The sequence below is a fragment of the Microcaecilia unicolor genome, chromosome 6, assembly GCF_901765095.1.
Source record: "Microcaecilia unicolor chromosome 6, aMicUni1.1, whole genome shotgun sequence".
Classification (NCBI taxonomy): domain Eukaryota; kingdom Metazoa; phylum Chordata; class Amphibia; order Gymnophiona; family Siphonopidae; genus Microcaecilia; species Microcaecilia unicolor.
The window spans coordinates 286160145-286232031 of NC_044036.1; the positions used below are offsets into that span (position 1 = coordinate 286160145).

The 71887-nt window shown below is 45.0% G+C and overlaps 3 protein-coding genes across 4 annotated transcripts in view; 1 reads left to right on the plus strand and 2 right to left on the minus strand.

Annotated features, from left to right (window-relative positions):
* The window catches only part of LOC115473068, a 16915-nt gene extending 6477 nt beyond the window's left edge, over positions 1 to 10438 (minus strand). The window contains exons 1-2 of one of the 2 annotated variants that reach the window (XM_030207701.1): positions 10361 to 10438; positions 6977 to 7121 (exon numbers count right to left, since the gene is read on the minus strand). The gene's annotated coding sequence lies outside the window, so the exon portion shown is untranslated. The remainder of the gene's footprint in view (positions 1 to 6976; positions 7122 to 10360) is intronic. The other variant, XM_030207703.1, reaches the window with a different exon arrangement.
* A 7350-nt stretch (positions 10439 to 17788) lies between these two features.
* SLC2A6 (solute carrier family 2 member 6) lies at positions 17789 to 56688 on the plus strand. The gene is made up of 10 exons (XM_030207705.1): positions 17789 to 18108; positions 27013 to 27175; positions 28880 to 29086; positions 31040 to 31139; positions 31289 to 31500; positions 34117 to 34269; positions 36311 to 36419; positions 41950 to 42135; positions 51868 to 52013; positions 55914 to 56688. Exons 1-10 carry the CDS (start codon positions 18011 to 18013, stop codon positions 56067 to 56069), a joined length of 1530 nt encoding a protein of 509 aa, XP_030063565.1. The 5' UTR covers positions 17789 to 18010; the 3' UTR covers positions 56070 to 56688.
* A 6545-nt stretch (positions 56689 to 63233) lies between these two features.
* CACFD1 (calcium channel flower domain containing 1) overlaps positions 63234 to 71887 on the minus strand; it is a 20540-nt gene continuing 11886 nt past the window's right edge. The window contains exons 2-5 of the mRNA XM_030207706.1: positions 71048 to 71120; positions 68345 to 68470; positions 67518 to 67625; positions 63234 to 64311 (exon numbers count right to left, since the gene is read on the minus strand). Of these exons, the coding sequence (XP_030063566.1) occupies positions 64221 to 64311; positions 67518 to 67625; positions 68345 to 68470; positions 71048 to 71120 (398 nt within the window). The 3' untranslated portion in view covers positions 63234 to 64220. The remainder of the gene's footprint in view (positions 64312 to 67517; positions 67626 to 68344; positions 68471 to 71047; positions 71121 to 71887) is intronic.

The following is a 71887-nucleotide window of genomic DNA, read 5'->3' on the forward strand; positions in this document are numbered from 1 at the left end:
TTTACAGCAAGAATACGTCAAATATAAGTAAGATTACAGCATTAAAAATATTAAAATACAAAATATGGCATAGAATGCTACACTACAATGTTAACACAATAAAACATTTTATTAGACAGCGTAGGGTAAAAAAGAATATATAGATAAATAAGAAAGAGTAATAGGAGTAAGAAATTATGGGACTAGTTGAAAATAAAGGGCCTAATTTAAAGAAAGTAACACATGAGGTCAGAAAGGTGCTTGAATATTATCTTAGTTAGGGTAGGAGTGGATAAACATGTCCTGCTATAGTATGTGCAGCCAGTGTCACCCCTTGTATGTGTATACAGGCTGATAGTTCTTCGAGTTGGTGAGATTGTCAGAACTGATTGCTTTGCTTTGAATACTTTTTGCTGGTCCCCAGAAGCTGCTACCTTTAGCAAGTACCTAGTTTACCTAAACTGTTACACTGACTCGGCCTAGAATTTCTCTTTCAAGTAAGCTCTATAAGACTCCTCTTAGAATGTCCATATGCTCGTTGCCCCCACAAGTTACAACCACACCACAAATGTGTTGTAAGAGATATATGAATGAGAGAGAGAGAGAGAGAGAATGCGCGCTGCGGGACACAGGAAACATCTACAACAATCCACAGAATATCTCTTTCAAGTTCCTTGCTATATAAGACTCTCTTAGAATGTCCATATGTAGAGAGAGAGAGAGAGACCTAAAGGGCTGTGGGACATAGGAAACCAACAACAATCCACAGCATCGCGTTCTCTGAACCTACAGAACTACATAAAGCAACCCCAGAGTTGTTCTTTTAACCTGCTCTAGCTCAGCCCTAGGCCTGGCGGTTTCACCTTTAATATAAAGTGCCAAGTATTAATACTGCAAGCACCACAGACATTACCCTGCACTATTCCCTTCATGCTGTCCCCTAGCAGTAGAATACATCTAGAATTACTCATCATTTTTGTTGTTTTGGCCAAGATTCAAGCACAGAGACTGAATCACAAGCTGAGAATGGCCCTCATTTCTTTGCTGCTTTTTTTTTTTTTTAATAGTTGGTTCAATTACCGCAGAAATATGTAAAAGCTGTACTTTAATCTAGGAATTGGTTGGACATATTTCAAACTCAATTTTTTAAAAAAGTTACTAGGGTCTGCCACATTATTGTTCATTCAATAAGCCCGGTTTTGGGTTTCCCTTGTAGGAAAATAGGACCTCTTTTAACATGTGTTGTACAAACCTCAGGTAAGGTTTCTTCATAAAGAGAGATATTTCTAGTAGAGGAGATGGGTTGGAAGGAATCGCTGAAGAAAGTTTTTGAATAATCCTTAAGGTCACTTTGGGAATGTTCTGACTTCTGAGGTGGATAAGAGAGATTATTAGATTCACAGAGGAACATCTCTCTTTGCACAGAATTAGTCCTTGTAGATTTAGTGATGTGGCCTGATCTTATACCCAAGAGATCCTTGCAATAGTTCTTGATGAACTCATTGAACATCTTTTTGCAAGAATGTGACTGCTCCAGTATGGTTCATTGCAGTCCTTCTCAACCCAGTGTATGCAAATCTCTCTCATGTATATTTGTTGCAGATATCCTGAAAAACCCGACTGGTTGAGTGTGCCCCAAGGACTGTGTTGAGAAACACTAGTTTATTGTACTTAATATACTGCCCTTGACCTGCTCATGCCCCTCCCATGGTCACAACCTCTTTTGGGTTGCACACAATGCACTTTGGGCACACATTGTTATAGAATGTGTGTGAATCTGCCTATGCACTAAATTGAAATTAGTGCCAATTAACATCAATAATTATTAACTAGTTTGTGTGTGGATGTCAGCTCCGCACCCAAATTTAGGTGATCTGTATAAAATCCAGGGAATGGTGCTGTCCCTTTACAATGGGTCATTTGAATCTCTGAGCAGAGGTATCATCAATAGAAGCCAGTAGAGTCAGCCAGTCTCCGCACCAAGGAAGTTCTTTGATCCTCTTTCTATGTAAACAAGAGCCTCTTCTTCCAGGCTCAAGGGGACATAAGTCCATAGTGTTTTGCATTCAGCCTGGCTATAGTAAGGCTCCAAAAGCTCAAGCAGATAATACACTTCACATGGGTGTTAAAAATTTTTCAACTGTCCCAGGAAGATCAAAAAACTGGGTTTGGTCTGTGCCATGTTTCACACACTAAAAAAAACAAAAAAACAAAAAAAACATACACTTTTTGTTTAAAAAAAAAAAACAGTGAGGGAAAGTACAAAGAGAACAAAAACACAGTGATGGAAGACAAGAAGAGAGAAACTTCAAAATATGATAGAGTTTTGCAACTGTGTTTTGCATGGTGGAAAAACACCCTAAGGGGACTGAGAAAACTGAAACTACTGCACATGGGAAGGGCTGTACATGCTCAGAAGTTTACACTAGTTCTGATCTCTGGGTAAAGCTGTTCTATCACTCACTGGTGTTCCCAATTCAATCCTGTCAGAGAATACACTTACTGTATATATTACACACACACACACTACTATCATCCTATAAATGCACGGTACATCAGTAACCCCCACTTCCAACCAATGATCATTTTCTTTACAATAACATGAAGGAAGTTCTATCAGAAAGACAGAGAAACTAAAGAACAATCTAGATTCCTAAACAAACTCCTTCAAAAGCAATGCTCAGGTTTCCCATACAAGAGGAAACATAGCAAGTGCTTACACCATCTACATGTTGTAAAGTTGTTGCAGCATTTCAAAAGCAGTGATGACGTCACTTACAGTACCATTTCCCACCAGAGAAGGAGAATTGGAGTTCTGCTTCTGGTTCCCATTTCCCCTTTTTAATGTGGTGTGATCTGAATAAAACCTGTAGGTAATTGTTGACTATAAGCAGGGCTTTTTTGACGGAGTACTGAGTACCAGCACCTTTTCCATTGTCTGCTAACATTGATCCATGGTCCCCAAGTTTTAATGACAAGAGTTCAGGCTCTACACACCAATTCTGCCTTGTCATAGATTGTGTGACTGGTTGCAGGGGGTCTGGCCATTGTAGGGTGGGTCCTTCAGTGATCACCCCACCCCTGAAGGGTGGCCTGGCATTTCAGTACCGGCACCTTTTTCACTAGAAAAAAATGCACCGACTATAAGAACAATGTAATGAAAGATTAATGGCCAGACAGTTCCGATACTGAAACTCAGCAGGTATCAGGTAAGATGTGAGTGTCCTGCCATCAAGGTAGAAAACTTTTCAAGCAGAGAAATTTCCTCAAACTCCCAAGTACCAGGCAGAGAGAGAAGCAAGACAAGTTAGCTTTCATCAGAATCCATGCCAAGGCAACAGTGGAGCCCTTCATTCGAGTTAGCATTCTGTCTAAGCTCCTGCACTTGGGTAGGGTTACCATATGGCTCCAGAAAAAGGAGGACGGATTGAGCCAGCCGGGTTTTACTTCCATTGCTTTCCATTGAAAGCAATGGAAGTAAAACCCGGCTGGCGCAATTGCTTTCCATTGAAAGCAATGGAAGTAAAACCCGGATGGTTCAATCCGTCCTCCTTTTTCTGGAGCCATATGGTAACCCTACACTTGGGGAGGTTTTCCTGTCATAATTATCTGTCTTTACTCTTAAGTTATTTTTTTTCTTTATAAACATTTTCAAAATAAATTCCAAGAATATTCTTGATACAGAAAAAATTTGAAGACAATCACCATACTACTTATAAACTAATAGCCTAAGTACAATAAGGAAAATCTTGATACAAGATAACTATCTTGTCTCAAATGTAAAGTCCACAATAGGGAAAATCTTGATACAAGATAACTATCTTGTCTCAAATGTAAAGTCCACAATAGGGAAAGAGAGCAAGGTACAATTTGAGGTCATTTAAACCATATCATCAGGGGAAAAAAAGAAAGGAAGCATACATCAGGCTTCTAAACTGATGGAAAGCATTGTAGCCAAACAACTTACAGATTTTATAAACAAATTCTCAATATTACATGAATCATAGTCAGGTTTTCACCCCCTCCACAGCACAGAAAACAGTACTACTCACACTCCTAGCCAAATTCAAGCAGGAAATAGCAATAGGCAAAAACATCCTTCTCCTCCAATTCAACATTTCTAGTGCATTCGACATGGAAAACCACAATATATTAATAAGTTACTAGATAAGTTCGGGATTGGTGGAAACATAATAAGCTGGCTCAAGGGTTTCCTAACCACAAGAGCATATCGAGTAAAATCAAACTCAAACATATCACCGTGGAAAGCAGATTGCGGAGTACCACAAGGATCACCGCTATCATCGATCCTCTTCAACCTAATGATGACCCCACTAGTCCTTATCCAACCAAGGCCTTAACCCCTTCATCTATGCAGACGATGTCATAATATACATTCCGTACAAATCTAAACTGACAGAAATCACCAACAAAATCAAGATCAGCTTGATCATGGACTCGTGGGCAAATGCATTTCAACTAAAACTCAGAAAAAACTCACTGTCTTATCCTCTCATCCCAACACAGCGCGGACAACCCCACAATTATCAACACCCCAGATTACACCCTCCCTATCTCAGACAACCTGAAAATCCTTGGCGTTACATTGGACCGCAACCTAACACTAGAGAGCCAAGTGACCTTCACAACAAAGAAAATGTTCCAAACAATGTGGAAACTCAAACGCGTGAAACAATTCTTCCCGAGAGAAACATTTCGCAACCTGATACAATCAATGGTATTAAGCCAGATAGACTACTGCAATGGAATTTATGCGGGATGCAAAGAACATTAAAGAAACTCCAGACCACTCAAAACACGGCAGCTAGTCTTATCCTCAGAAAAACACGATTTGAAAGCGCAAAACCCCTCCATGAAAAACTACACTGGCTCCCAATCAAAGAACGCATAGCTTTTAAAATCTGCATTCTGGTTCACAAAATTATCTACGGTGAAGCCCCGGGATACATGACAGACGATCAACCTACCAACTAGAAACATATCCAAATCAACATGAACGTACCTAAATCTGCACTACCCAAGCTGCAAAGGACTCAAATACAAATCAACTTATGCATCCAGTTTCTCCTACATAAGTACACAACTGTGGAATGCATTACCAAAAGCCGTGAAAACTATGTACGACCACCTAAACTTCCGGAAAAAAACTAAAAACTAACCTGTTTAAACAAGCATACCCTACCAATCCAACATAAATGCCTGATCTCTGCAACACAACAAAACTAAAGAACGTAACGGACATACCACAACTCTTCCGTTGTATGATTCCATAATATGGCTGTGCCACATGAACTTTATCTAACCACAATATCACTTTGTATTTGTTTACACCGGAGTCTGCAAATGCCTCTCCGGTACTATGTAAGCCACATTGAGCCTACAAATAGGTGGGAAAATGTGGGATACAAATGTAACAAATAAATGAAAACTTTGCTACAGAGTAGATGTTACTGGCCTAGAAGATGAAGGGAAAGGAGAGACAGAACATTTAGAATCCAGAAAATTGGTCAAATGACCCGGGTCAAAGAAGTTCAACTTTATAACACATTTACAAGGAAAATTTAACCAGAAAAAGTGCTAATTATTGTACTCTAGGTCTCAGTTTCAGGAATTGATGGTATTGTTTTTGTGTTGATCTTGCCATATCAGGAAAAACGCTAGTTTACAATCCTAAAATAAGACATCTCGGTGACGAAAAAACAATCTCAGTAATCATTCTTGATCTGGATCCAAAACTAAAGGTTTCATACCATAAGTTTCACCCTCCAAGGTTTGAGTCACATTCAACTGATCAAAGGAAACTTCAGACTCAGTGGGAATAGGTTAAGAGGAATCCTTCTTAAAAAACGGAACTTAATAAATCTTTGCAACAGGAGGAAATGATTGCTCAGGAACCTTTAAAACTTCTAGCATGTACCGTTTAAAAGTTATAAGAGGGGCCACTGAAGGTAGTTTTTGGTTCGTCTTTTTTTCAAGAGCAAAAATAGCCTGTTCTATATTTCCCAATCTAGTCAAGTACTGGTCTATCTGAGAGGATAACGCTGAAAACTTTGTAGAAAATGAGTTCTCTAATCTCACCTAAGCATCCCAGATTGAATCCATTGTAATACTTGCGGGTTTGGAAGATAGAACAGGCTTGGTCAGCGATTCCTGTGTTGCCAATTCCTTCTGTGCTGGGGCATCTCCTCCCTCAAAATCGCCTGCAGAAATGCCATCGGTTTCCTGAGCCTCAGAGAAAACAGAGGCTCCCAGCTGCAGATTATCTCCACGGTCAGCCCCCAGTATGGGCACTTCCCCCAAACCTTCTGGTGAGGACAAGGACTCACTGACCACTTCGCTCTGCGCCAGCATCAATGGCGGCAAACGCATTGCAGGGCTAAAGTTGACATCCGCTTCAGGCAGACAGGGCAGTTCACCTCTCATCGCGCTGTCCGGCAGCAAAGCAACATCCCTTGATTCCTGACCTGATGTAAAGAAGCGATCTATCAGACCGACTGTAAGAGCAGCAGGCACTGTGGGGTAAGTGTGTTGCTTTCCCTGGCACTTCGGCATTAAAAGAGTTTAAGGTAATATAAGTGAGGAGATAGCTCTTGTTTCAACTTGGTGCTGCTTCTCATTGCTTCCTTCCGGCAGCCATCTTGCTCCCTTAAGTTTTCATGTTGGTTGCCCTACCACCTTAGAGCAGTAGGCACTGCGAGCCAGTTCTGAATGGTTTCTGCTACAGAGAATATGAACATTTATTTTGCCTTTCCATCACTCAATGTCAGAATATAGCAACACCTGGAGGTACTATCAGAATATAATGATGGGTATAGTGATATTTTAAGCACATAAAAATTCCTAGACCATAAAAGGGGGAAGAGAGAGGAATTTTGGATTTAGCTCATTCCTTTTTCTCAATTATAGCTCAGTGAGTTATATTATGGTACAGTTGGTAGTTTATCATTCAGAGAGAGTTTACAATCTATGTTTATACCTGAGGCAATGGAGGGTTAAGTGACTTGCTCAGAGCAGGCTGATCCCAGCTCCCTCTCGCTTAGGACCTTTGACCTTCAGTAGGATTCACACTGCTGAAGTTGTCAGACAAGTTGTTCCTGCTACCAGTAGATGGGACACAAGCACTAAATGGAATTGGAGACGACAATGAGAAACAGAGCCCTTCCTTAGCTGACATTTTCTCATCTGTACCAGCATCATGGACTGGAGTACTGAACAAAATAACGTGTCCTCCTGTACAGAAAATAATTTAATCATGTCAAGTCAGAGGAGCTCTCTCATTCAGAGCTATATAGAGGAGGGTGAGAACAGGAAAGAAATATTCAACCCACAGTGTAAGACAGGACTGCTCTTAAACACTACCATGATGTTCTCACTCCCTCACCCATCCACCCACCATCACAATGCCCAATTTTATTTTATGAACAGTTCCTATAGGACAGTGGTTTTCAACCCAGTCTTCAGGGACCACCAGACCAGTTGGGTTTTCAGGATACCCACAAGATGTATTAGCATGTACTTCTTCCACTGCATGCAAATTATCTCAAGCATATACGTTGTTGGTATCCTGAAAACCCAACTGGCTGGGTGGTCCCAAGGACTGGGTTGAAAACCACTGCTGTAGAACATAAAGTGATAAAAATCCCTGAGTGTGTATAAGAGATGTAGAATCAGACCAATACTAAATCTCCAGGGCCTACAAACAAAGTAAGAATATTCCAGTACAGACATTGTCCTTTTTCAGCAGATTTCTCCTACTGAGTTGTTTTTGTAGAAATCTTCCATTCCTTAGTTCAGTGGTTCTCAACCCAATCCTCAGGGCTCACCTAGTCAGTCAGGTTTTCAGGATATCCACAATGAATATGCATGAGATTTACATACTAAGAAGGAGACACTGCATGGATGTCTCATGAATATTCATAATGGATATCCTGAAAACCCAACTGGTTGGGTGTGCTTCGAGGACTTGGTTGAGAACCACTGTCCTAAAGCATAGGGTAGAAGAGTAGAAAGGATTGGGGGACTTTAGGGGGAAAGAGAAAAGAGGATAACATGAACCTTGGTTGGAATAATCTCACATGTCTGACACAAAACATAGCCTTAACATCAGCTTTCAATTCTCCCCTTCTACCCTTCTCACAGGCCTGAACTACACAGTAGATGATGGCAGAGAAAGACCTGCACGGCCCATCCAGTCTGCCCAACAAGATAAACTCATATGTGTTACTTTTTGTGTTACCTGACCTTGATTTGTATCTGCCATTTTCAGGGCACAGGCCGTAGAAGTCTGCCCAGCACTAGCCCCACCTCCCAACCACCAGCCCCGCCTCCTCCCACTGTCTCTGCCACCCAATCTCTGCTAAGCTTCTGAGGATCCATTCTTTCTGAACAGGATTCCTTTATGTTTATCCCATGAATTTTTGAATTCCATTACCATTTTCATCTCCACCACCTCCCACGGGAGGGCATTCCAAGTATCCACCACTCTCTCTGTAGGCAAAAGGCAAGGTTGCTATAGAAATTATACAGCATTCAATTAATTAAATTCTGCAGGTTTACATTTAGATACTCTGAACTGTTTACCACACCACACGGGCCCTGTGAAAACAAGGCTACATTTGATTACATATAAGACCATGAAAAATATACTAAAGCAATTTTAGGTATTCCTTTTTGAAATGCATGTTACACGTGAAATAGGAGGAATTTGCAAAAGGTATGCTCAAGCTCCTGCACAGAATGTCAGAGAAGAATTTGGACATTTCACTTCCAGGTCGCAGCTGAAAGCAGCAAGGGCAAGGAAGGGTGAAGAGCTGCTCCATTCTGATACCACTTCATCTATAGCAGAGGAGAGGAAGGGCAAAGAAACTGTTCTATGGTGATACCACAGCAGAACAGATAATAGTGAAGGGGAGCTCAGTGCAATGTTCAGAGCTACTTTGAGGTGAAACAAAAGTTGCCAGTTTCCATGTCAGCCTCAACCTGAATTTGCCCCAGTAAATGTAGGGAGTTGTAGTTGTTTTGATTTCCCTAAGAAAAAGAGAGGTTACAGGCCATGGATGCAAAAACCAGGCCTGGATTAGCTTGTTCACCTTTACCTGGGTGAAGCTAGGGATACTAGTATGGGGAAATAACACTACAAATGTTTGGTAGGTCTTATAGGATTCAGAGCAATTTTAAGACCAACACTGTCTAGAGCTACACAGCTGTACAACCCAATGATTCTCTCCTGAACATTGGTAACAAGGTGAAACATCTTTGGGAGAATATAGAGCAAGATGCAGAGAAGCCAGGCTGCTGTATTCTAATGGCTGTTTAAAATGGGGCATTATTCGTTACTGTAAGGCTCAGAGACCACTGGTGGTATCTGTCATTGACTCCAAGTGCAGTTCTCTAACTCCAAAACACGCTCTCCTCATACCATTTTTAGATCTCTGGTCCTTTCCTTTAGATCTCTTCTTTCTTTCCCTCATCCTGGATTGTAGGACAACAATATGCCCCACTACCAGGCTACACTTGCATTTCAATAATTTTTACACCCATAAAGTTTTGCACCCTGGGCTCCGTCCCTCTCACCCTAATCACTGGAAAAAAGGATCACTGTGGTCATGTGACCTGAAAAGAACTACAGGACTTTTGTTTTATGGCCTTTACAGTGCATAGGCAGTGGAGACACTGAACTATGGCCCAATATTTTGCCCTATACATCATTAGCGACTAAAGAGCTTTGGGGGAGGGTGTGGATTGGTTTGTTTGGCCCTTGCAACCAAAGAGGTATTTTGCTATCCTTGGTATAAAGTAAAACAGTAATATCATGATGTCTTGCTAAGAGTCCCAGATAAGCCAGTTTGGGTTCCAAGTCAGGTGTTCCATTCTACCCTCATCACTACATGTGCAACAGCTGGAAGACATTCAAATTCAAACGAGATATAAAACCTCACTAGCCCGTGCTTCTTCATCATCTTGTTGTTTCCATTTAAATTTTCTTGAACTACATTTTAAATATTCCAAGAAGAAAGAAGACAGGTTATCCTGAGGGTTAAAAATGTTTTGTGCAATCATCTGAAGAAATTCAGAATTAACAAGTTAAAACCCACAGGTAGCTTGTGAAATTTAAAAAAAAAAAAAAAAAAAAAAAAGAGTTAACAGGGGTCACCTGATTCCTGCACTTGCACAAGTAAAAGTCTGCTTGGACTTTTTGCAGCATCAAACACCTTACTGTACATGCTTTTCAAAGACAATGAAAGTCTCCAGTGAGACAAAGATTTGCATTTTTCATACAGCTGTAAAACTTCACAGACCTAATCTGATAACATCCATGGCTAGCATGAAAAAGTAAGTTAAGGAAACGGCTGCCACTCACCAGGCTGTAGTTATTCTAAGCTGAAGCTGTTTGTTCTCACATGAACAAAACCTCTGTGGATTCTCAATGATCCCAGGCAGCCTGAGTGCAAACAGGTACACACCTGCGTAGGGAAGAAACACTCTCCAATCATAGCCCCTCCTCAGCCTCTCCCAGGAAGTGCACATCCCCCTGGGTCCTACTGCTCCTTACAGGGCACAGAGATACTAATCAAAGCAAAATTGCATAATCTGTGCACCATTAGTATTCTTAGAGTGTTGTACATAATGAAACATCATATTACAATCAATAATTGGAACAACTAACAGAAACAGTCACATTAAAAAAAAGTGTATCCATTTATTGTTTTTCTGACTCACATGTCACCATATCTAGATGGTTACAAAAAATAGCAGAGTCACTACATTACCTAGTTCTAGGCTGGAGATTTTGGGACAGTCCTGGATTTGAACTTACATCCCAAAGCACTGTAGTATTTGTAGTGCCTAATCATATCCATGGAAATTAATACTACAGATCCCATAATACACCAGAATGGGGTGACTGGACTGTCTCAAAACTCCAGCCTGGAACTGGGTAATTTCACATCTCTGAAATAAAATTACATAGCATAATGGAAAAACAGACTGCTGTCTTAATGAGTAAAACCAATAGGAAACCCTAATATCATGTTTCTTGACACAAGAGTTCTCCCTAGTCTGCAGTACATATCCAACCAATCAGGTTTTCAGGATAGCCACACTGAATATGCATGACATAAATGTGCAAACGTATCTTCCATTGTATGCAAATTTCTCATGCATACTCATTATGGATATCTTGAAACCCTGACTGGTTGGGTGTTTTAGAACAATATTGTAAAGAAAATGTGAACCATTGCCTCTGCATAATTTATACAAAAAAATATTGGTCCTTGTGGAAGGAATAATGACCTCCATAAATTCTCCATCACTCTCTATCAGTTCCTATTTTCTTCCCTGAAGGCAATTTTCCCCACTGTTGATCTATTGTTGAATAAACTTCTAATACCTATTAGTTCAATCTCTGTATTCATATGTTGACACCTTGGCACTGGGACAGAATGGTGCAGTAGTAACCCATCTCTAGCCAATCATAGTAACATAGTAAATGACGGCAGATAAAGACCTGAATGGTCCATCCAGTCTGCCCAACAAGTATGTAATACTTTATATGTATATCCGAGTTAGATTTGTCCCTGCCTTTCTCAGGGCACAGACCATAGAAGTCCGCCCTGCACTGGTTTTATTCTCCAAATACCAGCGTCACCACCCAATCTCCACTAAGATTCCATAGATCCATTCCTTCTAAATAGGATTCCTTTGTGTTTATCCCACGCAGGTTTAAATTCCTTTACCGTTTTCATCTCCACCACCTCCCGTGGGAGGGCATTCCACGTATCCACCACCCTCTCCGTGAAAAAATACTTCCTGACATTACTCCTGAGTCTGCCCCCCTTCAACCTCAATTCATGTCCTCTAGTTCTACCACCTTCCCATCTCTGGAAAAGGTTCGCATGCGGATTAATACCTTTCAAATATTTGAACATCTGTATCATGTCACCCCTGTTTCTCCTTTCCTCCAAGGTATACATGTTCAGGTTGGCAAGTCTCTCCTCGTACGGTTTGCAACCCAAATCCCATATCATTTTCATAGCTTTTCTTTGCATCGCTTCCAGTCTTTTTACATCTTTAGCAAGATACGACCTCCAAAACTGAACACAATACTCCCAAGTGGAGCCTCACCAACGACTTGTAGAGGGGCATCAACACCTCCTTTCTTCTGCTGGTTATACCCCTCTCTATGCAGCCTAGCATCCTTCTAGCCATGGCCGTCACCTTGTCACATTGTTTCTTCACCTTCATATCCTCCGACACCAACACCCCAAGGACTCTCTCCTGAGTCGAGCTTACTAATCTCTCCCCTCCTATTCAGTATCTCTCTTTCGGGTTTCTACACCCCAAATGCATCACTCTGCACTTCTTGGCATTACATTTTAACTGATTTCACACCATCAGTGACATCATAAAAGCATTCTGTTTGTTACAGTTCTATCAAAACAACCTGAAGCATCAACATTACTTATTAACTTTAAACCTTTTATACAAGGGTTGGAACATGTCTGCTCTCCCAATCCAAGCCTCTGAGAGCTGAGACCCAGTCAGTTTTTCAGGATTTTCACAGTGACTATACACTGCCTCCATTGTCTGCAAATAAATCTCATATATTTTCATTGTGGAAATCTTGAAAACCCAGCTGGGTTGTGATCCTTGAAGACCACCTTTGATGACCCCTGGACTGAGGGGATTGAGCAGATTAATATGAATTCCCTGTGGACATTAATCTGCTCATGTTTTCAGGCTATCCCTAATGAATATGTATGACATAGATTTGTATACACATTTTTAATAATATGTAAATCCACAGCATGCATACTCATTAGAGATATCTTGAAAACCCAAGCGGATTAGTGTCTACAGAGAATAGAGGTAGCCTACCACTAGGCATGAGGATGTAACCACTTGTACAATATCTCTCTTTACCAGGACTTCTTTAATCATCTCCCTCAGTTTTATTTCATCATTGAGCAGGTCAACATATAGGATTCTCCTTGTAAGTCACACCCAGTAGCTTGCCCTTCCCATATTTATCCACAGAGTTTTGCAATGATGTAGGTTCAAGGCAGAGTTCAGCAGAACAAATATCACAAACAATATATCTATCTTAAAACACAGATTACAGGGCATTACAGATGCCCTGTGGTGGCATCGGCACGTGGGTTGCCCCGTTTTACTGCCATCGGTAAAAGGCTTTTTAGAAAAAATGGCCATGTGATAAGTTAAGCCACAACAAAAAGGAGGTAAAAACCCTCACGAACCCGTGAGATATAAGACAAAAAAGTGAGGAGAACGAATGAGGATACCAAAAAATGTATTTATTCATATAAAAAATGACCCGACACGGCCGTGTTTCGGCCCAAAGGCCTGCCTCAGGGGTCTTTTAAAACCTCAGGTAGTATGATGTAGAACGTGCACTGTGGGAAATGTGGTATAGCAGAACCCTCTTGGGTCTCCTCTCTTCGAAAAAAATTTTTTTTAAAGTAATTGCCAGGAACAAGCCTGTTATACACCTCTCCTAAAAAACGTGGCAATTGCCAATTGATATAAGGTCTTATATCAATTGGCAATTGCACACGTTTTTTAGGAGAGGTGTATAACAGGCTTGTTCCTGGCAATTACTTTTTAAAAAATTTTTTTTGAAGAGAGGAGACCCAAGAGGGTTCTGCTATACCACATTTCCCACAGTGCACGTTCTACATCATACTACCTGAGGTTTTAAAAGACCCCTGAGGCAGGCCTTTGGGCCGAAACACGGCCGTGTCGGGTCATTTTTTATATGAATAAATACATTTTTTGGTATCCTCATTTGTTCTCCTCACTTTTTTGTCTTATATCTCATGTGATAAGTTAACCACCTGCCAACCTGCCATGTAGCCGTTTCCTGGGGGAACCCGGCAGTAACTGGGCAGCGCCGATTACCAGTGGGCATGCCCCTGGCACTAGAAAATACAGAAATATTTTGTGGGAATGGCACGTGGTGGGAGTTGGAACTACCACCAGGCTCCCCTGAGAGCTTGGCGGTAGAGCCAAATTGGCATGCGGTAACCCTGGGGTATGCTTGCTGTGCCTTCGTAAAAGGGTTCCATAATAAACTAACAAAGGAAAACAGACAAAGTCAAATCATAGCCTATAAAACTCTAAACCAAACAAATAAGAGCATGAATATACATGAGATAAATGTGCATACATGTAGGGCCTATCAAAGTGAGGGCCAGCAGGGCCTTTTGGCCTAGGCCTCCATTTGGGAAAAAGGTTTACTGGTTTAATATTATTTTTAACTGAACACAAAATTAATTCTGCTACTTGATTTTTCCTTAATTATACACAATATTGCACACCCCTACAGCTAAAAATCTAACTCAATTACTTCTATATCCGTGATTTTTTTTTTTTATTAATGAGTTCCTGGACTCTGGGGTCTTCTAATTTATATTGGCCCAGGTCTCTGTGAGTCTTTGAAACGTTCTGGCATGAGAGAGATTCAGTATTTCTCATATCCATATCTATATCCACCCTGTGGGCCTCCTGGAGTGGAGGAGTGGCCTAGTGGTTAGGGTGGTGGACTTTGGTCCTGAGGAATTGAGTTCAATTCCCACTTCAGGCACAGACAGCTCCCTGTGACTCTGGGCAAGACACTTAACCCTCCACTGCCCCATGTAAGCCACATTGAGGCTGCCATGAGTGGGAAAGCACAGGGTACAAATACAACAACAACAAAAACCTGATTCACTACAGGTTTGAGGAACTCTGGTTCACAGGCTGTCCTGCATTATAATGCCTGGGCTTCAACAGTTCAGCAAAAAAAATATTTTTGGGCACATATTTTCCTCCTGCTTTTCTGGGCTTCCAGCTCAAGCAGTGATTATGACATCATGAACTTTATTCAGGAAAAGGGATCTTAGTGATTGGGGCTGGGAAGAAAGGAGGGAGACAGAGAATAAGGGAAGGTATCTCAAAGGAGGGAAAGGGACCTCAGGAAATACAGTAGTTAGAAAGATAGGTGAAAGAGGATAAATGGAAGGGTAGAGAGAGGGGAGGAAAGGATAGGGAGAATCAGGGAGCAGAGGAAGGAAGGGAAGGTAGAGAAGAGAGATAAGAAAAAGAAGATCTGAAATAAAGGAGGCAGAGGAAAGGATAATCACCCTTCCTCTTAACACCAAACCCTTCTCTTGCTCATAACCCACAGCCCCTGCAATCTGCTCACTAACCCCACATAGCCTCTCCGACCACCTCAGTCTGTCATTTGTATTACCTGTCAGATTACCTCAATAACACTGCATAGCACATCTGATCTGCTCACTCTTTCTCCACCTCCAATCCCCTTGCTCAATGTCTTGCCACATCCTCATTCACTTCCCTTCCCCTCACATCCTCTCACTCACTCTATCTAGCCCTCATCTGCTCACACTCTTGCCCCATTCCCTTGCTCATGCTCCATCTTGTTCTCCATCTGTCCACTCGTTCTTGCTCTGCCCCCTCCATTCTCCTCACTTACCCTGCTATCCTGGCTTGGCAACAGGAGGAAGACAGCGGCTACACAATGTCTCAGACTATGTCCTCCTCTCCTGCAGTCTGGGAAATTCCGTCCCAGATAAGCACTGATTGGAGGAGCCATGAGTCCTAAGAAGCCAGGATCATGATAGGTGGGGAGTGCAGAATGGGAAGTGGGATACATGGCCTAACACATAGGCACCAACTCCATGGGTGCTGTGGGTGCTCGAGCACCCCTAATATTTGACCCGCCGGAAGTCCCGGAATGGAAGTTCCCAGCTCCCTTTCCTCCCTCCCTCCCTCTCTCCCTCCCTCTCCTCCGAGTGCTAGCCCGACCTGCGCTGCCTGCCCTCTTCTCCCAGTCCTCCGCCTGTCCCTCGCCTTCCTGCGTGCCGCCCAGAATTTGTCTCAGCTCTGCCTCTGGTCCTGCCTTTGTGGAAACAGGAAATGAGGGTGGGACCAGAGGCCCAGCTGAGAGAGAAGGGAAGGCAGGCTGAAGTGCCAAGCCTGTTCGCCTTTCACTACTGCCGCCGGACCCTGAGGTAAGAACTTTTAAATTCTGGGCAGCACACAGGAAGACGAGGACTGGAAGAAAAGGGCAGGTCACGTCAGGCTAGCACTTGGAGGAGAGGGAGGGAGGGGGGCCTGGAACTTGGAGAGGGAGGGGGAGGGAGGAGGGAGGAGGGAGGGGAGCCAGGCTGAAACTCGGAGAAGGGGGCCAGGAACTCGGAGGGAGGGGGGCTGGAACTCGGAGGAGAGGGGGAGGAGGGAGAGGGGGAGAGGGAGGGAGAGGAGAGGAGGAGGGGGAGAGGGAGGGGGAGGAGAGGAAGAGGGGGAGAGGAGGGGGGGAAATGCACCACCAGTAAAAAAAAATGGCAGCACCCCCAATCATTTTGAAAAGTTGGCTCCTATGGCCTAACATCATTGCAGACTCTGACTCTGACTCTCTCTCTCTCTCTCTCTCTCTCTCTCTCTCTCTCTCTCTCTCTCTCTCTCTCTCTCTCTCTCTCTCTCTCTCTCTCTAGTGGCAATACCTCTGATAATGGGGATTCCCTTAGAAAAAGTTGGATTTTGAGGCCCTTCCTGCAACTGCAGAACTGTGGAAAACAAGAGGGTCTGCCTAGGAGACTCACTAATAATGGTAACTATTTGGTCAGGTTATTATGATAGAATCGCATTACAACTAGGTCTATATGGCAGGTTGCACGTTCTGTCTGGCAGAATACACACGGGATCTAGGACACTGGTTGGGACAGGTGGGGTACTGAATATAACTAAATGGGTATCTTGTATGTTCTGTCCTAAAGACTGTCCTGCCTAAGCAGAAATCTTGCAGGGGGTGACACAGTGTGGTTGGCACTTGGGCTGTATTCTTAGCAGCTACAATAACTGGGCAGACTGGATGAGCTGATTTTTTCTATTGTCATCTGCTACTATAAGTAAATATAAACAGCACAGGAACTTGACTGTCCTAGACAGAATTTTTGTTAGGCACAGTGCGATGACATCAGTAGAGAAACTGAGCAGGAGGGGAAGGTGTCATTGTGTGCCCCAAAAGATGTGAATGAGTTAGTGTGTGTGTGTGCACGAGCTGGCAGGTGCCATTGTGTGCCCCGATATGTGTGCATGAGCTGGCGTGTGTGCATGAGATGAGTGTGTGTGCACAAGCTAGTAGTAAAGGTGTCATTGTGTGCCCCAATATGTGTGCATGAGCTGGTGTGAGATGAGTGTGTGTACATCAACTAGTGTAAATGTATTTGCACGAGCTAGTAGTAAAGGTGTCATTGTGTGCCCCAATAGAGTGTGCATGAGCTGGTGTAAGTGTGTGCATGAGATGAGTGTGTGTGCATCAACTAGTGTAAATGAATTTGCACGAGCTAGTAGTAAAGGTGTCATTGTGTGCCCCGATATGTGTGCATGAGCTGGTTGTAAGTATGTGCACGAGATGAGTGTGTGTGCATCAACTAGTGTAAATATGTTTGCACAAGCTAGTAGTAAAGGTGTCATTGTGTGCCCCATATGTATGCATGAGCTGGTGTGAGATGAGTGTGTGTGTACACCAACTAGTGTAAATGTGTGTGCACAAGCTAGTAGTAAAGGTGTGTGTACCCCGATATGTGTGCATGAGATGAGTGTGTGTGCATCAACTAGTGTAAATGTGTTTGCACGAGCTAGTAGTAAAGGTGTCATTGTGTGCCCCGATACGTGTGCTTGAGCTGTGGAAACGTGTGCATAGGATGGTGTAGGTGTGTGCATGCGCTGATCTAAGTGGAGGTTACACTGTGTACAAGGAGGGAGGATGGCTTTCTTTCTCGGCAGAGTTTCGTTGTGCTCTGTAGTTCCCCTTTGACGCAGCGCTACTTTGTTCAGTCTTCTATGCCTCCGTCGCTTCTCGCAGGTCACGATACCGGGAAATCGCCTCTAGACGGCCAGTAGGAAGCTGCAGAGATTGTAGGCGTGGCTGCCCGAAGCTGAGAGCCCAGTCGCCGGCCGGCATTGCAGCTCCCGTCGGGCTCTCAGGATGCAGGAGCCGCTGCTGGGAGAAGATGTCCCGACCAGGCCACTCTATCGCACCTTCCCAGAGAGAAATCTCAAGGAGCAGGAAGCGGCATACATTAAGTAAGAGGGACAGAGAGAGCGCTTGTTGTGTTAACCCTGAAGGTTATTTAGTGGAATCGTGAGTGATGAATCGGAACGTAGTATATGAATCTGCCTTTGTATATCCGGTCCGTCTGGGGTTGGGGAGCTGTATCTTATGAGGCTTCTGTCATCTATTTGTTTATTTATTTATTTATATTTTGCGCACACCTTTTTCAGTAGTAGCTCAAGGTGAGTTACATCCAGGCACTCTGGCTATTTCTCTGTCCCAGTAGGGCTCACAATCTAAGTTTGTACCTGAGACAATGGAGGGTTAAGTGACTTGCCCAAGATCACAAGGAGCAGCAGAGGGATTTGAACAGGCCACCTCTGGTGAACCTGGGATTTTATGGGCTCTGTTCCTAGGTTAAATCAATTCAGGCATTGTTTTTGCCAAGGCATAAGTGAAAGCCTGTCCTTACATGTTATATGCAAGCTACTCCTAAAAAGTTATATATTTATACTATTCTACTATCACATTATTAATTTTGCATTTCTAGTGTCACAGTGCATTTTTTCTAGCAAAAAAGGTGCCGGTACTCAAATGCCTGGCCACCCTTCAGGGGTAGGGTGATCACTGAGGGACCCATCCCACAATAGCCAGGCCCCCTGCAACCAGTCACAGAATCTAGGACAAGGCAGAATTGGTGTGTAAAACCTGAGCTCTTTCATTAAAACTTGGGGACTATGGGTCAATTTTAGCAGACAATGGAAAAGGTGCCAGTACTCAGTACCCCCTCAAAAAAAGCCCCTTAGTGTACATAATCTTGTACTAGACAAATCGCAGGGTTAAATATGACACTTCCTCACAATGACTTGCTGAAGCTCATAAAGTGGCAGTATTTTGGGCAAATGCTGCCTTCCTGGCCGGGTCTGAGGCTGCTTTGCGTAATGTCTCCCCTCAGCTGAAACCACATTTCCTCTGGCTTTCGAGAGCAGTGAACAGACCAGAAAGGTTTCCATTGTGCAATTCCTAGTCAGAGGAGGAGGAGGATGGCACTGAGCTGACAGTGTCTTCTAATGCACTTGTTTCAAGTCCAGTACAAGTCTCAAGCATCAATAGGAGCCCCTTCAGACCCACTGGGCTGCAATAGAATGCCACATTCACAGAACCACGTGGAAGTCTTATAGTCAGAGATATATTATAATGATGTGTTAATGTGGAGCTAATACGATGAATACAATATGAGACTCTACTGCATTCAACAGGGACCTGATACTATAGTTATTTAATAATGATATAGACAGAAATTGCACAGAAATAAGTTACTGCAGTGGGGAAATGTTAGAGAAGAGGCCAGGAACTGAGGTCTGTGCTTTCCTTTATTTAAAAAAAACATGAGGGCCAGAAAGCTGTCAATCCTGAGCACAGGTACAAGCCAGGACTTGATGGCTTTGGCCATCTTCAGCACTGGTGTGTGTGCAGAAGGGAAAGGGAAATGGGACTTTGATATACTGCCTTTTTTGAGGTTTTTGCAACTGTGACTTGCTGAGTCACAAGGAGCTACAGTGGGAATTGAACTCAGTTCCCCAGGATCAAAGTCCACTGCACTAACCACTAGGCTACTCCTCCACTCAGCTAGTCTAAGTGTTACATTAGCTGTTGGGATGAGATCTCCACCTGCCTTGGCAGTTGACATAGTTGCACATAAGGAGCAGGGGCCAGATGAGGCTTCTGCTTGTCCCATGTGGAGGTGAACACACCAAGAGCAGGGGCCAGAAGATGAGGCCTTTGCCTGTCTTCAACTCAAGTACATGGGCCAGAAGCAGGGGCTGGGAGCAGAGGTCTCTGCCTGCCTTGGCATGAGTACACATAGCAAAACCCAAGGTTTCCACCTGTCCTCAGCACAGGTACACAGGTCTGGGACACAGAATCAGCTTCTGAGAGCCATTAGTTCATATACTGACACCCTGGCACTGGGGCAGAATGATGCAGTAACACATGGTTTTAAGTGTTAAACTCAAAACAAGCTACTCCTCCCTTGACACAGTGAGGGGCCCTTTTACTAAGCCGTGAAGGCACCTACATGCGCCCAACACACGCCAAATTGGAGTTACCACCTGGTTACCGAGTGGCTCTTGCGGTAGTTTCAGTTTTGGCACGTGTCTGAAAAATATTTTTTATATTCTGACGCGTGGCAGCTACGTGTGCCAAGTGGAATTTCACGCGCGTAGACCGTTACCACCCAGTTACCGCATGAGACCTTACTGCTAGGTCAGTGGCTTATGATAAGGTCTCAGACCCAAAATGGACGCATGGCAATTTTCATTTTGCCGCATGTCCATTTTCGGCAAAAATTTTAAAAAGGCATTTTTTTTGTAGGTGCGCTAAAAAATAATTCTGTGCACTCCCAAAACACGCGTCTACATTACCGCAGGCCATTTTTCACTGCAACTTAGTAAAAGAACCCCTAAACAAGTCCAATAATGGGGGTGCAGATGCACTTAAAGAGCAAGTACCTGTGCACCAGAAACCAGACCCTTTACCTGTCCTTGGCACAGGAACACACAGGGGGTCTTTTACTAACTTAACTCGAGATATCTGCAGCACGGCCCATAGGAATAAAATGGGTCCTGCTGCATTTAACTCAAGCTAAGCTTTAGTAAAAGACCCCCACAGCAAGCAGAATCTGGGAACCGTAGAGGGGCATAATCGAACGGGGAGCCCAAGTTTTCCTGAGGATGTCTTTGAAGAGGCGGGGAAACCCGTATTATCGAAACAAGATGGGCGTCCATTTTTTTGTTTCGATAATATGGTCGAGGACACCCAAATCTCAACATTTAGGTCGTCCTTAGAGATGGTCGTCCCCGGTTTTCGGTGATAATGCAAACCGAGGACGCCCATCTCAGAAACAACCAAATCCAAGCCATTTGGTCGTGGGAGGAGCCAGCATTCGTAGTGCACTGGTACCCCTGACATGCCAGGACACCAACCGGGCACCCTAGGGGGCACTGCAGTGGACTTCACAAATTGCTCACAGGTGCATAGCTCCCTTACTTTGTGTGCTGAGCCCCCCAACCCCCCCCAAAAAAAAAAAACCACTCCCCACAACTATACACCACTACCATAGCCCTAAGAGGTGAAGGGGGGCACCTAGATGTGGGTACAGTGGGTTTCTGGTGGGTTTTGAAGGGCTCACATTTACCACCACAAGTGTAACAGGTGGGGGGGGGGGATGGGCCTGGGTCCGCCTGCCTGAAGTACAGGGCACCCACTAAAATTGCTTCAGGGACCTGCATACTGCTGCGATGGACCTGAGTATGACATTTGAGGTTGGCATAGAGGCTGGCAAAAATATTTAAAAAGTTTTTTTAGGGTGGGAGGGGATTAGTCACCACTAGGGGAGTAAGGGGAGGTCATCCCCGATGCCCTCCGGTGGTCATCTGGTCAGTTCGGGCACCTTTTTGAGGCTTGGTCATAAGAAAAAATGGACTAAGTAAAGTCGGCCAAGTGCTCGTCAGGAATGCCCTTCTTTTTCCATTATCGGTCGAGGACGCCCATGTGTTAGGCACGCCACAGTCCCGGCTTCACTATGCTTCCAACACGCCCCCGTGAACTTTGGTCATCCCCTCGACGGAAAGCAGTTGAGGACACCCAAAATCGGCTTTCAATTATGCCGATTTGGGCGACCCTGGGAGAAGGATGCCCATCTTCTGATTTGTGTCGAAAGATGGGTGCCCTTCTCTTTCGAAAATAAGCCTGAAAGTCTTCCTGGAATAGTCATGAGGTTTTAGGTTTGAAAATAGGGAATTAAGATGGTGGGGGAAGTGGAATTTTAAATACTGCAGTCAGGAGATACTTCATTTGCATAACTTTCCTGAATGTTTCTATTGCTAAATTACATGCAGATTGTGAAAAACCAAATGCAAAAAGCTGTTCTCTGGATAAATGCAAGTTTTTATTTTCAAGAATTCTAGCCAACATAAGACATTTTTCACTGAATATCATATACTGTATGAATAAATGTTTTTAGTGCAACTTTTACACATCCTATGGCTATCTATGAAGGCAGTTTTTTTCAGTATGAACTCTTTTTTGGAAAAAAAAAATGTGCTTAGTGTCACGTTCTCGAGGCCCTTGGTATACTGTCAGGTCCTTGGGGCAGCACTGGGAATCGTGAGCCCTTGGGCCCCTGCCGAGGAGCGGCAGAGGCAGGCAAGACCATCTTGGAACCGGACATACGGAAGAACAGGACTGGAACTCGGGATCGGAAGTAGGCAACTGGAACCGGCAGGACAGGATCCGCTTCACCTGCGCTTGGCCACCGTTCCGCTAGAGTTGAGCTCTAGCGTGCAGGTGGCCGGCAGGACTTGCAGGACAGGGCCGGAACTGGAGAACCAGAGGACCCACCCTGGGTCTAGGAAACACAAGGGAGACCAGACTAGGAACTAAACTCAGACAGGGAGCTGCTGCACCGCCACTAGCAAGAACCAGAAGGCAGACTAAGGAGACAAGACATACGAAGGCTAGCAGGAGCAAAGACTAGGGCAACATGCCAGCAAGGCAGACTGGGGATCAGGGAATACCCAGCGGGTAAACCCACTAGCTAGGAAGCAGCAGGAAACAGGGACCACGCCCTGGCAATAAACACTAGCTAGACAGAGACAGGATTCAGGATATACACACAGGGTTCAGGATATGCACACAGGATATACAAGCAGGATTCAGGAATAGCAGGGGTCAAGGCAGACAGCTAGTAGGGAGAGGAAACCAGGAATAACGGCCAAAGGTCTTGGCAGGCAACAGAGCACACAGAGTAAACCAGGAAGAACAGGCCAAGGGTCTTGGGCAGGCAGCAGAGCAAACAGAGTAAACCAGGAATATCAAGCCAAGGGTCTGAAGCCACAGCCGTTCCACACACTGACTGGGAACTCACAAAGGCTGAGGCTTCAAGTGCAGACAGAGAACAAAACACGGACAGAGGCTTCACCCCAAACACTGGGTAAGCCAGGAACAGAGGCTTCACCTCAACACAGGGTAAGTCAGGAAGGACCCGCAGTCCACAGACAGACAGTGGCAGGGAAGACCCCCCACGGAAAGACAACAGACACAGAAAGAAGCTGGGCTGGAACCCAGAGAGAGGCTAAGCAGTAGTGCAGCAGACACTTACTAACCTGACCTGGCCTAAGAGCATAACACCAATGCAAAGACACTGACTGCAACAAGCACAGCACTTCCTTATGAAGGCTCTCACTGATGAGTCACCAGCAGTAGGCAGAAGCAGGAAGTACACTGACCCCAAAGAGAGGCTTGACACACATAGGAAGAGAGCCCACAGGAAAGACAAGCAGGAGCCATCTTGGAAGCTGGCACAGAGCCGGTGGCAGCCATCTTAGATGCTGGCTCCCCAGAGAGGCATAGCCCACACAGGTGAGGTCTAGTGAAGCAATCAGGTTCATGCTGGAAGCAGCCAGCACACCAGGACAGAGACAAGACTAACACAAACACAGACAGAAGCCAGCAGAGCTGCTGACCCCCAGAAAGAAGGTGGTCACGGCCACAGACGTGACACTTAGGTATTGTAGTTCACCTCTTGAATTACTGGAGGACCAAGTGCAAAGTGAAGCACATAGGGAACAATAACCCAGATTATAACTACACAATGCTAGGTTCCACATTAGGAGTTACCACCCAGGCATAGCCGCCGAGAGGGGGGCAGGGGGGACAAAATTCCCAGGGCCTGGCACCGCAGTCTCACCCGCCCTCCGTCATCAACCGTCTGCCACCAGGCTGGGCCCCCTGCATTAAAATCATAGCGCCTCTCACCTCCGTGTGAAAGCGCTGCAGGCAGCAGGGCAGCAGATCGCCTCCCTTTGGGCCTCCTTTCCTCCCTGTGTCCCGCCCTTATCTGATATAAGTTCCACGAGGGCGGGACACAAGGAGGGAAGGACAGCCGAAGGGAAGCGATCTGCTGCCCTGCTGCCTGCAGCCTGCAGCACTTTCACACGGAGGTGAGAGGCGCTGTGATTTCAATGCAGGGGGCCCGGCCTGGTGACAGACAGAAGGGGGCGGGTGGAGGGGGGAGTGGTGGCGACCTCGGGGGGGGTGTAGGGGGGAGCGGCGGTGGCGACCTCAGGGTGGGTGGCGGGGGCGGGGCCCCGGTGGCGGCCTTGCCCTGGGCCTGGCCCAGTCTCTCAGTGGCCCTGCACCCAGGAGAAAGATCTAGGCATCATTGTAGAGAAGGCATTTAAATCTTCTGCTCTTCTGTGTGGCAGTGGTGAAAAATACAAACGGAATGTTAGGAACTATTAGGAAAGGAATCTCTCTATATAAAACGCACCTCCAACGTTCTAATGAAGCCTCAAATCTCCAAACGTTCTAAATTTGTATTTGTGTAGATCGCTATTCTTCCATGAGTGTCAGCCCCGCCCTCGCGTCACAACGTGATGACGTCGAGGGTGGAGCAATGGCACTCAACGAATCATATCGCCCACCCATTGCTACGCGACGAAACCTGACGTCAGACGCATCGCGAATCTATGCGAACGATCTACAAGAAAGAAGGGAGGACTACCATCGCCCCGAGCCAGCCTGAACGTGCGAGGGAGGGAGGGTCGGAGGGAGACAGGCAGGCATGCCAAGAATTCTTTTCTTCTTTTTTGAGTATCCCTCGATAAGTCCGGAAAAATCTGTATCTTAGATCCTAGGCACTGATTTCCATTCTGAGTTTTTAGGCACCATATATAGAATCTCCCCCTTTGTGCCTAATTTTGGGCACAAACGTTTTCACCTGCCAAAGGCTGGTGTAAATGCTCACGCCTGACTAATGGCAGTTAGCATGCGAATGCAGGAATTCTGGGAATGTTGTGCCTCACCTATGCCCCTCCTATGGCCACACCCCCTTTGGAGTTGCATGTTATGAAAATTAGGAGCTCATGTTATAGAATATGGAGTAGGGCATAACTTCTAATGACTGCCGATTAAGTGCTTAGCAACATCAATTATTGATTGTTATCATCAATCTAACCAATTAGATCTGCATGCAAAATTGAACACCCAACTTTAGGTGACCTATACAGAATTACCCCCCAGTGTATACAATTCTGGTCACTGCATCTCAATAAAGATACAGCGGAATTAGAAGAGGTATGGAGAAGAGCAACCAAAATGATCGAGGGTGAAACAATTTTCCTCTGAGGAAATGCTAGGGAGGTTAGGGTTGTTAGCATGGAGAAGAGACAGTTGAGGGGAGTTATGATAGAGGTCTATAAACTCCTGAGTGAAATAGAAGGGGAAAATGTAAATCAACTGTTTACTTTTTCAAAAAATACTAAGCCTAAGGGACATTCCATGAAGTATAGTACGTTTAAGACAAATCAGAGACAATATTTTTTTTCATTCAGTGTATAGATAAATGTTGGAACTCATTGCTGGAAGATGTGGAAATTGCAGCTAGCATAGCTGAGCTTAAAAAAGGATTGGAGAAGTTATAGAGAAAAAGTCAATACACTGTTATTAAGGGAGACCTGGAGAAAGCCATTGATTTTCCTTGGGGGTAAGTAGCATGGAATTGTGCTACTTTTTGGGACCCTGCCAGGAATTTATGACCTGGTTTGGCCAGTGGCCACGGTTGGGAACAGGATACTAGGCATGATGGACTTTTGTTCTGACCCACTATAGCTGTTCTTATGTTCTTTTCCCCATTGATTTTACCCTGATTGAAGAAGCTGCCACTTCCATCCTGCAGAGGAAGAATTTTCCCCTTCATTTCACAGAAAAAAAACCCTATTTTTCCATTTTGAGGAATTCCAGCATATTTCAGTGAGAGATGAGAGAGCTCTTCCCCATACCAATGTTTTATTTATTTATTTATTTATTGATTGATTGATTGATTCACTCTTAAATTAACGAATACAGCTAATAGCTGGCATCAGACATTGGCATGGATGGGGTGCTGACTCCAAGTGTCACAGGTAGCCATGCTGTTTGGTGTGGCAGGGGCATGGTTCTGAGATGTCCCTCTGTTGGTCAGAAGTTCCATTTGGTTACACCAATGTGCTAAGGCTGAGTAGAGGGAAGAAAGGGGAAGATTATAGTCAAATCTGTGGCGTTCTTCCATGATGTCTTATCTTCTGCTTTCTATTTCCTGTGAAACATTACAACACTCTGGACATTTCAGAGCGGACGTTAAACAAGATTAGACTTGGAGCCAGTCATTCAGAGATAGCAAGATAGGACTTGGCTTTTAAAAAGATTTATGTGGTTAGCAACAATGCCAACCACACACATTTTGTAAAAAGCTTTGCCCCACAACATTATGCAGAACACTTATGTATATACCAAGAGGTAGAGTTAAGGATGGACCAGAGGCTAGCAGAACAGTTATATAAATACATTCTAATAAATATATAGAGTGGTGAAATGTATCCACTCTGTGATAACATATATGCAGAAAAGAAGGAAAAATGTATGCATGTGAGCATCAATATGGTCACCGCTTTTCTGCATATTCAGTGGCACCACTTGAACAACTCATAAATATACACGTAACATTAAGCATTAAGCCATAGGTTTTAACTAGTCAGATGCCTGTATTGCAGGGCACAAGGACCTCTTGCATCGCTAAACAGGTCTCTGACAGCGGCATTGCATGAGCTCATGGAGCTAAATGGTGTCCATACTTCCTGATTTAAGTACTATTATTTGTGTCTTCTCCAGGGGCTGCCACAGGGAAGTGAAGGGATTCAGGGGCCATGTGGAAATATTTATTGCAGGACCTCATTTGCATAAGTCAATAGGGGCTTAAAAGAGGGGCTGGAAAGTGAGGCCATGTGCTCAGTGATAGGACAAGCCCTCATCTCCCTGATCAGTACTTTGTTAATCATACAAGTGATGTGGTTCAACAACCATTTATATTCTTTTAATTGACTGTCTGCATTTTTCAGAACTCTCCACAATAAGAAGCTGTTCCTGGCATCATTTGCTGCCGTGCTGGGAAATTTTAATTTTGGTTTTGCCTTGGTGTTCACCTCCCCTGTCATCCCTGTTTTACTGCGCCATGAGGAGCCCAACCTGCAAGTGTCCATGCAGGAGGTCTCGTGGTTTGGGGTAAGAAAAACTCATGGCATCACCTGTGCTATCCAGGTTTACTGCAGAGAGAGACATTTCTTCCATTCAACCCCACCCAAAGTCTCCTTTTAGTAAAGAATGAAGTGGATACAGGCGGAGGGCTGGCCGAATGCATTTCCTGGCTCTGGTTCCGCATCTCATTTCTGTTCACTGAACCCCGGGCTCTTTGTGTTTCCCTTGTTTTTATTGCATTCCTCATATCAGGGACGTAGCTAGGTGGGGCCACGGGGGAATGGGCCCCCACAGATTTAGCCCTGGCCCCCTCTACTTTCGACCCCCCCCCCCCAGCCACTTTCAACCCCCCTGACATCAGGACTCACAGAAACAGATCAGCGAATGCGCCGGAGACCGGTGCTGAAGAGGACTTTGTCTGGCGGGGTTGGGGAACCCCACCAGCAAAGGTTCCTGGCGGTGGCAGGGGGGGAGGGTCGGCGGCGGAGGTGGGGGGGTCGAAAGTGGCATGGGAAGGGTGGCGGCACAGGGGGGTGTCAAAAGTGGCGGGCGGTCAGCGGCGTCGGGGGGAGGCTAAAACATGCCCCTCACCTTGGACTCTGGACCCCCTTCCTGCTGAGATCTGGCTACGCCCCTGCCTCATAGACATCCTAAAAATGTTATTCTGGCTGGTGCTGTTTGGGTTTAGATTAGGGCTGTACTGCATATTGGTATTCGATTTGATTTGGCCCTGAATAGTGTCCCAAACACATTATTCGTATTCAGCTGAACAGTGATTTAAATTTGAATACGAATAATCCGGGGCTCTACTGTACTAAAATCCTACTGAAATAAACAGTTGATTTCTGATTTCACATTCCTTCTTTTATTATTTGTTATATTAAAGCTCAATGCTTATTATTCATATTTGGTATTTATATTCAGTTAAATAATATTTTTCATTATTCGTATTTGGCCGAATAGTAAAATATGCTATTCGGTACAGCTCTAGTGTAGATAGAGACTGGCTGAGATTTCCCTGAGGAGCAGCAGTGCTCAGCATTACTGTCCTTAAAGCATGAGAATGGAGAGCAGTGATCACAGGGGAGAAGGTTAGGCATTGTGGCTGATTTCAGATTACAAAACCCTTTGTGAATGTCAAAAATTAGGATTAAAATAGATATAAGAGAGAAATAGTCACACAAAAAGTGTAGTGGAAAAGTACATGCCCCAAAATACCAGGACTTGGGGGCATACAATAAAGCTACTAAGTAGTAAATTTAAAACAAATCAGAGAAGATATTTCTTCTCTCAACATGTAGTTACTCTAGAATTCATTGTCAGAGAATGTTGTAAAAGCAGTTAGCTTAACAGGGTTTAAAAAAGGTTTAGCCACGTCCTTACAAGAAAAGTCCATAAGCCATTATTAAGATAGACTTGGGAAAATCCTCTGTTTATTTCTAGGATAAGCAGTATAAAATCTTGCCAGATTCTTGTGACCTGGATTAGCCACTGTTGAAAGCAGGATATGGGCTTGATGGACCACTGGTGTGTCCCAGTATGGCAATGCTTATGTTCTTATGAGTCCCAGAACACCCATCAGGGCCCCATTGCTAACAGAAGGATAAATACTGGAAAAGTGTCCCTCTCTTTGCTGTGAGATATTCTTTTCTAACTAGGTTTTGTGTAATGTTTCAAAAGTACTGCTCCTGATATAAATACTCTTTTTGTATGTGCTGTATTCCATTCCAGTCAGTTTTCACTCTTGGTGCTGCTGCTGGAGGCCTTGTCACCATGTTTCTGAATGACCGTCTGGGGCGTAAACTTAACATCATGTGCTCAGCAGTTCCTTCTTCATTGGGCTATACCCTGATGGCCAGTGCCCAGGCAGTGTGGATGCTTCTCCTGGGACGCATCCTGACTGGTATCGCCGGAGGAATGACAGCTGCATCCATCCCGGTGAGAATATTCAGTGGCAAAATACAGGTCTCATACACTGGAAGCAGCTTCTTAGAAAACAACAGAGTCACCCATGGATCTCAGACTCTGAGAGATTCAGTCCTGGTGTCATTAGCAACACCACTCCATATCATTGCTGCAAGTATTAAATATGACAGTCCACTGTTCACCATAAATAGGCATCTTATTACAATTCGATGATGTACCATTAACTCTAGCTCACTGCCTCCTCCCGAGCCCTCTGCATCATCACTAGTGACCTCGTTAAGGGGCCCTTTTACAAAGGATGGTAGGCTCTACTCGCATGCAGTGCGTGCCAAAATGAGACGATCGCCAGGCTAATTTCAGATTTGGCGAGTGCCCATACTGCTGGAACAACTTCTTTTTATTTCTACCTCACATAGTGTTTCCAGCATTAATCGGCAGTTGGTGTGCACCAGCCGGTCACCATGCATGTAGCACGTGAGCCCTTACCGCTAGATCAGTGGCTGGTGTTAAGGGCTCAGGCCTTAAATAGACACACGCTGGTTTCAGTTGTACTGCAGGCCCTTTTCCCGGCCTATTTTTTCCCAGATGCAGTAAAAACCGGCCTGGCGCATGCCAAAAACATGCACCCACACTACTGCAGGCCACCTTTTGCTGTGGCTTAGTAAAAGAACCCTCTACCATTAATTCTAGCTCACTGCCCCCTATCAAATCCTCTCCTTCATAAATTTCTAAGATGTACCATTAATTAAGTCATTGCTTCCTTCCAATTCCTATGCACCATCACTAATGCCCTCACTAAAATTTGAAGCTGTACCATTAATTCCAATTCACTACCTCCTGTTGAAATATCACGTTTGCTAATGAAAGGTCAAGGCAGTTTACAACAATAAAATCAGAAAGAGAATAAGAAAAAGAACCCCAATTAATATAGGAAAAAACCTCATTCATACTTTAGTCATAAGCCAAAAAAAACCCCCAAAATTAAGATTCAAGACAAAAAGCTGTATCTCAGTGTGATCATGCAGGCTGCTGCTGACATATCTAGGTAGTGGGTATGTTGAACATCAGCTGAAAGTATTGGGTCTTCAATAATAATTTAAATCTTATAGGCAGAGTTCTGCTCTGATGCTAGGAGGAAGATTATTCCAGAGACTAGGCACCAGAAAAAAAGAACACGGGTGATCTGGTTGATTCATAGTGAGTGAACTTGGGCGAGGGTAACACTAGCCGATGGGCATTGAGTGAACGCAGGGAATGAAATGGGGTGTAAGGGGTAGTCAGTGATGAAAGATAAAGAGGAGATCCCGTAGTGCCTTGTGAGTTATGACAAGTATATAAATTTTACCGGCAACCAGTGTAGCTGCAAGAATAGTGGGATAAGGTGATCATGTTTCTTTGCCTGAAATAAGAGGCGTATTGCTGAATTTTGAAGAGTTTCAAGTCGCCAAAGTTGAACTTGAGAAATATCAGCATATACAGTATTACAGTAGTCTAATCTAGAGATGATGCAGAGAAGGAAAGTCAAGATATTTACGAACAGAACAGATACAACAGAGCCAAAAGAAACCCTTTCGCACTACCTGGGAAACCCGAGTTTCAAAAGACAATGTAGAATCAATTAGTATGCCCAAACATCAAAAGGAACGGACCAGTGACATTGGTATATTGAAAAAGGTTAGGGTCAAAGAAGGTTCCTTGTGTGTTCCGGTGATCCAGCTATGCACCATCACTAGTGATCTTATTACAGTTTTAAGATGTACCATTCAACTCACTACCTCCTTCCGGTCCTTTACGCATTCATAAAATCATGGCATTTAATCCATTTCATGGGAAGTTATGTTAAAAGCTCTGTCTGTTGTGTACCCATGTCAAGTTTACTGGTAAATTTCTGGAAAGACTTTGCAGAGTTTGGCAGCAATAGGGAGACAGGTGTCTTCCCCACTTTGATTATTTTTCTCCTTGCAGGTATATGTGTCAGAAATCTCCCATTCTGGAGTCAGGGGAGCTCTGGGAGCTTGCCCCCAGATCATGGCAGTCTTTGGATCCCTCTCTCTGTATGCACTTGGTAAGTATACACACCAAGTGTCCAGGACTACATGACCCTATTTCCTCCTCACACCTGATTTAGATCCATCATACTGCAGCCGCTGTCATATACATTCAAGTTCATACTGCACTGTAACACGTTCCCTTCTCTCCTCTCTGTTTCTGCAGCTCTTCTTCTGCCCTGGCGCTGGCTGGCAGTGGCTGGGGAGGTGCCAGTCACCATCATGCTCATCCTGCTGTGTTTCATGCCTGACTCCCCTCGCTTCCTAATGTCTAAGGGCAAGGATGAGAAAGCCCTGAGGGCACTGGCCTGGTTGCGAGGGAAGGACACGGAGTACCATGGGGAGTATGAGAGGATCAAAGATAGTCTGAGGAAACAGGTATGGGAGCTGGGGGCCTGTTTCCTTCATCTGCAATACATCATCAAAAGAGTACTCAATGCAGTAAAAGCACAGGGGATTTAGAAGCCAGGAACTGGATTACAAAGGATGCCAGCCCATGTGTGGTTTTATATGGTACCCTACCCCGGGCATTTCATTTTGTCCAAGTAAAGATGCAGTGCAGTACAAGTGAAAGTGGGGAAGGTATCAAAAGCAGAATTTAGGCATAGGGCCAGTCAAGTTGGAAGAGGTAAGTTTTCAACTTGGAATGTTGGAGGAGTGGCCTAGTGGTTAGGGTGGTGGACTTTGGTCCTGAGGAACTGAGTTCAATTCCCACTTCAGGCACAGGCAGCTCCTTATGACTCTGGGCAAGTCATTTAACCCTCCATTGCCCCATGTAAGCCGCATTGAGCCTGCCATGAGTGGGAAAGTGCGGGGTACAAATGTAACAAAAATTAAATTAGAGTGGGATAGTCTTGGCGATTAGGAGGTTTTTTTCTTGTAGGTTCAGTGCCTGACATCTGAGCCAGCTTCTGTCTCCTCTCCTTGTTGTTTGTCTAGTTTATGTAAATATTATTTCATTATTAAATAATATTGTTGTACTGTGTGTTATTTAAAAGAGGGGAAGTGCACAGTACAACAATACTTTGTGTTAGTCTACCACAAAAGAGGGGAGGTGCACAGTACTTCCCCTCTTTTGTGTTATTTATGTAGACTAACTGGTTTAGCTTGTCTTTCAGCCTGCTTTATATTAATTTTGTGAAGCACTACGATGCCAAATTTATTGTTCGAATTGGGGTGTGAAGGAATGTACAGGAAGTTACCAATTCTCCTTTAACAACAAGCCCAGTTGGAAGTTGGAGTTTTACCTTGGCTTCCCTACACGGTTGTCCTGGGTCAGGATTATCCCAGATTCAGGGCTGTCTGGATACAACGAACACCCTGTCCCCTTTTACAAAGCCACACTAGCAGATGCCACGTCGTAGCTATGTCGACATTACCGCACCAGTAGCCACTAGCGCAGCTTTGTAAAATGGAGTAAAGTAGTATCACGAGACTTCCACTAGAGGTCCCAGCAGCCATTTTATACTGGCTGCCACAATGGGCAGGAGTGAGTGGGCATCGCTCCTGCTCATATGACTCCACTGGACCACCAGGTATTTACAAGTAGGGCCAGAGGCCTACAGAGTGTGTGTGTGTGGGGGGGGGGGGGGGGGCGGCCTTAGCTTTTAAACATGTGCAGGGTGGGAGGGAGGAGGGATTGGGATCGGGGAGAGGGTGGGAGCAGCAGGACAACTAGTGCTGCAACCTGGAAGCTAACCAAGCACTGGCCAGTATTCAGACAGGTGCCCAGTTAGCTTTGTGGCTAAAGTTAGGACGGTCTTTTTGTTATCCTAACTTTAGTCACTTATCTAACCAGTTAGCAGTCTGAATATGGCTGCTAACCAGTTAGGTCCCAGGTCCTCCCATGCTCTGCTTACAGACTGCCTGGCACTAACTCGACGGTGCAGGGGTGGTCTGTGGTGATATTCAGTGGCACTGTCAGTTAGGTTCTGCTGAATATCACAACTTGGAGGCCAGAAGAAATTTAACTGGGCAGGAGCCTCTGCTGCCCTGTTAAATCGCTTTAAATATCAGGTCCATTGAGTGTACTTACAATGGAAATCTAAGACCTCTTATGCATGCACTTGCCAAAACACGGCCTTGTTAGGTCATCGATATTTTATTAACCTGAGTGTGGCTCCATTGACATCATTATCTTCTTGGCCGTCTCTGCTCTTTGCTGTCTCTGTTCTCTGTGGAGCATTTTTATTTTTCTCCTGTTTCTCTTTTGTAATATGAAAACCACCACTGTAGTGAATGCTTTGTGGGAGACCAAGGGATGCCTTTTGTGTCGCGTGTCATGAAACAAGTATGCACCTTGTTGAAAGCAAAGACCTCTGTATACCATCTGTTGAGCGCTTCATCAAAATCCTTAAGCAGATATTGGTTTGTTGCTAAGGATGGGAAAAATTGGGTCACCCTACTTCACTGTGTATTGTTCACCCTCCAGAAAGTGCCCCAATCAGGTTCATTCCATTTGGGTTATTCTATCAACACCCTAATAAAGTAAACGTAAAGATAAAGAAGTACCAGAAGTTGGAAGAACTGCACACAATTTAACAAGAAGCCAATAGAGGAAAGCTAGGAGAAGAAAGGCAGGCAGGGACTGCACAGGGAAAATGACTTACAAAGATCTGGCTGTATGACTTGGTCCTGTAATATTTGCCATTTAAACATACTTGTAACATTAGAAAGTGCAAATAAAGAGGCGATATCTTGTCACTCAGTGCTTTGAGAGAAGGGGGGTGAAAAGTGTGGAGATCAAAACCATTTCTGTTTACTGGCTTCAGAAAATGTACAGGGTTAGGTTCTAAGAAGTAACTTTTAGCTGGCCTGGTACCAAAAGTACAGCTTTTAACATACTTTATCTTGTAAAGTGAATTTTATTGCCGTGCTGAATCTTGAACACACTCTAAATGCAACTGGGGACGAAAAATGTACAAGGGCCTGCAAGATGAGATGACTTATGTTGTTCTGCAGTACACTAAGCTTCCTCTTTCTTTGTGCATCTAGAATTCAAGGATTTCCTGGGTAGAGATTGCAGACCCATACTATTACAAACCCATCCTGATTGCAGTAGGGATGAGGTTCCTTCAGCAGCTCTCCGGAGTCACCCCAATTCTGGTCTATCTGGAATCCATTTTTAATCAAACAGCTGTCATTTTAGTAAGTGAATGCTTTGTATTTCCTAGGAGGGTGGCACAACAAAGGGTGCAGTCCTTGTTCTTATAGCCATCAGAGGCTGTTAAATTGTGTTCTTTACTCATTGCTTTCCAAGATTTCAACTTATTGTGCCTTATTACTGCACCTTTCATGTCACCTCACCTGCAGTGCATTCTGGGAATTCTAGACTCTTGGAAACAGCAATGGCTACTCTTAAGTCTTCATTTCATTCTTCTGTAAATGTTCAAAGAAGGCATCAAAGACTCATCATCGTAACTATTTGCACCATGCTTATCCTTAGAGAAAGTGACTTGTATAGTCTCTTGACTGCAGTTCCAAATTGACGGAGGTTCTTAATCTCATTCTCAAACAGAATGGGAAGTACACCTGCTGCATTGAAGACAATGGGCTGGATTCAATAAATGGCACCCACAGTTAGTTGCTGGGAAGATCCCGGTTAAGTTGGTATTCTATAAAGGCCGCTTCGCACAGAGTACCCTTTATAGAATACTAGCCGTTAAGCCCTTTAAAACGGGCGAGATTTTTGTTTGGAAAAATGTAATGGAAGAGCGGAAGAAGAAAATTAGAGTTGATGTGTACAGTACGCGTTCAGCATTTCTCCTGCCCTCCCCTCCACCCATCTATGTCCAGCAGCTCTCCTCTGTTCCCTGCCCTCCCCACCCATGCCCAGTGATTCTCCGTTGCCCCCTGTCCTCCCCTCTCATTCACATCCAGTGATTTTCCTCTGTCCCCTGCCCTCTCCCCTCCCTTTCATCCATGTGCATCTCCTTCCTGTCTTCCCTCACCTCCATCCATGTCCAGCATTTCTCCTGCCCTTCCCTCCATCCATCTATGTCCAGCAGCTGTCCTCTCTCCCCTGCCCTCCCCACCCATGGCCAGCGATTCTCCTTTACCCCCTGTCCTCCCCTCTCATTCATATCCAGTTACTTTCCTCTATCCCCGTCCCTCTCCTCTCTCCCCTCCCCTCCATCCATGTGCATCTTCCTGTCTTCGCTCACCTCCATGCATGTCCAGCATTTCTCCTTCCCTCACCTCCATCCATGTCCAGCATTTCTCCTGCCCTGCCCTTCCCTCCCTACCCCCCCCGAGGTCGCAGCCGCCCCTCCCCCCCGAGGTCGCCGCCAGCCCCCCTCCACCCGCTGGGCCCTCTCCTCTCCATTGAACTTACAGCGCCTCACCTCCGAAACCGCAGCGGGCAGTAGCAGATCACCTCCCTTCAGCCTTCCTTTCCTCCCTGTGTCCCGCCCTCGTGTGACGTAACGTCAGTGAGGGTGGGACACAGGGAGGGAAGGAAGGCTGACGGGAGGCGATATGCCTGCTGCGCTTTCGGAGGTGAAGTGCTGTAAATTCAGTGGAAAGGAGAGGGCCCAGCCTGGGTGGAGGGGGGCCAGTGGCAACCTCGGGGGGGGAGGGAGCAGTAGCGACCTCAGCAGTTCCCTCCCTCCCCTTCCATGTTCCAGGTCCTCAGCGTAGTGTTCCTTTCCCTCTCTGTTCTGCCCTCTGATGTCATCATGTCTTGACGTGGGGGAGGGACAGAGAGGGAAGTCTCTACTGTGCATTTGCGGGTGAGTCGGTCACTTGTTATTTATATAGTTAGAGACTAGCTTAGCACAGGTTTTGCACCTAAGTTTGGGCACCAGCATTTACGCTTCCCAAAACGTGTAAATGCTGGCACCCAATTTACGGCAGTTGGGTGTGTATTTTATAGTATTCAATAACATCGTACCTAACTTCTGGGAACCTCCCATGCTTCTCCCATAGCCATGCCACGTTGGAGCCACATGCTTAGGCTATGATGTTATTGAATAGCGCCTAGGGCAGATACATATGTAACTCCATATTGGTGCCAATTAACATCAATTATCGATTGTTGATGCCTGATTAATTAATTTGCATATGCATCTGGCCTAAGTGACCAGCTTTGGGTGACCTGTATAGAATCCAGGGGAATATGTTTAAATTCTTCCCCGTGTTTATTGTGAGGATGAGCTTTCTCCTTTGTTTTCTTATCTCCCTGCTGTAGAAGGGGAAATTTGATGCTGCCCTTGTTGGAGCAGTGCGACTGGTCTCTGTCAGCATTGCAGCTGTTTCCATGGACAAGGCAGGCAGGAAGTGTCTCCTCTTTGTGTCAGGTGAGTAGAACATCAGAATTTAAAGGCAGAGCAGACAATCAGGACTCATAAATTCCTCAGCTCTAATGATTTGGTCACACCTACTCCCAATAGGGTACCCTAGTACTGGGTAGGAGGCCACACATTGTCCCTTTTGGTTGATGCAGGAGTCTGTTGGAAGAAATGGGATTCTTTGCTTCTAGGATAGGGTAGTTATCTTAGAAGCTCTAGTTTTGGGTGTCTAAAAACTGGCATTTAGGCATCCACGTTGCATGGACATCCAAATCCCAGTTTTACAAAGCAGGATTATAGATGTCTAACACTGCAGCACGTTCATATGGCAAGGGGGTGTGGTCTGGGCATGTTTTGAGTGGGACTAAGGTGGGTCCAAAATATGGACGACCAACTCCAATCACAGAAGGAGAAGAGACCTCCATGTCTAAAAAGATGTTCATTGTTATTTAGACCTGTGATTTGTCATGTCCAGGTTACAGAAAGGTGCTCTGATTAAGTAGCTGTCCACTGGAGGGATTAAGGCACAACACCTCCTTAACCTCCCAGTGGTTTCTGTCCCCATCCCTCTCCCCTGGATGTGAAACCAGCAGGGGATACCAGATGCTATGACAGCTTCGGGTATGGACATTCTTAACAAAGCAGTGCACAGGTCTGAGAAATAACCTAGTTCAGTAGTCTAAGACCCAAGGGACCCAGGTCCAAATCCCACGTCATCTTTTTTTTTTTTGTGAGCCCACCAGGGACAGAAAAATACCTACTGTACTTAAATATATAAGACACGTGCAGACCTGAAGGTTAATGCAGTGGTGTACACCAGTAGCGTAACTAGGACTGAATTGGCATTTCTATATCCCCTGCTTCCACCCTGTGCTCTCCCTTCCTATCCCTCCCCCTACCGCAGCCATGTGGGTCCAGTGTCACTCCAGCTCTCCTCACCCTTGCCAGAGAGAACGCCAAAACCTACCTCTCTGGCTGGAGGGGCCTTTCCTGTGCGCATCCCACCTTATGATGCAACTTCCTGTGGGCAGGACACAGCAGAAAGGCAGGTTTCAACACTCTTTTTATCACATGTGAAGGACCAGTGAGCAGGAGCTGGAAGCAATGCTGGGAGGGATGGGGGAGCTGCTGCAATGTCAGACCTGGGGATTGGGAGGGGGAAGGAATGTGCACCTTCCCCCTCCCCTATCACAGGGTGGCCCTGGGCATTTTAAGAAGATAAGAACATAGGAATAGCCTTACTGGGTCAGACCAGTGGTCCATCTAGTCCAGTATCCTGCTTCTAACAGCTTCCAACAGTGGCCAGTCCAGATCACAAGTACCTGACAGAAACCAAATTAGTAGCAACATTCCATGCTACCAATCCCGGGGAAGCAGTGGCTTCCCCCATGTCCGTCTCAATAACAGATTATAGACTTTTCCTTCAGGAACTTGTCCAAACCTTTTTTTAAAAAAAACAAATACGCTAACCGCTGTTACCACATCTTCCAGCAACAAGTTCCTGGGCTTAACTATTCTTTGAGTGAAGAAATATTTCCTCCTATTTGTTTTAAAAGTATTCCAGTGTAATTTCATTGAGTGTCCCCTGGTCTTTGTCCTTTTTGAAAAATCAATTCAACTTATACCCATTCTACACCACTCAGGATTTTATAGACCTCAATCATATCCCCCCTCAGCCGTCTCTTTTCCACGCTAAAGAACCCTAACCTCTTTAGCCTTTCCTCATATGGGAGAAGTTCCATCCCCTTTATCATTTTGGTCACTCTTCTTTGAACCTTTTCTAATTCCGCTGTATCTTTTTTGAGGCACGGTGACCAGAACTGAATGCAATACTCAAGGTGATGTAGCACCTTGGAGTGATACAGAGGCATTACAATATTCTTGGTCTATGCTGTTTGCTTTTTTTGGCCACCACTGCACAGTGGGCAGAAGATTTCAGCATATTGTCTACTGTAACACCTAGATCTTTTCCTTGAGTGATTATTTGGATTATTCTTCCCAATGTGCCTCACTTTGCATTTGTCCACATTAAATTTCATCTGCCCAGTCAGTTTCCTAAGGTCTTCCTGCAATGTTTCACAATCCACATGTTTTGGCAACTTTGAATAGTTTTGTGTCATCTGCAAATTTAATCACCTCACTCGTCGTTCCGATTTTCAGATCATTTATAAATATGTTAAATAGCACCGATCCCAGTACAGATCTCTGCACTATTCCATTATTTACCCTCCTCCATTGAGAAAAATACCCATTTAACCCTATCCTCAGTTTTCTGTCCAAAAGCCAATTCATAATCCACAGAAGGACATTGCCTCCTATCCCATGACTTTTTAATTTTTTCAGGAGTCTCTCATGAGGAACTTTGTCAAAGCTTTCTGAAAATCTAGATACACTACATCAACCAGTTTACCATTATCCACATGTTTATTCACACCTTCAAAGAAATGAAGCAAATTGGTGAGGCAAGACTTTCCTTTGTCTGAACCCATGCTGACTCTATCCCATTAAACATGTTTGTCTATGTATTCCATAATTTTATTCTTTATAATAGTTTCCGCTATTTTGCCTGGCACTAAAATCAGGTTTACTAGTCTGTAATTTCCCAGATCCCCCCTGGAACTGTTTTTAAAAATTGGCATTACATTGCAAAGTGATGCTGTTCAAAACATGTTTGCACTAATCTTGATTGCCTCAATCTGAGAAAACACTTTTGTACAACATTATTTACATAAGGATGAAAAGTAAGAAGAGAATCCAGAATAACTCTCAGAACTTTTGAGGTTCCTTCAAAAGGAAGGAGAAAAAGATGGAATTGGTGTTTCTAACCACAGGAGCCTGGTCTTAGAAGAATTAAGCTTCAATCAAAATCTGTCCGCCCATGATTGAATCTTAGAAATACAAGAAGTGATGTTTAAGACTGACACATGTATCTGAATTCACCTTCTGAAGGATAAATATATTATCTGCTTAAGAATATAAATATTTACCCTTATCCAATACCACTGAACTAAGAGTACTCATAAAAATATTGAAAATCACAAGGGACAGCAGTGATCCTTGAAGGACACCACATTTAGAAACTAAAAATTGAAAAAGATGACCATGTACCTTCATTGCATATGAACGGACTTGAAGTAAGCTCTGAAACCATTTTAGTACAGTTCCTTCTCTCCCTAGTCCCATCAATAAGGCCAATAAAACATCATGATCCACCATATTGAAAGACAGTGATAGATTGAACTGCGAAAGCTGAATGGTAGCTACACCCCTGGTGTACATTCAGGTACAGATTTTTTTTTCTGTTCCTAGAGGACTCAAAATTAGAAAAAAAAATCAAAACCAGCTGAAGTGGAATCTGAACCAGGGTATCCTGATTCTAAGCCCACTGATCTAACCATTAGGCTACCCCTCTGCTCTGTATGAGTGGCTGTATAGCCATTTTATAGAATGGATGTTCCTATGCTGCCATAATGATGTCCATACCCTTTGTTTCCCCTGTTCATAATTTGGATGTTTCAGTTTGTAAAATGGATGTTCATGCTGCTGGACATTTCCAGCACATGTCCATTTCACATGTATTTTAAGAACAGGATGTATCCTAACACGCTTATTTTCGAAAGAGAAGGATGCCCATCTTTCGACACAAATCGGGAGATGGGCGTCCTTCTTGCAAGGTCATCCAAATTGGCATAATCAAAAGCCGATTTTTTGACACCCTCGACTGCTTTCCGTCGCGGGGACGACCAAAGTTCACGGGAGGGGGGGGGGGGGGGTCGGCAGGGTAGCGAAGGCGGGACTGGGGCGTGATTAGATGGTCATCCTTGGCCGATAATAGAAAAAAGAAGGGCGTCCCTGACGAGCACTTGGCCGACTTTACTTGGTCCATTTTTTTTCACGACCAAGCCTCAAAAAGGTGCCCCGACTGACCAGATGACCACCGAAGGGAATCGGGGATGACCTCCCCTTACTCCCCCAGTGGTCACTAACCCCCTCCCACCATAAAAAACAAGTTTAAAAATACTTTGCCAGCCTCTAAGCCAGCCTCAAATGCCATACTCCGGTCCATCGCAGCAGTATACAGGTCCCTGGAGCAGTTGTAGTGGGTGCAGTGTACTTCAGGCCAGCGGACCTGGGGGAAGGGTTTGGGGGGCTCAGCACCAAAGATAAGGGAGCTATGCACCTGGGAGCAATTTGTGAAGTCCACTGCAGTGCCCCTGGCAGGTGAGGGGGACCAGTGCACTACAAATGCTGGCTCCTCCCACGACCAAAGGGCTTGGATTTGGACGTTTTTAAGATAGACGTCTTTGGTTTCCATTATCGCCGAAAACCCAGGACGACCATCTCTAAGGTCAACCTAAATGTCAAGATTTGGGCGTCCCCGACCGTATTATCGGAACGAAAGATGGACATCCATCTTGTTTTGATAATACGCATTGCCCTGCCCCTTCACGGCACCATCCTTAGAGTTGGGCGCCCTTAGAGATGGTCGTCCCTGTTCGAAAATGCCCCTCTAAATGTATCCTGTTCTAAAATACATGTGAGATAGACATCCATTTGTGACATTCTAAGTTGGGCAGGATCCTGGACTGCCATTTATAGAATAGCACATATAAGTACATAAGTACATAAGTAGTGCCATACTGGGAAAGACCAAAGGTCCATCTAGCCCAGCATCCTGTCACCGACAGTGGCCAATCCAGGTCAAGGGCACCTGGCACGCTCCCCAAACATAAAAACATTCCAGACAAGTTATACCTAAAAATGCGGAATTTTTCCAAGTCCATTTAATAGCGGTCTATGGACTTGTCCTTTAGGAATCTATCTAACCCCTTTTTAAACTCCGTCAAGCTAACCGCCCGTACCACGTTCTCCGGCAATGAATTCCAGAGTCTAATTACACGTTGGGTGAAGAAAAATTTTCTCCGATTCGTTTTAAATTTACCACACTGTAGCTTCAACTCATGCCCTCTAGTCCTAGTATTTTTGGATAGCGTGAACAGTCGCTTCACATCCACCCGATCCATTCCACTCATTATTTTATACACTTCTATCATATCTCCCCTCAGCCGTCTCTTCTCCAAGCTGAAAAGCCCTAGCCTTCTCAGCCTCTCTTCGTAGGAAAGTCGTCCCATCCCCACTATCATTTTACACCTACTGAAACCTGGTGTAAAACCTCACACGTAAATTATGCACGGATTCCCCGAATTCTATTATGCTGCACACATCTTTAGTGAACGCCTCTGACCCACCCAAGCCCCTCCCATAGCTACACCCCCTTTCCAGTTGCATGCTAAAAAATTTGTGTGTGCATTTTGATAAAATAGCACTTAGTGAGATGTGAGCGCAAATCCAAATTGTTGCCAATTAGCACCAATAATTGTTAGCCTCGTTATTAGCACTAATTGGCTCATTACTCAATTAAATTGCACTCACGTGCCATATATAGAATCTGGGGTGATGATGTGCAAATCAAAACCTAGTCAAAACTACTAACTCTACCTGCAGCCTTCAACTCATTTTTCTCTTTCTGTTTGTACAGGCTCTATCATGTTCGTTTCCACTCTTACCACAGGGCTGTATGTCCATTTCACAGTTGTCCTCTCTCACAATACCTCAGCCACAAATAACACTAATGGAACCTTGCTGAGCCTCTCCAGCGATCCTACCGAGCCTATCAACTACATCACCCTGATTCCCCTTATTAGCACCATGCTGTACATCATGGGTATGTAACTTCCATATGCTGATAGCTTCCTAGCTTCTGTTTCTTATTTTCAGTGTGTAGTTTACTTGAATTATTATTACAGTAGAACGCCGATTATTCTGACTATCCTCTGCAGAGGGTGGTCCAGATAATCATAAATCCAGATAACTGGACATATCAAATTCCTGTAAAGAAAATAAGATTACAGCATTGCATATTAAACATTAGTTTTATTTTCAATATGTTTGCAGAAAAAAGTACAAAATACAGTAGTTCTAATCAAAAAGTACTGTTTTTAAAAAAAGTAAAGTACAGTATTTCTTGTACTTTGTATTTCCAAGCAGCTATAGCAAGGCTGTTTCCTCTGCGGTGTCCCCGCAAGCAGCGATAGTAAGGCCGTTTCCTCTGCTGCATCCCCGCAAGTAGCGATAGCAAGGCTGTTTCCTCTGCCATGTCCCCAAAGCAGCGATAGCAGGGCTGTTTCCTCTGCCGTGTCCCCAAAGCAGCGATAGTAAGGCCATTTCCTCTGCTGCAGCCCCGCAAGCAGCGATAGCAAGGCTGTTTCCTCTGCCGTATCCCCAAAGCAGCGATAGCAAGGCTGTTTCCTCTGCCGTATCCCCAAAGCAGCGATAGCAAGGCTGTTTCCTCTGCCGTGTCCCCAAAGCAGCGATAGCAAGGCTGTTTCCTCTGCCATATCCCCAAAGCAGCGATAGCAAGGCAGTTTCCTCTGCCGTATCCCCAAAGCAGCGATAGCAAGGCAGTTTCCTCTGCCGTATCCCCAAAGCAGCGATAGCAAGGCTGTTTCCTCTGCCGTATCCCCAAAGCAGCGATAGCAAGGCTGTTTCCTCTGCCGTGTCCCCCAAAGCAGCGATAGCAAGGCTGTTTCCTCTGCCGTGTCCCCAAAGCAGCGATAGCAAGGCTGTTTCCTCTGCCGTATCCCCAAAGCAGCGATAGCAAGGCTGTTTCCTCTGCTGTGTCCCCAAAGCAGCGATAGTAAGGCTGTTTCCTCTGCCATGTCCCCAAAGCAGCGATAGCAAGGCTGTTTCCTCTGCCGTATCCCCAAAGCAGCGATAGCAAGGCAGTTTCCTCTGCCGTATCCCCAAAGCAGCGATAGCAAGGCTGTTTCCTCTGCTGTATCCCCAAAGCAGCGATAGCAAGGCTGTTTCCTCTGCTGTATCCCCAAAGCAGTGATAGTAAGGCTGTTTCCTTTGCCGTGTCCCCAAAGCAGCGATAGTAAGGCTGTTTCCTCTGCCGTATCCCCAAAGCAGCGATAGCAAGGCTGTTTCCTCTGCCGCATCCCCGCAAGCAGCGATAGCAAGGCTGTTTCCTCTGCTGTGTCCCCAAAGCAGCGATAGTAAGGCTGTTTCCTCTGCCATGTCCCCAAAGCAGCGATAGCAAGGCTGTTTCCTCTGCCGTATCCCCAAAGCAGCGATAGCAAGGCAGTTTCCTCTGCCGTATCCCCAAAGGAGCAATAGCAAGGCAGTTTCCTCTGCCGTGTCCCCAAAGCAGCGATAGCAAGGCTGTTTCCTCTGCCGTGTCCCCAAAGCAGCGATAGTAAGGCCATTTCCTCTGCTGCAGCCCCGCAAGCAGCGATAGTGTTTTAATTTCCCCCTCTTGGACCTCTTTCTGACTCCAGATCACACGGGGGACTAAAGATACCTATTTCACATAACAGGTTCTGTGTGGTTTCTTCAACCTCCATTGTCACCCAATCACAAGGAGGTCTGCTCTGGGTTTGCATTAGGGGCTGTAATAGAATTCTAATTCCCATAACTACTGCTTTCTGTCTTCCTGGATCTAGGTATACTCTGGGCCATTTATGTTCCCAGATAATGCTTATTAAAATTCTGTCTAAGTTTCTCCAGAAACTGAGTGTATGTGATCTGCCTTGTAAGCTAAATGTAAGGTAAAGAGAAGATAGAATAAAGACAGAGATAGGTTTAAATAGATAGATACATTTTATTTCTTACCCAAAGACAAGTCTTCAAGTTGGTACAAGTACAGGCATCAGACTTTAATCAGGTACATTCAGCAGACAGATTCTTGGTACAACCGGACAGAGCCCTGCCGTCTGAGAGAAGCGTTGGGGCGGATACCAAAGCTATGGCAAATTGTCCCCTCTTTTATACACAAAGTCTCCATAGAAGTCAATGGTGGGAAACCTAGCTCTCAATTTCTGAGATGATACGTTCCCACGCGGGCTTATCAGTATGTTTTGGGAACAAGTTCTTTTTTTCACATCTCATTTCTGAGACACCTGTTCCCTGTTGCAATAGTTTTCACATACTTTTCACACCATCTTAAGAACTCTGTATAACCTTTGTAGCCTTCTATACAAAACTAATAGACTCCATTTTGTTCATCTGATTTAAAGTGACAGTTGTACCAGTTTGTGTCAGAACTCATGGTTCAGACCTGCTTTTTACAGATATTTGGCCTAGTCAGTACTTTAGTTATTTTAGGCTTCATAGCCTTGGCCCTCACTATTCCAGTGGTAGATCCAAAGCTAGGCCATATATCAACATTCCCCTCTTCACCCTATCCCATAGGGTGACACCAGGGTTAACATACCGTGGTACCATCCATTCCAGAAGGTATTCTATGAGGCCATAAAATTATCTGAGTCTTAAGGTCAACTGGCACAATGTGGTTCGTTTTCGGTGTGAAATTATCATCTTGGCAGTACTTCTATTATGCCAATCCTACTAAAACTTATAGTTACTACAACAATATTTTTCTTCAACCTTTTAATATGCAGGTTCTATTTTATTCTTATCTATGTGATTGTAAATACATTGCTATAAATCAAAAATCTTTGGTTATATACTGATTGTATCTTAATTATTCATTTGCATACATTTGCACAATTTATCACTTATAAAGCTTTATATAGTTATATTATTTCCCTATGTGCTATTATCTAATTATACAGTTGTAGACATCTCTCCACTGTTTCTAATAGTTGCATAGGGATTGGTCCTTCTCAGAGGGAGATAGTCCAATTTGTTAGCTCCTGTGATGTTGGGAAGGAGATTCTCATACAGGGCATATTGTCCTGCTGTTGTTTTTTTCATTATTGCGGTTTCAATTAAGCGTTCTACTAAACCTCTAGCACAAGGGATTATGCAACATCCTACTAAAACAAAAATTGCTACCACTATGAGTATAGTCGTGGCTGCTGAAATGATAAATGTCTTCCATGTACCAAAAGCTCTGTCCATCCAACCTGTCCAGGATGTATCGACACCAGAGTTTTCTGCCAATTCTTGTGACAGTGAGGTTAAGCCTTCCAAAGCTCTGGTAATTGATCCATCCGGAGCGGTATTGTTGGGGATAAAGGTGCAACACTGGGTACCTATCTTGTGGCACACCCCTCCATCGGCTGCTAGAAGTTGGTCAAGAACTAATCTATTTTCCAACGTCATCCGGCTAGTGGCATCTAATTGTGTTGCAATGCCTCGAACTGCATCCCTAGTGTAATTCACAAACCTCTGCTGGTTGTAATATATATAGTTGATCCAGTCAAGATTCTTATTGATAGTCGCCCACCAAAAGAAAACTGATTCAAATCCTGCAGCTATTTGGTTTCTGGCTTTAAACTCATCGGGAACCCCTCTTGGAACTCCAATAGCATCTATATAGACCCGATCATCAAAAGAGCCAGGCATTGCATTTCTCTTCACTCGTGAGGAAGAGCTGCTGTGAGGGGGAAGCAAGGATGCTATAATAATTGGAATGACCAATTTGACTAGGGCACATCTGCCTGTCCAATTGTTAGGAAGTGTATGGAGGATAGTACGAGTTCCACAGTACCACCATATGTCTGCTCTAGCTTGTGAGAACCGAGTTAGGTTCATGTTATGCAGAGTCCCCTTTCCTAAGGTTGTGTTACAATTGGTTAAGTTACCTAAAAACCGTGTCTTTTTAACCCCATGGCGCTCCAGACATGTATGATATGTGGTAGCAGGATGTGGAACCCTGAATGCAGGTGGAACCCTCATCCGTGGGGGTAAGTAGGGGTGGTGCTCGTCAAGATGTTGACAAGACTGATTTATGTCTTCTTTAACCTGCAATAACTGTAACATACACCAAAATCCATCTGGATCATTGTGGAGATCTAAAGGGAAGGGAACTACTGTTGGTTCTGCTCTGGCATGGGAACAAAAATAGCAATTAGAGACGTTCAAACTCTTTGTAGTATAATGTGCCCATTCAAGCCATAAGTTTGTCTCTCCAAATCCTGTTTCCAGTGCCACCAAATCTTTAGCATTATTAATTGGTACAATCTGGTAAGGAATTTTTATTTCTGGGATCTTTGTTGGTACCAAGGGATTGGTCGCTGTAGGTTGGGCTGGGGGAACAATTTTGAATTTTCCAATAGGGTCTCTACCTGTGGCATCTATTCCTATGGAATAGGTTCTGTATGTAACAATCGTTACTCCTCTGAAAGTGATAGCCACTTGATTACATTTGGTCATATGGCAAAGGCCAGTGACTCGCAATTTCATGATGGAAATACTCTTTTTGAGATCTGGGCTCTCAATACCGGAGTAGGGAACCCATGAACCTGTGTACCACCATACCTGAGCCCAACTTCCGCAATTGGGGAAGGGACACAGGTATACTTCATAAGCAGACAAATATTGCTGCACAGGTTGTTCCCCACACATTGTGTATGCACACACATCAAGGGTGATTGTGGTTGTGTCCTTAGTAGTGGGTAATGTTATTTCATAAGTGGGTGTAAATTGGGGTAGAGAATTTGCTAGGTACTGTGTTCCAGGTAGCATGGGTGTGGTGAGCACACATAACAGGAGGGCTAAGCACTTCATGTTGGTAGGTGACATCCCTAGTGTTTTAGCGAGAGATGTATGAGTATGGGGGGTAAATTCTAATAGCCCCTCTTTCAGTAGGATCTGGGATTTCGAAAAGACCATATATTTCCAAGGGTTCCAATCCAACCTCTCTGATGAACAGGATGGGAATCTCAGCAGTGCCCAATACGGTGTATGTAATTACCCAAAAATCTACGACGTCACCAGTCTGTGGTCTTATTAGGAGGTCGTCTGTTTGTTCAAGGTGTAAGCCGAAGGTGCCTCCAAACAGTACCTGAGTGTGTATAACCGTACGGCTAGGACCTAATGTCCAACTGTCAAACAAAGGCTCACACAGTATGTGGTATCGGGTGAGGGGGTCCCAATTGGGATCGTCTTCTGGAGCAGGGTCCCAATGAGGATGAAGTAATTCTCTTAGATATTCTGGGGGTTCGGGGATCAAGTGTGCACTTAAATTTAAAGGCGACGGTGGGGGAGAATCTGGTGGAGAAGGCGGGGTGTCTGGAAAAATCTGGGACATATATGGATGGTCAGTTAGGCGTGTTGAGCTGTCTATGAGGACGAGTGACTGGGACGGTGATGTGTGGCGTAACTACAGTAGTATTCGTGGGAGGAGGAGTGTCAGTAGTATGAACCAAAGAATAAGGAGGAGGGGTGGGTCGTAAATCAAACAAGGTAATATTATCCTCAAAAGTACTTGTACGATTGGGGACAATATAGACCGAGCTACTAATAGGAGTGGGAACACTTGTAAAATACAAAACAGGAGGATCAGTGAGGCAAGGAGTAGTTGCAGTGGTTTCTGAAGGATAGCGTTTCCGGCAGGCAAGGTAACGTTGCCAGTGGGAAAGGCGGTAAATGTGATCCAAAGATCAAAAAGGTAACTGTCAGCAGTATAGGTAAACAAGACAGTGAGAAACAAAACCAAACCCATACACAGTAGAATCATGCACAAAAGTCCATCAGCAAACAGTCTGGGCGATGGGAAGCAGAAGAAAAGGGTGTACTGATGTAACACCGTAGCTGAAGAGTGTCAATTTTCACAGTTGTAGTACAGCGAAATTAGCTGGCTTGATTCGGAAAGTACAAATGTAGAATGTCGAGCAGCTCACAGGCGTTACTGTGCAAAATGGTTACTGTTGAAAACACAATGGACTGTTGGTGTACCGGATTCAACTGTCCTGCTAAGTTGCGGATTTGGAGAAGATCTTCTGCCAGATTACGGATCCTGATGAGACGGATGCGAAGATCCACGTAGGGAAGTGGAAGAGCAGGAACTGTGGGAGGTGGAGGTGAGGATGGCAACTCACGTACGGGTTCGGATATGGGTGGTTGTTCAGAGGGTGAGTCTGGAGAATCTGTGAAGGTTTGGAGGACTATATCAGCCAGATCAAGGAGTTGCGATGCAGGAGATTGGATAATGTGGTTGAGTCTTTGGTCAAGTTGATCCAAAAGTGTTGGGTGCGGGGTCGGTGGTCTCGGGCTCAGTGGCGGAGGTGATCGGGTTCGTGGTGAGACTGGTCTCTCCAGTGGCTGCTGTGCTGGAAACAGTGGCGATGGAGATGGGGTTCGTGGGAACATCAATGGAAACATCCAGGAGACCTGATGGGATATTCGGATAAGCTCGTATATCTTTCAGGTGGACCCAAGATGTGTGGTCCTCCAGCTTTGCTGCTGTGGCTGACAAGGCTTCTATCTTGAAGGGCCCAACATAGATGGGATCTCGCCAGGTCTTGTGCGTATAATAACGCCGGTGCACTAGATCACCCACTTTGTAAGGGGGGGATCTAGTGTCATCACAATCCCCTCTTCTGTCCGAAATAGCCTGTGGAATTGAGGACAGAGAACTTACAATAGTCTGTTTCCTCTGCCGTATCCCCAAAGCAGCGATAGCAAGGCTGTTTCCTCTGCCGTGTCCCCAAAGCAGCGATAGCAAGGCTGTTTCCTCTGCCGTGTCCCCAAAGCAGCGATAGCAAGGCTGTTTCCTCTGCCGTATCCCCAAAGCAGCGATAGCAAGGCTGTTTCCTCTGCCGTGTCCCCAAAGCAGCGATAGCAAGGCTGTTTCCTCTGCCGTATCCCCAAAGCAGCGATAGCAAGGCTGTTTCCACTGCCGTATCCCCAAAGCAGTGATAGTAAGGCTGTTTCCTCTGCCGTATCCCCAAAGGAGCAATAGCAAGGCTGTTTCCTCTGCCGTGTCCCCAAAGCAGCGATAGCAAGGCTGTTTCCTCTGCCGTATCCCCAAAGCAGCGATAGCAAGGCTGTTTCCTCTGCTGTGTCCCCAAAGCAGCGATAGTAAGGCTGTTTCCTCTGCCATGTCCCCAAAGCAGCGATAGCAAGGCTGTTTCCTCTGCCGTATCCCCAAAGCAGCGATAGCAAGGCAGTTTCCTCTGCCGTATCCCCAAAGGAGCAATAGCAAGGCAGTTTCCTCTGCCGTGTCCCCAAAGCAGCGATAGCAAGGCTGTTTCCTCTGCTGTATCCCCAAAGCAGCGATAGCAAGGCTGTTTCCTCTGCTGTATCCCCAAAGCAGTGATAGTAAGGCTGTTTCCTTTGCCGTGTCCCCAAAGCAGCGATAGTAAGGCTGTTTCCTCTGCCGTATCCCCAAAGCAGCGATAGCAAGGCTGTTTCCTCTGCCGCATCCCCGCAAGCAGCGATAGCAAGGCTGTTTCCTCTGCTGTGTCCCCAAAGCAGCGATAGTAAGGCTGTTTCCTCTGCCATGTCCCCAAAGCAGCGATAGCAAGGCTGTTTCCTCTGCCGTATCCCCAAAGCAGCGATAGCAAGGCAGTTTCCTCTGCCGTATCCCCAAAGGAGCAATAGCAAGGCAGTTTCCTCTGCCGTGTCCCCAAAGCAGCGATAGCAAGGCTGTTTCCTCTGCTGTATCCCCAAAGCAGCGATAGCAAGGCTGTTTCCTCTGCTGTATCCCCAAAGCAGCGATAGTAAGGCTGTTTCCTCTGCCGTATCCCCAAAGCAGCGATAGCAAGGCTGTTTCCTCTGCCGCATCCCCGCAAGCAGCGATAGCAAGGCTGTTTCCTCTGCCGTATCCCCAAAGCAGCGATAGTAAGGCTGTTTCCTCTGCTGTATCCCCAAAGCAGCGATAGCAAGGCTGTTTCCTCTGCCGTATCCCCAAAGCAGCGATAGCAAGGCTGTTTCCTCTGCTGTGTCCCCAAAGCAGCGATAGCAAGGCTGTTTCCCCTGCCGTGTCCCCAAAGCAGCGATAGCAAGGCTGTTTCCTCTGCTGCATCCCCGCAAGCAGCGATAGCAAGGCTGTTCCCTCTGCTATGTCCCCACAACAGCAAGGTAGAAAGGGCTTATTTTTCCACCGCTTATGAGTGTAGAAAGGGCCAGAAAAGGAAAGGACAGGGCTTTTCTCTGCGCAGACTGCGAGGATTGGCTGGGAAGATATTGGCGGATAATGGGTCCGGACAATTGGAAATCCAGATGATCTGCATTCGGAAAATCAGCGTTCTACTGTATTTTATATTTATTTGAGAGCATTTCTTGTGATTGGCATGTTTTTAAAAACAAAGCTGCACTAGTGATTCCCGCTAGAGAATGACAGGGGGACAAATTTTGTCCCAGTCCCCACCCCGTCCCTGTGGGTTCCGTCTCCGTCCCCACCCCGACAGTGGTGAAGGAAGCGGGAGGGTAGCTAGTAGTGCTTAAAACATGGGCACTTGACTGGCCACCAGGGTTAGGGGGCCTGGACCCCCAAGGCCCCCCTTAGCTATGCCACTGGTCATTACTAGTAAAATATGTTCTTTTTTTCTCACATTATTAAACAAAAATGACGTATTAACTTGGCCACACATGTACAAATGCTCTGCCCACAAAGTTTCTTGAATACAAGAGAGAATTCTGCTATCTCGATCAAAGCTTCTGAGAGAAACAGAAAGAACATAGAAATGCTCCTATGACTCCAGAAACGCTGGACCTCTTCCACACTGTTTAACGCTTTGCTAAGTAACAAGAGGCAGGTTACAAGTTGAGTAGCAGAATAAAAGGAGATACATGTTAAAAATAGATATATGATGGAGGTAATTGTTAAATTAAGGCACATTAGGTAGTGGCAAAGGAAGACCAAAGTGACACACAGAAAATGTCTCTAGTTTGGCGGAGATCAAACTTGACCCTTGATGGGACAGGTTCTCTTCTCATTCCTGAAGCAATGTTCACTTAGAATCATTATTTTTAAGTGTCATTTTAGTAGTGATTTTGCTTCACTACAAACAAATAATACAAACACTGATGGGGGGGCAGGAGTTATCAACGTGGGCTACCATTTAAGCCGTGTTATTTTACTGTTAACTCCAGTTATTAGTAACTAGATCCAATGGCGTACCAAGGGAGTGGCGGTAGGGGCGGTCCACCCTGTGTGCACGCTGCTGGGGGGTGCCACGCGCCGGTCAGCGTCGTTCGTTTCAATGCTCCCTCTGCCCCGGAACAGGAAGTAACCTGTTCCGGGGCAGAGGGAGCATGGAAACAAACGACGCTGACCAGCGCGCGGCACCCCCCCCAGCGGCGTGCACCCGGGGGGGTTCTTTCGCTGGGGTGGGGGGTGTCCTTTCACCGGGGGGGGGGGGGTGCGCTGCACCCGGGGGGCAGGGCGCATCGGCGATCCGCCCCGGGTGTCAGCCCCTCTAAGAACGCCACTGACTAGATCTTATTGCATAAAATGGGACCTGTGCTAAAATAGCACAAGTTAGCGGTAAATGAGATTTCTTAATAGCCTACATTGAAAACTTCCTCCATTACTGTTTTCTGATTCATGGCATCACTCAACTACTTCCTTCCGAATGGAAGGTTGGCTCTGGGCTTTGAATGTTTATCTAGTACATGTGTTCTTTGCTGTGCCAGAGATATCCATTGTCACTGCTCCATTATCCTGATGCAGAAGTTGGCCTCATCTGTATTCTTTCTGCAGGATATGCTATGGGGTGGGGGCCCATCACCTGGCTGTTGATGTCTGAGATCCTGCCCCTGAAAGCCCGAGGAGTGGCCTCAGGTCTGTGTGTGGTAGTGAGCTGGCTGACAGCCTTCGCTCTGACCGAGTCCTTCTTGCCTGCTGTGGTGAGTAATATGGAGTTGTTTGCTCTTTCCTTCTCAGAAACTGGCTCCAGGATGCCTGAATAACCTGAGCCAATCCTGGTTTTTACTGAATCCCCTGTCCTGTTTCCAGGTGGGATTACGCTACTACTACCATTGATTAAAACTAGAACTGACTTGATTTCTTTAGGGTGACATGGCTCAGCTGATAACTTTTTTCTTTTCGATCAGTAATTTTCAACCTACTTCATCTTGCAGGACACTGACAAGGTACAAAAATTGTCAAAGCACACCATCATTTTTTAAAGGATATATATGTTATCATTTAGCAAACAAGTATTAAGATTTTGTTTAAAGTTCAATAAATTGTGCTATCTTTATAGTCGAATATTCTTATTGAAGACACAAGTTGGCAAAAAGGCAACAAAACACTTTAAAGATAATGAAATTAGCCACAAATAACATGCATTCCAAAACATGGATGGCACCATTCAAAAAATATTCTGATTCTTATATCATCCAAGCCATAGCAAAACAAAACTCTCCACTACTAAGCACATTGTGAAAAAATACAAAACCTGAAAAAATCCTAACATATATGTACAAATATGTCATCAGTACCACTAATTCCTTTGATTCAAATAGCAAGAACCCTACATATGAATAGGCAGCACCACAAACATTACAATGGGCCCCAAAACACCTCCTCCTACTGGTAAAACAGAACAAGTGAGACTGATACAGATCTCTACACAGAAGCTACATGCCCACAGAATACTGTACCTCAGTCATAGACAAAACACATAGAGACCCTCACCAAATGCAGAATGAGATCACAAATTATAAAGGCAAAAATTGAACTGGGAACCCAAGAAGTCAAACTAGGCATGTACCGCAACACGGGAGAAAAAAACAGAAATGCATTTTGTCTTATACTAAACATAAAGCAAAGACATCCACGATGTACATGTCCTAAACTAACAATCTAGTTAATAAATTAAAAATAAAACACTTTTTTTTCTATCTTTGTTGTTTGGACATTTTTCCCATCATGTTGATCCTAATTTTTCTTTTCTGCTTTCCTATCTTCTGCTTTCTTTCCAGGCGCTGCTGTCCATTTCTCATTTATCTTCTTTCCTCCTGTCTCATTCCATTCTCATATTTATTTATACCCCACATTATCCCAGCAGCCTGATTTCAATAAACAAGGCTAAAGTATACCAAACAAAGCGAATACATAACTACATCATATAAAAGTTACATCTGTCTCTGACATATTGATCTTTTTTTAGCTCTCCCCTTCTTTTCTTTTTCTGCCTGTCAACTCAGACTTCAACTGCTTTCTCACCCTGCAGTCCGCCATCTTTTTTTTTTTTTTTTTACTGTTCAACTACCTATCAACTTTCCATCTCCTTCTCTCACCCCCTAGCTCTCCCAGTTGAAAGTGGTCTCATTCCTTCCCCTGCCTCCTAATCCTATCTTTCCTCTACTCCAGATTACCACGTTAACCTTCTGTACATATTATCCTCCTCACTCATCTCCTTGACAACCCCCCCCCCCCCATGAACTCTCCCTCATGGTTTCCCCATTCCCAGTTTCTCCCCTCCCTCTTCCTCCCTTTTGTTAGCCAGCATCCCTTCCTCTTTCCCCACCCTCCCTTTCTCCCTTGTGGCTCATCATCTGCTTGTTTCTTTCCTCCACCCCTCCCTGTATCATTTCTCTCCCATCCCTCCCTACCCACCCCTATGGTTCAACATCTCTACCACTATCTTTCCTCCTTCCCTGCCCCTGTGGCCCAACATCTTTCTCCCTCTCCTCTACCTTCAGGTCCATCATTTCTCTCTTTCTTCCCCTTTAACCGTTGGATCCATCATTTCTTCCACCCCTCTTGAGTCCATCACTTCTCTTTCTTCCCTCCTTCCCCTCAGGTCCATCACTTCTCCCCCTCCTCATCTCAGATCCATCATTACCCCCTCCTCTTCTCGGGTCCATCACTTCTCCCTCTTCTACCCTTCTGGTCCATCACTTCTCCCGTCTGGTCCATGACTTTTCTTTCTTTCTTCCTTAACGGCCCTCAGGTCCAGTATTTTTTTTTCTTTCTTCCCTCCCCCTCTCCAAAGTCCAGCATTTTTCCTTTTCTTTCTTTCCTTCCCTCTACCTCATGTTTCCAGAATTTTTCTTTTTCTTCCCTCTCCACCCACAGGTGCAACCTCTCTCACTCTCTCTTTCTTTACAACTTCACCCCCCCAAGTCTACCTTTAAACCATGTCTTCAAGGAGGTTCCCTGGCAACAGCAGTAATTTGCCGCCGTTGCTTGCAGCCTGCTTGGAGCCTCTCTTCTGCCGTGACCCGTCCCCTTCTGATGCAACTTCCTGTTTATGCAGGGGTGGACTGGGGCAGATGAGAGGCTCCAAGAACTGGGCCCCCTGGTGTTCTGGGTCCTTGGGCAGTGCTCAGTTGCCCAAAGTTTGTCTGCCCCTGCCCGAGGCACACCTGGGGAGCAACTGTGACACACTGGTTGAAAAATGCTGCTTTGGATGGTTACAGTGATCAGTCATGATGGGTTACAATCCCCCAGGGCTGGATCTAGCAAGGACATGCTTAGGGCTGCACCATCACTTTGACAAGTAAAGACTAGGGCTGTACCTTCATTAGTATGCATTTGGTTCATTAACATGCATTAAAAATTAACACACATAAATGCATTTGCACTTATTAAAAAGATCAAGTGTGTGTTAAAAATAATTACATGGCACAGGTATGGGTACAAATCAAGAAAATATTCACAGGAATGGCCAAAACTGGCTTGCTTGGGGCAGCAGAAAACCTAGAGCCATCCCTGTGATTCTTTCCAGCACGTGGAGATGTGGCTACCTACAGCCTCACTTGAAAACCACCATCCAGGAAACCAGTTCACGGTGCTAAACACATCTGGGACCTCCAGCTTTGAACTGTTGGCAAGTTTGCCATATAGCAATAATTCTGTCCTGGCTGACTTCAGTGGTGGCCTTGCCTGTGACTATATCCATGGACCACAGAGGAACACAAGGGAGAAAATGGCCATCTGCTGACAAAAAAGGGCGATTTTCAAGCTCTGATTGCAACTATCACTTTGAAACTTGGTGTAGATGCAACATACCTGTGGATACTTGTTTCCATGAAAACAAGCAGAGATTTGAAAAACCTACCTACACATCTAATTTCCTCCTTAATGTACTCTGTCTTCCAGAGAGCTTGTAAAACTGCCAGCCTGCTTACACTGAGAAATAATTGCAACAACATTCCTTCTAGTTCCTCTAGTAGGACTGGGGTTACTCTCTCTCCATGGTTCTACAAAGCAGGGTCTCTAAACCCAGAAAAGATGATTTCCCATCTGGGCAACAGCTAGAAACTGAGTACTTCCTTCCCACTATTCACCATTGTCACTACGTAGCTGCTTCTATCCTCCTGCACCACTTTCACCTTGACAGGCAAAAAGGAGGAGCAAACCTCACGTGTTGCCCACTTTCACCTTGAGCCAGGTAGTTTTTATTGAATTCCCTGTAGGGAGCATACACGCTTTCACAGCCTCCAAAGTAAAACAGAGGCAAGAGAGAGCCAGGATAAGGTCCTAGGTATTACCTTTTTTGCAGATAAACTCTGGCAGTCCAGGGACTTTTAACAGCTGGTTGTACAAGGTCTACAAGCAGGTCACAAGACTTGGGAGAACTGAGAAAAGGGCTTTAAGCTTACAGTATGGACTTGAGGATTTGAAGAACATTCCAGGTTTACACAATGCTATTTTGTGTCAACTTACTGAAGTCATAATTTTCTCTGGGTTCATATTCGTAAGTGGATTCTAAATAAAAGTGTTTACCGATATGACCGCGATCTCTATGTATTGGTAAAAAGTTTGATCTGACCATTTCTTTTTTTATTTCACAGAATGCTTTAGGACTTGAAACTCCTTTTCTGTTCTTTGCTGTTATCTGCGTGGTGAATCTCTTCTTTACTGGTTTCTGCGTTCCAGAGACCAAAGGAAAATCACTGGAACAAATAGAGGCTTATTTCAGAACTGGAAGAAGGTCTTTTATAAACTAGGCATCCTCTAACTGGGCCACTGGTGACCTTACTAACCTCTATAGGAGATGCAGCCATCAAAATGTTTCTCTAAGCTAAAGAGGGCAAAAGGAATGCAGGATGAGAGAGATTCAGGGCCATCATTCATATGGACTGACAGGATGGGCCTGCTTACTACCTCCCAAACAAAAACTCAAAGCCTCAAAAAGTCAACAAGAGCTTCCCTGGGCTAGGTCTCCAGAAAACAGTGCATCTGTGATCCCCCTGAAAAATATGGCACAAAACCATTTTCCTTGACTAAGCAAGTGACTGCCAAGAAACATTTTCGCTGATGGGTATGGTGCATCATTGTGGTGTCCTTTGAAAACAGGAAACTCACATTCCAGTTCAGAACTCACAGCCCAAAGGCACCAATGAAAGCTGGCAAGATGATCCACACAATGGACAATGATGTGCTGAAAAGAGAAGCCCAAATGCTTTATGCATCCCTTACCTACAGCGCAAAGAACCAACTGCTGTTACCAGAAAACTTTTTAATTACAAACACACTAATAGAAGCTTGCTTTGTGCTAATTTGATGGGAAGAAACCTCAAAAATGTAAATTTATCTAGTGAAAATAAAAGGCATTTTTAAATTGTATTCTGCAGCTATGATAAAAGTTTCATGTGTATGGTTGCCCCTGTTAGAACTGTGGAAACATAGGACTAAAAGAGTCCTCAGAAGACCTGGTCCATCCCCTGCAGTGGGACCTGCTGTATCTAAACTAGCCTAGACTTATGATTATCTAACTTCAGGGGTGTCGGACTCCAATCCATCAGGGCTACAAACCGGCCTGGTTTTCAGGACAGTCTTTTTCACTACACCTGAGATATATTACATCCCTGCAGTTGACGCAATGTGATTTTTTTAGTGAGGCAGGGGAGGCCCAAGAGGTCCTCACATTTATTTTTAAATATGCTAGCACTGGGAGTTTTCAACAGGGAAGGAGAGATCCTGGACTGGACCTGGACCTAATATTGTGTTTTGGTAGGGTTTTCATTTCAGTAGTGATTTATTTCGTTTCAAATAAAACAGAATAAACTACAAATGAAATAAAAAGAAAAGAAACAGAATATGTAATGAAATATTGTTACGTGCATACCCCTACCTGAACCAGCTGGTAAATGACAGCAGGTTTATTTACTTATTTGTTACATTTGTATCCCACATTTTCCCCACCTATTTGCAGGCTCAATGTGGCTTACATAGTACCGTAGAAGCGATCGCCAATTCTGGTATGAACAAATATAGTAATGTTGTGGTAGAATAAAGTTTGTGTGCACAGACACATAAGGGAATCATAGAGAGGAAGAGTTTTTAGTGAATTCAGCTAGCAATTCAAATAATAATAATTTATATTTATAGACAGAGAGACATGCAAAAAGAGGAGTTAGGCAAGACCAATACAGAACAGAATGAAGAAAGAAACATGGTGATATTTTGATTTATCTTGATTAGTATTTAAATGTCTAATATTAGTGGTGGTGGTGATTTAAATGTCTAATAATGGTTAGTGGTACAAGTACCATCCTACCTGGCAGAGAGGAGAAAACAGGGAACTGATTAAGGACTTAGGCCCTGATGTTCAAAACTCATTCAGCACCAGAGAAATAGCACCAGAACAGCACCTCTGAACTCCCTAATGCTCAATGCTAATGAGATGCAAATATAGGTGCGCTCTTAGCGCTGAGCTGTCACGCTTTCAAGGCAGAAACTAGGTTCGTGAGCCCTTGGGCCACTGCTGTGGAGCAGCAGTGTCAGGCAAAACCACCCCACACCAGAGACAAGGCAGAACTCTGACAAAAACAGCTAGACTTCACCTGCGCTTGACCGCCCTTCCCCAGGAGTTGAACCCCTGGGTGCAGGCAGCTGGCAGGACTTACCAGACAGGGTAGGCACAGGATACCAACTAGGCTGAACAGGGACTAAGGGTCAGAGGGGAAAGGAATATACATGGGCAGCAAGGCAGGAAGCTGGGCTAGGACTCACAGGCAGACAATACTACACAAAGCAGGAAATGGACAAGCTAAAGGACAGGAACTGAAAGCTGCCACGCAGCCACTGAAACAGGGTACAAATACTGACAGACAAGAGACAGGACTGAAAGCTGCAGAGCAGCCACTAAAACAGGGTACAAATACTGACAGACAAGAGACAGGACTGAAAGCTGCAGAGCAGCCACTAAGCAAGAGACACAGACAAACAGAAACTAGACAAGGAATACAGACCAGAAACAAGACTAGGGAAGTAAGCAAATAAACCTAAGCTACACACAGACTAACTAGAATCAGCCAAGGAACTAAACAAGAAACCAGACTAGGCAGAAGTGCAACAAAGCACCAACAAACCAGGGACCTTAGACGATGCAAAGGCAAACTCAGAAGGTTCCAGGTGGTAATAAACCCATCAGCAGCTGAACTCAGCTGCAGGAATCATGAGGCAGCTACGGGTGAGGCTAGCTGCCAAACTTCAAATCAAGTCTGGAGGGCTGGAATATCTGGACCGGTCCAGACCAGAAAGAAAATCTATGGCAGCCACCAGTTCTAGCCACCAGAGGGCAAGAGGAACACAAACCAAGACACAGGCAGAAAGCACAGAGAGGCTTAACACACACAGGTGCAGTATAGTGGAGTAATCAGAGCCATGCTGGAAGCAGCCAGCACACAGAGACAGAGACAGAACTAACTCAGGAAGAACAGACAGAAGCCAGCTCAGACGCTGACCGCCGGAAACAAGGTGAGTCTGAGAGGAGTCATGACCACAGTCGTGACATGAGCACTAGGAAGTTGTTTGAATGTATGTTGCCTGGCACATGCGCTCAAGAGTTGTGCATTAAGCATAGCTCTTAAGTGCATGCCCAGAACACCGGAAGGAAGGAGTAAGAAGTACCAGTTGCCTAGCTCCAAACTTTTAAAGGCAGTGACTCCCATTCCCTCACACTTCATGAGCACCGCGATGCATGAACTGCCCAGCCCTGCAATACTGGCCCACTGCTGCTGGGGTTTAAAGACTGGGAAGGGGAGTTTCCATATGGATCAGCTCAAGGGAAAAAAATGGATCTGGACACACAGTCAGCTGCTGTTTCGTCTGCTGTGGATTTGGCTGCAGCAGGGAGAAACAGCTGTGTGGCGGAGAGCTGTGCAGCAGCAAGCAGCAGAGAGAAGGGGCAAAGGCCAGCTGAGCTAGTGTATGGTTTACAGCGGTAAGGTCACTGTTGTTCAGTGCACTGTTTTCTGAGCATGGGAGAGGAATAGGAAGATCAGCATACATTAGCATGCTCATTGTGCTCTTCTTCTGCACACTCGTTTGTTCCCATGCTCTGAGCCTCTGAACATTCAGCGATAGTAAATGCAGGTGCTAGTCCAGGGCTAAAGGCCTCTAGTGCCCGCGTTTATTTCTGAGCATCAGGGCCTTAGTGATACAGCTGGTATCAGCAGTTTACAGCTCCCTAGAAAGCAAAAGCTTGATTGTGGCTAAGTACTGTCCAGTAAGACCATGAAAACTTAACACACGTGATGTTCGATTAACAGTTTAGATTATAAAGCTTGATGGTAAGACACAGGGAAGGTCCACAGAAATAAGATCACCTATGGGATCTTGTGTGCTCATCTAACCCAGGATGGCAGAGAATACGTAGTGTACCAAGGGCAGGGCGGTGGGAGCGGTCCGCCCTAGGTGCAGACAAGGCAGTGCACGGAGAAGGCGTGCAGCTGTCGGCTCTGCCGGTCCCCTGCCCCCTCTAACGTTACTTCCTGTTCCGGGGCAGGGGACCAGCAAAGCTGACAGCCGCATGAATGCTCCACACTCCTCCTTGGAGGAAAGGTCTGGTGATGCGCTTCGGGAGAGGAGCGGAGGTGACGCAACAGGAAGGGGCGCATCAGTGACCTTGCTCGGTGGCGAACAGGCTAAGAACGCCACTGCAGAGAATGAAAGTGTCACATCGTCAAGCTCCCAGGCTGACAGTGGGGATATGTTCCTAGCAATGAAAGCAGATTAACTATGCAGACAGAAGAGATCAACTGTTCTTTATCTGCCCTTATCTCCTATGTTGCTCAACACCACTACACTTCTTTCTACAGACCCAGGCATCCCAAAACTGTCCTAGGGATCTAACAGCCACTGGAAACTCATTATGTGTAGATTTATCTCATACATATTCATTGTGGATAATCTGAAAAGCCAACAGGCTGTGGGGTCTTTAGGACAGCTGTTGGAAGCCCTGCTACAGGCAGAGAAAAAACAGCCTTAGCGAATCAGGCCTGAAGTATGACACACATCCTACTCTCATTTTACAAGCTTTGCAGCTTCACAAATAAGGCGGCTCTGCCTGGAAGTGGAATGGCGTTTTTTATTCACAGCATACAGAGACTGAGCACAGGTACAGGAACGGTCAGAAGTACACAGCAGTTAGAGTCCCTAAAAATGCAGTATCCGCTGAAGACTAGGGTTACAGCTCAGGATCACATCAACCACCAGACAGTGGAGGAAAATGCTGCAGGGATGTACTGAGAACCTGCTAATAAGCCCCAAATACATACATGTTGTGACCAGACATGGGTACACATCAGTGCAACTGAACACAATGGAAGTTAACCATCAATGATATCATCAAACGTGTGCGAGAAAGCGGGATTTGTTTGGTTTTTGCCCTTTATTTCTGCATACACAAAGAAGCTATTCAGACATTTCCATGATGGGAAGCATTTCTCTGAAGTCACAGGAAGAAGTTAAATATCACACACTCCTAGAAACTAAGAGCAGGTTATTTTACCACTAACTCATGTTGTTTTAGCACAGGTCCCATTTTATGCAATGAGACCCATTCCCCCCTCCCCCACCAGATATCCAGGGCTATTTAACTGGCCCGGAATGGCTCCTGGCTGCTTAAATAGTTCTTAGCCAGCTTAAGGCTAACATTCAGCATGCTGAATATTACCGCTTAGCAGCTAGCCCAGTTACTGGCTACGTTGTGCAACATAGCTGGTCAGTGCCGATAGTCAGCGGCTGGTAGGTTAAGTTTGGTGGCCAAACTGGGCCGCCCAATTAGCAGGCCTATCTTTGGTCACTATGAACTTAGACAGCAGCGTTGAATATCATCTTGGCCGGCTAGATTCATAGCGGCGAAAAATAAACTGGATATTCGATGCCAGTCCCTGGAAACATGTCAGCATTGAATATCCAGCATCACTGTCGACCATTGGAGTTAGCTGGGCTAACTCCTGTGGTCTGAATATTGGCCCCCTAGTTACTAATAATAGTAGCCCATCTTGATAACTTCCTCCCTCAGTGCTACAAGTCATGGCATTAAAATATACATACATGTCATTCCTGTACTCACCACCACCACCTGAGAAACACATACCTCTCCACTGTATCCTCATGGGGTGCACACCCCTCTTCTGTCCTCCATCCTAATTAAAGTACACACCCCTCTCCCCTTTGGGGAGCACTCACCTCTTCCCTCAGGGCATACAAACTCATCTATTACAATGAGTGCCATAATTTACTATCTCATGTCATAATAATCACTCCTTCCCAAGAGCAATGTGCTCCTCTCATGGGTCTCTTTCTTACCTTTCCTGGGCACCCTTGCCTCTGTACTTTTCTCACACACACACAGCCTTTGTCAAGCTTTGTCTTTACCTTGCTTTAGCCATCTTGGGAAAAGGCATGTCACAAATTAAAATGTTCCATGCCTCTTTCCTGAGCGCCTCCAGACACAATTTTTAATAATGTACTTATCCCAATAAATTGTGCCCTTGAAACAAGCAGTTAATCTAAAGGCTAGCAGTGCAGCAGACGGTGCTGCACTGAAGGGTCAGAGATGTCTCACACTCAATTAGTGAAATAATAACACAGTACTAGTCTGTCCAGTACCATAAGGGTCTTTATCTGATGTTATTCTATTTATTAAATGTTACCTAATGCTTATGTTTGTTGGAACTCATTGAAAAAACAGGATCAGTGAGTGGTAAATGCTTTTAAATAAATGAATTAAATGGAAGAGAGCAAAAAGTGGTACCCGAAAGAGCTCTGTCGAGCAGGGACTGTCTCTTCATGTTCAAGTGTACAGCGCTGCGTACGTCTAGTAGCGCTTTAGAAATGATAAGTAGTAGCAGTAATATACACCATATTGATTAATTCATTCAAACTTCAGATCACTGTATGGGTCAAGCCTGTGTGATTACTGCCTGCAGCAGTGTCCAGGATGGCTGAAGGGGGCGATATGGCTAGTGAGGAAGTGTTTCTCAAGCATGCAGCCACTTCTGGGATGAATAAGCAAGACAGCAGGATAAATTTCAAAAGGAGTTCAGACAGAATGCATCTATGTAAACTCATATCAGCAGTTTTAAGGCTTTTGAGTGACAGGGGAGAGCACAGGGAGGTAACGTAACCTGGACAGAATCCGAGCCCACATCAGGATAATACTGTATTTCTGCTTTTAAAAGAAGAAACAGGCAGTGTCCTGAGATGAAGGGATATTTTCCAAAGAGTTTTGTAACAGATAGACATGCAGAATATTTTTAGGAAACAGGCCCACATCCCCAGAGTGTCTCTAGAAAGGATTTTGAGCTACATCAGTGAACCTGAGAGGTGACAGACAAGAACCAAAACTATATCATAAGGAAGGAAGCAAGGGGGGGAGGTGAGGAAGACTAGAGGAGAGAAGGATACAGCTAGCTGAAAAATAGGCACTCCCAAAAGCCTATAAACAACTCTGAAACCAATTATCCCTCCCCCACTCAGTGCTGCTGTACCCCAACTGCCCCCATGTGGCCAAAACATCCATACTAGACACAACTGAGATCTCTGCTGAAACTAGACTCTCCCCCCAGCACCAAGGCAAAGGTGTAGCCAGTCTCAAAATTTTGGATGGGCCTTTCCACACCCCTTGAAATATCTTCCCAGAGATATTTTTTAAAATACTGATTTTTTTTTCACCTACCTCACATCTCCCCTCCTCTTCTCTGCGGTGTCCCAACATCTGTGTTTCTGTCTCTGAACCCCATCCTTCCCTGGTGTACCATAGAGGCATCCTCGGCACCTGCAGTGATTCATTCTCGCTGCTTGCGCCAGCCCTGCAGGCTTCCATCTGCCGTGTGCCCATGTCCCGCCCTCACTGACATCATTGCCTGTTTCCTGTCTGACAGGTCGGGCCGCGGCAGATGGAAGCCTGCGGGGCTGGCACAAGCAGCGAGAATGAATTCCTGCAGGAGCCGAAGATGCCTATATGGTACACTGGGGAAGGATGGGGTTCAGAGACAGAAGCGCAGATGCCGGAATGCCGCAGAGGAAAGAGGGGAAAGAGCAGTGTGGTGCTGCCTCTGGGTGGGCCAGAGCCACAAATGGGTGGGCCTGTGCCCACCTAGGCCCACCCTTAGCTACGCCACTGCACCAAGGCAAGAAGAGTTCATTCCACTCAAACACACACAGAATGGCAATAAAAAAAAAAAAACATGGGAAAATGGTAAGAGCTTCCAGCAGGTGAAGTGGACAGAACAGGTGCAGATTACACATGAGCTTCCTACTTCAGAAGAACACACTTGGATTGGATGTATCATCTAATCCCCTCCTCTGTACCAGTCAGGTTATGTTGACAATCCCTGAGCATTAATGAGCTCTTGCTGGTTCTAAGATTGAATCTTGTTCGATCAGAATCATAACGTGAGGTGCAAGTTCCAATCTTTAGCGTTTCACAGTTTCCTTGCATGTTCTATACAAGTCAGTTATTTTGTGTTAAATGTCTTTTTTTATTTTTGAGACCTTGATTCAAGGCCTGCAGCTTGGTTCACAAGCTCTTGTGACTAAGGAATTGCAATGAATACTAAGGCCATCTTTCAAATGATTATATTCAGTTAATAGTACCGAGTATGGAGGGACATTGGGAATCCACTGTGTTAGTACTGGGTGGCAATTTCTTCCATTACTTTCACTGGGCTGGTTCATTCTCCAGTTTCTGGCCTGAGTACAATCCCTTAGTGCCCCCTGCTCATGATCTCACCTGCAGAATCAGTAAAAAGAATAAAATAGTTTATCGTATTGACTGACAGAATAGTGTTTCTTTAAAAGGTTAAATGTTGCAGTCTTGTCCCGTGGCAGGGCCTCGGCATGTAGCAGACTAGCTGCTCCAGTTACTCGGGCTCCAGGCTTCCAGTTAGCTTCTCCTCATCTGTTTGCTTCTGCTGCTGCTGCTGCAGTTTGACATAGCTGATGGCATCTCCCCTGCAGAAAGGAGGAGGACAGGTTGCATTCAGACCCAAGAGCAGCTACAGAAAATGTGAAACTTTCAGAAACAATAAAGACAGGTATTGTACAACCTTCCTACCAAATAAGCTCAACAGTGCAACATCTCATTACTTGATCCTAGTATGCGCACATACAGATGCCAAATTTTACCTTTTGGACTCAGTAATGTGGAATATATAATCCAACTGAGGCACTTCCCTTGTCAGTCCTATTACTATTATTATTAATATTCATTTTTAGACACAGTACAGTCTCGATTATCCAATGTGGACATGAACACAGCAGATCAGTGAGCGGTCCAAAGTGTTCTTTATTGCAGAAACTCAATCAAATAAAATGCCTGACACAGGCCGTGTTTAGCCCAAAAAGGGCTGCGTCAGGGGCTATCAGAAACTTAGCTGAGATTGAGTGGCATAGCCGGTGGTGGGAGGAGGGGCTGGTAGTTGGGAGGCGGGGATAGTGCTGGGCAGACTTATACGGTCTGTGCCAGAGCCGATGGTGGGAAGTGGAGCTGGTGGTTGGGAGGCAGGGATAGTGCTGGGCAGACTTATACGGTCTGTGCCCTGAAAATGACAGATACAAATCAAGGTAAGGTATACACAAAAAGTAGCACATATGAGTTTATCTTGTTGGGCAGACTGGATGGACCATGCAGGTCTTTTTCTGCCGTCATCTACTATGTTACTATGTTAAGGAGTGGAGGAGTGGCCTAGTGGTTAGAGCACCAGTCTTGCAATCCAGAGGTGGCTGGTTCAAATCCCACTGCTGTTCCTTGTGATCTTGGGACAGTCACTTAACCCTCCATTGCCTTAGGTACAAACTTAGATTGTGAGCCCTCCTGGGACAGAGAAATATCCAGAGTACCTGAATGTAACTCATCTTGAGCTACTACTGAAAAAGGTATGAGCAAAATCTAAATAAATAATCTTCAACATCAAGTCAACTGTATGTTGTGTGATAATGACAAGCATATATGGTTGGAAATAACAAAACCAATGCAATCTATACTTCCAAATGCATGGGAGAACGCTGCCATTTCATTTGGAGAGCCCCTCCATTTGGAAGTATAGATTGCGCTGTTTTGTTATTTCCAACCATATATTTGATTGTCATTATCACACAACATACAGTTGACTTGATGTTGAAGATTTATTTATTTTATTTGTTACATTTGTATCCCACATTTTCCCACCTATTTGTAGGCTCAATGTGGCTTACATAGTGCCGGAGAGGTGTTTGCAGACTCCGGAGTAAACAAATACAAGGTGATGATGTGGTAGGATAAGGTTCATGTGGTAGGACCACATAAAGGAATCGTACGACGGGAGAGTTGTGTGATGACCATTACAAACTTTAGTGTTGTGTCGCAGAGATCAGAACATATAGCCCCTGATGCAGCCCTTTTTGGGTGAAACACGGCCTTTGTCGGGCATTTTATTTGATAGAGTTTCTGCAATAAAGAACACTTTGGACTGCTCACTACTCTGCTGTGTTCATTTCCACATTGGAGTCTGCGGATCGTTTGCCTTGTTGCTTCTTGGGACAGTCTCGATTATACAACATAAATGGGATCGACCCATTGTCAGATAAGTAAAAAGTCAGATAATATGGAAAAAGCACTGCATAACCCCCTCAAACAATGCATAAACAAAGGCATAGAGTTTCCAATTTTCAAAAATTGTTCTAATTCAAAGATTTTTAATAGAAACAAACGTGATAATGTCACGGGTGGGGGGGGGGGGGGGCTGTCAGATATGCCAGATGGGCAGATTATCAAAGGTCGGATAATCAAGACTGTACTGTACCACCTTTCTGTGGTACAATCAAAGTGGTTTGCATAGTGCGTTCAGGCACTTTCTCTGTCCCTAGTGGGCTCAGTACCTGGGGCAATAGAGGGCTAAGTGACTTGCCCAGGGTCACAGGGAGCTGCAGTGGGACTCAAACCCAGTTCTCCAGGTTTTCCTGAACTTTATGAGCTGAAAGCCCAGTCTGTACAGTACCAGCCCCCCCCCCCCCCCTCCCCAACTTGTCCCCCAAAATGTGCTCAGATCTGCTGGACTTTGCCGTTATGCATTGGCTCAAATGATTCTAATGGGGGTGCTCAGATATTTTGAGTCGTAATTCTCAGGCTGCAAGACTCCAGATCTCTACAGCCTAGAATATTTTGGAGATTTTTGGTGACTGCTGTATTTCAGACCTGGGGTGGTAATAATTCTGTTTCTAACCAGGATGCTTCATTGAAGGTCTTTTCTGGTTGTCATGAGCTTTTATAATCACAGCTGTCTGAGATAATTGTTAGGGATAGGCAGTCAGTTGCATCATTATATCTCCAAATGTGTGTACAACAATTACAGCTTACACCGTATAATTGTGGCGATTTGAAAATGTATCCTTCCATAACCCCCCTTTTTCCTCTCGTATGAGGAAAGGCTAAAGAGGTTAGGGCTCTTCAGCTTGGACAAGAGATGGCTGAGGGGAAATATGAATGAGGTCTACAAAATCCTGAGTGGTGTAGAACGAGTAGAAGTAAATCAATTTTTTACTCATTCCAAAAGTACAAAGACTAGGGGACACTCAAGGAAGTTACATAGAAATACTTTTAAAACAAATAGGAGGAAATATTTTTTCACTCAATGAATAGTTAAGCTCTGGAACTCTTTGCTGGAGGAGGTGGTAACAGCGGTTAGCGTATCTGGGTTTAAAAAAGGTTTGGACAAATTCCTGGAGGAAAAGTCCATAGTCTTTTATTGAGACAGACATGGGAAGCAACTGCTTGACCTGGGATTTGTGGTATGGAGTGTTGCCACGATTTGGGTTTCTGCCAGGTACTTGAGACCTGGCTTGGCCACTGTTTGGAAAACAGAATACTGGGCTAGATGGACCATTGGTCTGACCCAGTATGGCTACTCTTATGTTCTTATGTTTTTGTCCCACCTCCAGACAGTATATTCTCACAGTTCCAGCATTATTCAAGTTGTTGGTTCACGGTGATCCCTAAAGAAGCTATTATGTATTTTTACTTGCTATACCACGTTCGCTAACTCAGCAGATCAAAGTGGTTAACATGCTAAAATCAAAGAGAAGATTAGAAAAGAACTACAAAGTTCATCACATTGTACCCTCCTATCACCACATCACAAATTTAACAAAGAAAATTTCCTTTTTATTTTTAATGGTCTTACTTTTTGCCAAGGGCAGCCAGTCCATACAGTACTCCTGTTGCGAATGCCAGAGCATTCCCCAAGAACGTAGTCAGAGTTAAACTGAGAATCACCGGGAATAAAGCCATCCTGGAAAGAGTTACAGAATGGTCACATGAGACAGCACATGAGAAGGTGAGAAAGCCACACCATCCATGAGACAAGCTAGATCTTCCTTTGATGTCACCATTACAGGGATTTATCTACTATAATAAAACTCACCCTCAAGGTTCTGAGGACACTGACGTCAATGAAGCCAAGCCCTGACTTCCTTCAAAAAGGTTCGAAGGTTCATGGTGGTGAAGCCACCAAAATCGCTCCGGGCCCCGCCCTCGAGGGCAGAGCTATGGCAGAACAACGAAGGGGTTGGCAGGGAGGGAGGCCGGGGGGGGGGGGGGAATCGCTCCGAGCCCCGCCCTCGCGTCAAACGTCATGACGTTGGGGGCGGAGCAATGGAAGAATAACGAAGGGGTTGGCCAGGGAGGGAGGGAGGGGTGTTGGCGACGAACACCTTGCTAGCGCCCGTTTCATTTGCTCTGAAACGGGCCTCTTTTACTAGTTTTTATATAAAAGATACAAAAAGACTTAGCTACCAGCAAGCAATAAATCAACCTAAGCAGAAACAAACTGGGGGACTGCAAAGGATAGGGAATTTCAGAGCTCAGTAGCTGAGGAGGCCAGGGCAATTAACCTTACATTAGATAGCCCCCTTTTTGCATCACGCCATAGCTTACGGGGAGGGACAGGATTTGCCTTTTCATGTTCTGTTTGATTCCTGATGTATGCAGAAGCCTAGGACTACATCTTACCCACAGTAGAAGAAAGCCTTTTGCCAATGAAGCAGCTTATCCACTCTCGTAGCCACAGCATTTGAAAACTCGATAAACTGGCAGCAGAACGGGGCTTCACAGAGGAAGAGGATGAAGGCATTTAATCTGAACAAGAAGACCTTGTTAAATACCAGAACACCTCCAGCTCTCACGCTGCTCCTTGCACCATGGACTCTCTGTGCCCCTGCCAAGATGGGCTGGCTGAGTCCTGCTTATTCCCCCCATCAATGAAACAGTTAATCCAATAAGTTGCTTCATTCACCATAGAACCAATTCAAATTTAAGACTACTTCATAGCACCTAAATAACAGATGGTGAAGCCAAACAGGCTGCACCATTTTGAATAAAATGACACTACCAATGCTTGCTTATACAGGTTTGTCTTCCATTTTTAGGTGATTTTTTATTTTTTTACAGTATGGGTATCTTATATGTTGACCACGTGACTGACTGCATTATTTTTTTTACTATGGAAGTTATAATTTTGAGAGAATTAGGGGCTCATTTTCAAAAGAGAAAAACATCTAAAAAGTGGCATAAAGCAGCATTGGGACGTTTTTCTCACAAAAACGTCCAAATCGGTATTTTTCAAACCCATTTTCCAGATGTTTTTCTATGCAGTTCATCTGCAGTGCACCCAAATCTCAAGGGAGTGTGTCAGGGATGCGTTAAAGGTGGGATTTGGGAATTCCTAAGACAAAAACTAAGACATTTTGAGCTGTTTTACTAACAATTAAGCCACAAAAACTGCCCTAAATGACCTGATGATCACCAGAGGAATAAAGGAATGACCCCCCCCCATTACTCCCCCAGTGGTCACTGACCCCCTACCACCACCCAAAGATGTAAAAGAACCAATACATGCTAGCTTCTATGATAGCCTCAGATTTTATAGCCAGTCCTATTACACCAGCAAGCAGGTCCCTGGCATAGCCTAGTGGTCGATGCAGTGGAATGTAGAGAAGGGGACCCAGGCCCATAATCCACTCTAACTGTTACACTTGTGGTGGAAAGTGTGAGCCCCCTAAAACCCACCAAAAAACTAATATACCCACATATAGGTGACACCTGCAGCCAAAGGACTATTGTAGTGGTGTACAATTGGGTACAGTTGGCTTTTGGAGGGCTCATTATACAATATAAGGGAGCAACAATGGAGATGTGTACCTGGCACCTTTTATGTGACGTCCACTGCAGCACCCCACTAGGGTGCCCCACTGCTCTGCTGGGATGTCTGTGTGGCCAGTCTACTAAGAATGCTGACTCTTCCTATATCCCAACGGCTTGATTTTGCGCGTTTTTCACTTGGACATTTTTGAAAAAGAACCAAAAAGATAAACGCACAGAGCACAAAAACATCTAGCAAGTGGCCCTTTTCGGAAAAAAAAAAAAGATTGATTTTTTTTGCTGTTTCGAAAATGGCTAAATTTGCTATTCAGATTCTGGACGTTTTGAGCAAAACATCCAAAGTCGGACCTATATGTCATATCAAAAAGCCCCTCTTAGGCTCATAATTTGAAAAAGGAGAAGGCCAGTCAGAAAAACATGCTGGAAATTAGTGCTTAGTATAAAGAACACTTTTTAAACTGTTGGGCTCAATATTTAAAGGGGTTGAACAGGGAGGAGAGGCTCCTGCCTAGTTAAGGCCTGCTGATCTGGCCAGCCACCAATATTCAGCAGCACTTAACCGGGCAGTGCCCCTGAATATCTCCACTAACTAGCCATTCCCTAACTGGTTAGGTTAGGGGTGGTCTTGGGGCAGAGTTTAGCCAGTTAGCTGCGATATTCGGTCCACTCATCAGCTACGTAAGCACACAAAGTTAGGAAAGCAAAAAGGCTGTCCGTTGAGTATTCCTTGGAATGCACCTTTCCATTCTTGCTTGGAATAAAGGTTTTGGATAACCCCCCTTGCTTTCTCAAATATTTCCAATTCCCCTTTTCAGACGTTCATGCTGTACTCAGGGCAGTGGCGTTCCTTGCCTGGATGGCACCCGGGGCGGAGCGCCGATGCGCCCCCCCCCCCCCCCGGGGTGCAGCGCCCCCCTCCACTAAATTACACCTTCCCCCCCTCCGGAAAAATGACACCCCCCCCCGGGTGCATGCCGCTGGGGGGGGGGGGGGGGTGCCGCGGCGCGTGCCTGCTCCGAGTTCGCTAAACTTCTTTGCTTGTTCGCTGCAGCTCCCTCTACCCCGGAAGAGGAAGTAACCTGTTCCGGGGCAGAGGGAGCTGCAGCGAACGAGCAAAGAAGTTTAGCGAACTCGGAGCAGGCGCGTGCCGCGGCACCCCCCAGCAGCGTGCACCCAGGGCGGACCGCCCCCACCCCCCCCCTTGGTACGCCACTGACTCAGGGTAATGCCTGCATAGGCATCTGATGATGTTCAGCCCAATAGCACCCCCCTCCTGATTTTCTTACTTGCCTCTACTTTTTAAAATATTAAACACTAATATTGTCTCAGAAAACAGAGGAAACAGCTGTTATCTTTCTTTTAACTGCCAACTTAAATATTCAAATCCTATTACTTTCTAAAAATATTTCACAGTGTTTCTTCTTCCAGATCTGCTGACATTTTTAACAAGCATGCAAGGTGCAGGCAAGAACCCCTCCCATGCTTAATACTTTTGCTTTCACTTCTTGGAAACAAAAGCAGCATACTTATTGCAGTATGGGAAGAAAAACTTACATCATCCAGACGCCAGCAGCTATATTTACAGGGTGAATGGTAATACAGTTCAACAGGCCGGCAATTGCACAAGCTGGAAAGCAAGAAGAGACTGTGAGTGATTTAAGGGAAATCAGGTACCACAAAAGATGCCACAATGCCACTCGTCCTTCCCTACACCCCTTCCCTTGCACTCCACTCCATGGATAAATCCTTCTTATCTGTTCCCTTCTCCACTACTGCCAACTCCAGACTTCGCGCCTTCTGTCTCGCTGCACCCTATGCCTGGAATAAACTTCCTGAGCCCCTACGTCTTGCCCCATCCTTGGCCACCTTTAAATCTAGACTGAAAGCCCACCTCTTTAACATTGCTTTTGACTCGTAACCACTCGCCTCCACCTACCCTCCTCTCTTCCTTCCCGTTCACATTAATTGATTTGCTTACTTTATTTATTTTTTGTCTATTAGATTGTAAGCTCTTTGAGCAGGGACTGTCTTTCTTCTCTGTTTGTGCAGTGCTGCGTACGCCTTGTAGCGCTTTAGAAATGCTAAATAGTAGTAGTAGTACATTGCTGGCTGCATCACAAGGCTTGTTGAGCAGAAAGAAAGGTTTGTCCACCAAACATGTAATTTGCTACAAGAAAATCAACCAAGTATTTGAGTAAGTGATTACTTCCTAAGGCTGAGGAATATTTAATGATGGATAGTGGCAGAAGAAAAGGATCTCAATGACTCTCATCTTTGGTTCTCTTTAGGGCAACTAAGCTGGAGGGTCACCCAAGGATGCCGAGGGCAGTCTCTTGGCTTTTTGGTCTTACTTGACTTGGGATATCTGGCAGATGGCTCTGCTGCAGCTACAAG

Bases quoted from the DNA above. Each gene is read 5' to 3' on its own strand.
- SLC2A6 (XM_030207705.1), top strand. From the start codon at position 18,011: ATGCAGGAGCCGCTGCTGGGAGAAGATGTCCCGACCAGGCCACTCTAT. The intron at 18,109-27,012 runs GTAAGAGGGACA...TGCATTTTTCAG, and splicing joins CAGGAAGCGGCATACATTAA to AACTCTCCACAATAAGAAGC. The intron at 31,140-31,288 runs GTAAGTATACAC...CTGTTTCTGCAG, and splicing joins CCTCTCTCTGTATGCACTTG to CTCTTCTTCTGCCCTGGCGC.